The 72,089-nt window shown below is 37.5% G+C and overlaps 2 protein-coding genes across 4 annotated transcripts in view; both read right to left on the bottom strand.

Moving 5' to 3' along the window:
* Positions 1–36,126, bottom strand: part of si:dkey-191m6.4 (rho GTPase-activating protein 22) — a 69,489-nt gene extending 33,363 nt beyond the window's left edge. Inside the window, exons 1-3 of the mRNA XM_062056125.1 lie at positions 35,913–36,126; positions 18,917–19,116; positions 7,556–7,643 (exon numbers count right to left, since the gene is read on the bottom strand). Of these exons, the coding sequence (XP_061912109.1) occupies positions 7,556–7,643; positions 18,917–19,116; positions 35,913–35,955 (331 nt within the window). The 5' untranslated portion in view covers positions 35,956–36,126. The remainder of the gene's footprint in view (positions 1–7,555; positions 7,644–18,916; positions 19,117–35,912) is intronic.
* A 23,583-nt stretch (positions 36,127–59,709) lies between these two features.
* LOC133655041 (leucine-rich repeat-containing protein 18-like) lies at positions 59,710–70,857 on the bottom strand. 3 transcript variants are annotated; one of them, XM_062054944.1, is made up of 5 exons: positions 70,605–70,857; positions 70,364–70,447; positions 64,810–64,872; positions 64,401–64,677; positions 59,710–60,637 (listed from the first exon to the last, which is right to left on the bottom strand). In XM_062054944.1, the coding sequence occupies exons 4-5, from the start codon at positions 64,656–64,658 to the stop codon at positions 60,176–60,178; spliced, it is 720 nt and encodes a 239-aa protein (XP_061910928.1). In that variant the 5' UTR covers positions 64,659–64,677; positions 64,810–64,872; positions 70,364–70,447; positions 70,605–70,857; the 3' UTR covers positions 59,710–60,175. The 3 variants fall into 3 exon arrangements, with proteins under 3 accessions (XP_061910928.1, XP_061910926.1, XP_061910929.1); XM_062054942.1 differs by lacking the exon at positions 70,364–70,447 and adding an exon at positions 65,156–65,249; XM_062054945.1 differs by lacking the exon at positions 70,364–70,447.
* Between the last annotated feature and the right edge of the window lie 1,232 nt (positions 70,858–72,089).

Raw genomic sequence — 72,089 nt, 5'->3', positions numbered from 1 at the left:
AACAATTGTCATGAAGAGTAGACTGTTTATTTGCTTCACAGATGAAAAGAACAGAACATTTTAAAGTGCATCGATGGTTTGATTGATTGGTTGTTTTTTATTCATTTGAACATATATACAGTTTGGTCGAAAAAAAGAAACTGGAATTTATTAAGGGAGGTAGCTAAGGAAATTGAGAATGCTGTCTTAATTCGGACTCCCGAACATAATACGAATGAGATGGAAGATAATGAAGCAGGTATATACTGTATATTACAAGGCAAATAAAAAAAGCGTACACAAACCTCTTCACGCAGTCTTATGGATGGGGATGATACTCGAAACCGGTTTTCCTGGTTGTTCGATAAGAAAAGAACCAAGTCCTCGGACTCGAATCCCTTTTTGAGAACCAGTACCCGTTATCGAGACCACTATAGTAAAGACAAAGAGTTGGTTCTTTATTCGAATCCCTGGGAACGAATCCCGTCCCGACCAGAAATGCTCCGTGTGACATCGGACCGGAAAAAGCGCTCCAAGGTGTAATAAAGTTCAAAACAAAAGGTATAATCCAATGAATAACTTTACTGAGAGATTTGAGCAGGGTACAAACACATGACGAACACTTTTACCACCAACCGGAAACATAGCAACCAGGCAAGCAACGCACCTCCTTTACGGCAGCTGTCGCAACATTCTTAAGGCAACCGCAGCACATACATATATATACAACATATATATATATGTATGACATGATCTCCCTTTTTTAACTTTTGTTTTTCTTTCCTTGTAAACAAAACAAAATCACACTGTATATCTGTTGTCTGTCTAATTATAAATAATGCAGACGAAGCGTGTTGGCTGAGTTCTTGACGTTTACTTTCACAGCGTGCTCATAACCTCATTCTTAGCTGCCGGGTGGTGACATGCAACAACACTTTTCGGGGCTACCGCCCATGCTCGTCACTCCCGTTGCATGCTGGGTAGTGTAGTTGTTATATTCCCTAGCTCACAACATCACATCTTTTCCCCTATAAAGACATAATGTTAACTCAATAAAGTGTATTTCTTTTTTTAGCTTTAACTTTTAATTTTTTAGCATTGTAACCACATTTGCAAACAACTTTTCTCTTCATAGAATTTTCTTTCAATAAAGAAATAAAGTGCAAAAATGTCAAAGCATCATAACAAACAGTTATGTCAAATAGCAGCAGAAGTGCACTTTTTGGAGAGCTGTATTATTTTCAGTTTTGTGCCCAAGGGACTGATTTTATTCAACACTATATTATTATTTATACACCTATAGTGATCACAGAGACAGGTTGTTTTTGTGTTACTGTATATATTTGTTTTTCTGAAAAATCCCACTTCAAATACTTTGGGTAACAACAGTCAATATTTATTTATTTTATTTTATTTTTTTAGGGGGGTAACAGTCAATATTTATTTATTTTATTTTATTTTTTTAGGGGGGTAACAGTCAATATTTATTTATTTATCAGATTAAATTTTTTTCTTATATAATAAAAGTGAGCTTTTGTTAAACCAAATATTGTGTGTTTTTCCATACACAACAACCTATCTGGACTCTATAAGAAAATCGGTTCGATAAGAGGATTCGATAATAGGCTCGAACTCGATAATTTCTTATCAAACATCATCCCTACTTATGAATGAACTCCGAGATATTCAAAAGTTGTGTTTACATGATTATCCGTCCGTAAATGTATTCGAAAAAACTCTCTTTGCTTCGGAGCTGCATCTGCTCAGATATATTCTTGGTAGTAGCGTCATGTTTGTAGCACAATATAAGCTGTCTGCTATTTAACATCAGCATAGCCATTAAGTTAAAGTTAAAAAACCAATGATTGTCACACACACATACACACACTAGGTGTGGCGAAATTATTCTGTGCATTTGACCCATCACCCTTGATCACCCCCTGGAAGGTTAGAGGAGCAGTGAGCAGCAGTGGTGCCGCGCCCGGGAATCATTTTTGGTGATTTAACCCCCAATTCCAACCCTTGATGCTGAGTGCCAAGCAGGGAGGTAATGGGTCCCATTTTTATAGTGTTTGGTATGACTCGGCCGGGGTTAGAGACGTAATATTTGTAATATGTAGCAACATACCACTGAGCTCCTAGACTGGTAACTTGTAAGGAACCACAGAGGCTAGCGTGATGTCATAGGTCAACCTAAAAGCAATACATTTATCTACACTAAAAGGACATAAGCGCCCCCCTGTGTACCACATGTCACATTACAGAGAGTGCATGGACACTTGAACTTCACATGTAGGGGTGAAAAGACAAAAAAACTTACTATTTGAAAATCAGACTAATTTAGTAAATGGAAACATAGTGAGTGTGAACAGTGCAATTCCGAATAGGCCTGGGCCGATAACAAATGTTGCTCTATGATATATTGACCTACAAATTATTGCAGATAAACGATATTGTTGCCATTATTTATTTTTTTGAGACCTTTTTTTGAGACCATATTAACCACTGATGTAATGACATAATAATGGTAAATAATAATGGTTTGAAAGTATACACTTTCAAATGCATTTCACTTGTATCCATCCATCCATCCATTTTCTACCGCTTGTCCCTTTTGGGGTCACGGGGGCTGCTGGAGCCTATCTCAGCTGCATTCGGGCGGAAGTCGGGGTACACCCTGGACAAGTCGCCACCTCATCACAGGGCCAACACAGATAGACAGACAACATTCACACTCACATTCACACACTAGGGCCAATGTTAGTGTTGCCAATCAACCTATGCCCAGGTGCATGTTTTTGGCGGTGGGAGGAAGCCGGAGTACCCGGAAGGAACCTACGCAGTCACGGGGAGAACACACTTGTATTTCTCGTATATTTTAACATTGTAACTTAAATGTAGACTTTTAAATACCAAGTTAAATAAAACAATGTAAATAAAATACACGGTCTGTAAGCAAAATGTTGCACTTGAATAAATCACAACCAAAATCAATAAAATAGGTTCTGTCCCTGCTAAGGGGGAGGTGGGGTACCCTTAAATATACACAACCAAAACAATAAATAATTACATTTTACTTATTTCACTTTTTTATGTTTTGAAACACCATTATTGTCTACTTTGTGTGATTTTGTTCTGTTTTTTCCGTTGAATCAGCTTGGCTATATTGTTTTTCACGCCATTACCTCAATATATTTCAGAGTTTAAAATAAATAAATATTATGTTCCTAATGCTATGAGATACGGTATTATTTGAGAAACACAACTTTTTACATTTTAGCAGATACATAAGTGAAGTGAATTATATTTATATGGCACTTTTCTCTAGTGACTCAAAGAGCTTTACATAGTGAAACCCATTATCTAAGTTACATTTAAACCAGTGTGGGTGGCACTGGGAGCAGGTGGGTGAAGTGTCTTGCCCAACGGCAAGACGGGTAACTAAAAAATGACCAAAAAGTCATGTAAGACAATGACTCACCCACTTGTAGAACTTGCCAAAAGAACGTTGCGGCTAAAGGGTCTAATTCGTCTAATATGGTGCAACATATGCAGGATCACCACCAAGCTTTACACACCAAAGTAAAGGTAGAACATAACTGAGTTCAATTATGTAAATGGTAAGTTACTTCGTGAAGTATTGAGTTGGTAGGGAGTTAAATATAAATGTGTCACAATCAGTAAATTACCGTTGTATCAGTTCAGTGTAAACTGTCAAGGGCTTCATTCACTGACCCTTTAACGTCACATTGCTTCTTTCTGTCTGTGTTCAATAAACTATTACAAGTTAATATAGCAAGTGTAAAACACTAACATAACATCAGGAACTTGTAGAATAACAGCACAATGCCATTGGATTTAATTGTACGCATTTCTGGTACTAACACGGCATAAAATATATTCTAAAAAATGAATAACACGTGACTTTATACTTACATGATTAACAATTTCTCTTGGGGATTAACAAAATCAATCTTAGTCTCACATTAATATTTTATTTATTATTAATAATTTTTTTTTTTTACACGTATTAGTTTGTGCTGGTATTGTAATGTTATTTGATTGCTATTATTTCCAACAATAATAAACAACATCAACATCTGGAATGTGATTTTATAATTTGTTTGTTATTAAATTAATAAATGCATAATAATTGTGATAAATCGTGAAACCGTGATTATTACCCAGACTATAATCGTACAGTCAAAATCTGTAACCGTTACATCCCTAATTGTCAGTGCTTATAAAGTTACAGTGGCAAAAAATATTAAATATGTTTGTTAAGTAAAACCTCTGCCTTGTTTTTAATGAATACTTAGGGCTACTACGTTACTGTATTTTAATTTTGCTCATTTTTCTGAGGTGGTACTTGGAGAAAAAAGTTTGAGAACCCCTGGTCCAGGATAACCCAAACATATACTAATAATTAGGTCATCATTGTGGGTCAGTAAAGGCTGTGGTATCTTTGCTTCGGGTTCACAAGACTATTTTACATGAATACCAATTGTGAGGTGTTGAAAAATTACACCTAGTGTTTCACCACCACATACCCACTGTATTAATGATGCATGTACAAACAAACACACAACTGCAACACACGCATTAGCACACACACTTGTGAGTCATTACTCATTCATATCGTTGTCAAATCGCAAATCAAAGACCGGTATATCTGATGTTTTGCCATCATTCCAGTTGATGTGCAGTATTTGGTATATGATTTGCAACTTAAAATGATGTAATATCTAAACCTTGACAAAGTTACATCTGTTTTAAATGAGGCCGTTAAAAGTTATTTCATTGTCCAAAGCTTGAAATATGGAAACTATGATCCTGACATAACATTTTTGGAAACATTTTAAATTGGTCACAGCTGGCGGTGTGGTACTGAAACAAACTCTATTTTATAACTTTTGTCACAAATGACTTATTAATCCAAACACTTTAGGCTCAATGCGTTGTCTTAAACTGACTGCCATACAACACCAAATCTTTAACAGAGGTATCTCAGCTAATTGTTATGCTTTAAGTTGCAAGCAAAAATTTGAGTTACAAGGATTCCCACCATTAGTTGACGTAGAAAATGTCACAGTGAACCCCGTAAGACGCGCCTAAACATATGATCTCACTTTGCATTAGCTTATAGCTAGAGATGGGCATACCTTAGTTTTTGAAAGAGAGTGTGCAGAACAGTGCTGAGAAGTAGTTAGTGATTTTTGTTGAATTAAAGAATGAAATCATCAAAAACATGACTAAGTATGATTGAGTGTATCACTGCTAGTCTGCACCATACTGAAGCAGAACGAGTCTAACACCAGCCAAAAATGTTAAAATAAGATCCAAACGGCTGACATTTATCGACAAAAACATGGAAATGCTGCTGATAGTGTGTTTGACGACGAAGCAGCTGGAAGGAGGTTCTGAAGAAGTCCACTCTCCAAGTTAAAGGCCTACTGAAATGAATTTTTTTTAGTTAAACTGGGATATCAGATCCATTCTATGTGTCATACTTGATCATTTCGCGATATTGCCATATTTTTGCTGAAAGGATTTAGTATAGAACATCGACGATAAAGTTGTGGTCGCTGATAAAAAAAGCCTTGCCTGTACCGGAAGTAGCGTGACGTCGCAGGTTGAAGGGCTCCTCACATTTCCCCATTGTTTACACCAGCAGCGAGAGCGATTCGGACCGAGAAAGCGACGATTACCCCATTAATTTGAGCCAGGATGAAAGATTTGTGGATGAGGAACGTGAGAGTGACGGACTAGAGTGCAGTGCAGGACGTATCTTTTTTCGCTCTGACCGTAACTTAGGTAAAAGGGCTCATTGGATTCCACACTTTCTCCTTTTTCTATTGTGGATCACGGATTGGTATTTTAAACCACCTCGGATACTATATCTTCTTGAAAATGAGAGTCGAGAACGCGAAATGGACATTCACAGTGACTTTTATCTCCACGACAATACATCGGTGAAGCACTTTAGCTACGGAGCTAACAAGATAGCACCGTGCTTAAATGCAGATAGAAACAAAAGAAATAAGCCCCTGACTGGAAGGATAGACAGAAGATCAACAATACTACTATCAGGAGACACCGAACCAAACACTGGACCTGTAACTACACGGTTAATGCTGTGCTGCCTGTCGAAGCCTAGCAACGCTGTTGCTGACGACGCCATTGAAGCTAACAGCTACGGGACCTCGTCAGAGCTATGATAAAAACATTAGCGTTCCACCTACGCCAGCCCTCATCTGCTCATCAACACCCGTGCTCACCTGCGTTCCAGCGATCGACGGCGCGACGAAGGACTTCACCCGATCATCGATGCAGTCGGCGGCTAGCGTCGGATAGCGCGTCTGCTATCCAACTCAAAGTCCTCCTGGTTGTGTTGCTGCAGCCAGCCGCTAATACACCGATCCCACCTACAGCTTTCTTCTTTGCTGTCTCCATTGTTCATTAAACAAATTGCAAAAGATTCACCAACACAGATGTCCAGAATACTGTGGAATTTTTCGATGAAAACAGAGCTGTTTGTATTGTGATACAATGTGTCCGAATACTTCCGTTTCAACCATTGACGTCACGCGCAAACGTCATCATACATAGACGTTTTCAACCGGAAGTTCCCCGGGGAATGTAAAATTGGCATGTGTTGCAATGTTAAGATTTCATCATTGATATATAAAGTATAAGACTGCGTGGTCGGTAGTAGTGGGTTTCAGTAGGCCTTTAAATGCTGTACATTATTATTACAATACTTCATAGAACCACCGTAGTTGTTTGTACTATATTATATTGTACTGTTTTTATACACTATTTCTTATCTCAAGGTTAGTTTTTCTTTTTTTAAAAGGCATGTTGCATGTTAAAATTGTACTGTTGTACAAGCACTGATTTAATTTTGCTTCAGTGGGAGATATTGATTTAAGATACAAGGGTTTTGAGTCAAGAGCTCCATCACAGAACTAATTAAGCTCGTATGTTGAGGTACTAGTGTAATTAGTTTTGAAAATAATTTAGATTTAGAACTCTATAATTTAATAAAATAGTGGGCTTATTTGACTGCCAAATTCAATGTGTCATGGTTGTCTGGGGCAACTGTTCTTGGATCAACAGGACAATATAACAAAGTTATATTCTGGATTTGTGCACTTGCATCATTCCTTTCCTGCTCACCCTTCTACGCTGGTAGAGAGAGGATCATTGGAGTTCGCAGCCTTTTGCAATGTTGACGAGCCATAAACAAAACCCACAGACCAACACAAGTTGGTTGGCCTCTCTAAACACAACAAACGAGCAAACACTCCCAGGACGACAGGGTGGCACAGTGAGCTGGAAGAAGTTACATGGTTTGACTCCTCACACACTGATTCACAATAATGCACTGATCTGGAGTCAAAATGCAATTGCTGAATCAAACAAGAAGTTTTAAAATCATTTGTGTTGCATGGTGGATGCATGGGTAGAATGTGTTGCCGCTGGTGGAGATCACCATGACACACTACCTGAACTCTGGGAAACAATGCCCTCTGCTGTTTCACATCCAGAAAAGCAGAAGCGCAGGTCAACTTACCTGGAACAATCTCAAAAAGGTGTCTTCCTGGTTCATCTGGGTTTGCCGTAAGTTCATTCACCTGGCATCCCTGCAGTGGTATACAGCCCTGAAAAACAGACGGAGCCCACTTCAACAAAATCAACTTGTGATCTGTTTTTCTTCACTTATAGGAGAAGTGTTTTGATCTTACTATATGTTATATTGCTTGTAGTTTGTGCACATCAAGAACCCACACACATTATTAAAAAACATTATCCACTGACAAAGCTTAATCTATTGTTACTATAACAATCTACAAGGTTAATATAGTTGGCTTCTCTTTCTTCCCCTCCATTTATCCGCTTTCTTTTGTATTTCATGTTATCATTACATATATGTATTGTTGCATTTGAACAGTTGTATTGTTGATAATAGAGGTAATTACTGTTATTATTAGAGATGTCTGATAATGGCCTTTTTGCCGATATCCGATATTCCGATATTGTCCAACTCTTGATTACCGATTCCGATATCAACCGATACCGATATATACAGTCGTGGAATGAACACATTATTATGCAGAATTTTGTTGTGATGCCCTGCTGGATGCATTAAACAATGTAACAAGGTTTTCCAAAATAAATCAACTCAAGTTATGGAAAAAAATGGCAACATGGCACTGACATATTTATTATTGAAGTCACAAAGTGCATTATTTTTTTTAACATGCCTCAAAACAGCAGCTTGGAATTTGGGACATGCTCTCCCTGAGACAGCATGAGGTTGAGGTGGGCGGGGTTTTGTGTATATTAGCGTCCCGGAAGAGTTAGTGCTGCAAGGGGTTCTGGGTATTTGTTCTGTTGTGTTTATGTTGTGTTACGGTGCGGATGTTCTCCCGAAATGTGTTTGTCAATCTTGTTTGGTGTGGGTTCACAGTGTGGCGCATATTTGTAACAGTGTTAAAGTTGTTTATACGGCCACCCTCAGTGTGACCGGTATGGCTGTTGACCAAGTATGCCTTGCATTCACTTGTGTGTCTGAAAAGCCGTAGATATTATGTGATTTGGCCGGCAAGCAAAGGCAGTGCCTTTAAGGTTTATTGGCACTCTGTACTTCTCCTTACATCCGTGTACCACTCCATACAGAGGCGTTTTAAAAAGTCATACATTTTACTTTTTGAAACCGATACCGATAATTTCCGATATTACATTTTAAAGCATTTATCGGCCGATAACATCGGCAGTCCGATATTATCGGACATCTCTAGTTATTATTCATTATCAATAGTGCTATTTCTATTGGTATTTGTATTGCTCCATTTGTTGTGTAATACTGCTCATTGTCATTTCTGTATTATTTATTTCACTATCTGCTTCTTTGCTATCACTTTTACTATCATATTTGGACATATCCTATTTGCTGATGTTGTTCTGTTGTGGTTGTTGTTGTTATTGTTATTGTTGTGTTTGCTGTTGTTGTTTTCTCTGTCTTATCCCCCTCTTGTCCCCACAATTTGCCCCTCTGTCTTCCTTTTTTTCTCTTTCTATCCCCTCCTGCTCCGGCCCGGCTGCATCAAATAATAATATAAATCCATTTAATAAAGTCAAATACAAATAAGGCAACAAGAGAAGTATCCCACACTTCACTTTTGTAAAGTACATTTGTACAGCCGATATGGGCATCTACATCATCTATATGATTTGCCTGAGTAGCTGGACAGGATGAAAAAATAAATAAATAAAGAAAACATTATCCAGATCAATACCCATTTAGCTCCAAAAACTAAGACCAAGTGAGCTGTGAAAAGATGCCAGCGCCTGTAGGTCGGCCATGTTAATCTGCTGACTGGCATCCTCCATCAAACAGGCACCCGAGTCTGCCAAATCGCCTCAGCCTGTGGGCCGGGCCGCCAACAACATTAGTAGCCGTGGCAACAAATGGAAGAGGCGGGAGCTGGAGCACAGGGAATCAGGGGATCGGAGGGCGGGGGGGGGGCTCCCGAGGGTGCCATGTGCTCAGAGCAACACAGGCAGCGGGGGATGAATGATTAACAAAGGGCAACATGTAATCTGAGGACACAAATCATGCAGTCAGATGGTTATTGGTTAATGTATCAAAAGTATAATGTAATGAAAGTATTGTATTTGGTAACTTACTCGCCAATTACTTTTACATGTGTTCAGATTTGCCTGAAATCTGCCTTGGCTGCAGTTTTATATAGGCTTACTTAAAACATGGCTTGTCTAATAAACCCCCATACAGAGTTCAGTTGCCATGACACCAGATGCACTTGCCATAAACTGATGTCGACTCACCCATCTTAATCAGGTTTTCCCCATAAATGTCCATCATCATCTTTCGTGAAAACCAATCGGGGGGGCCCAAGACGAATTCCCACTTTTTTCTGCACTGCAAAAACTGAAATCTAAGTAAGATTAAATATGTCAAATAAGGGTGATATTTGCTTACTTTCTGTCTGATAAGATAATTCTTCTCACTAAGCAGATTTTATGTTATAGAGTGTTTTATTGTTTTAAGGGTTTTGATTCTAAATTATCTTAGTAAGACATTTATGACCTATATTGAGTAAAACATGCTTGAAACTACAATATCAACTGTTGCAAAGCTGTGTCATTAACACTCACAAGTATAAAACTACTTTTTTAAAGTAATAATTTCTTACTTCAAGCATGAAAAAAAAAATCATGATGCCGAGCGCATATCATTATGTCAAGATAAGGGTACTAGCATTTACTTAATTTAAGAATATTTTTCAACATATTGAGCAAAAAGGTCTGTTTTTTTTTCTACCAAGAAAAGTGCACTTGTTATTAGTGAGAATATACTTATTCTAAGGTATTTTTTGGGTTCATTGAGGTTAGCTAATTTTACTTGTTTTGGAAAGTCTTGACAGGCCGAATGTTCTTGTTCTATTGGCAGATAATTTTGCTTAGTTCAAATAAAATACCCTTAATTTTTGTAAAAAAAATTCTTGTTTTTGAACACTGACTTTTTGCAGTGTGTCACCAGCATCATTTTTACAGTGTGCTAAAGTAAACAGCCTATTGCTACACACAGACATTACACTAGGGCTGCACAATGAATCCACATCCAATCGACATCGAAGTTTTAATGACTGAAAAAAGAAAAATCTCTCCTGCATCTTTAAATTGAATTAGAATTGTCAAGCCTTATATTATATTATACATACATGACTTTGTGAACTCATCAATTATTCTTCACAAAGTAATTTTTGCTGATGACAAACATGTATTCATGTCACACAAAAATCCTGAAAGCCTTCAAGCTATTGTCAATAGTGAATTAGTTAAAGTAGATAATTGGTTCAAATGTAATAAATTATCCTTAAATATACAGTAAATAAAACAAACTTTATTATATTTGGTTCAAAAAGAAGCCGTAAAAACTTCAATAGGATACTGATTAAAATAAGTGGTAAAGCATTAGAGAGAGTTGAGAGCACTAAATTCCTTGGTGTATATATATGGTAGAACAAGGGTCACCAAACTTTTTGAAACCAAGAGCTACTTCTTGGGTACTGATTAATGCGAAGGGCTACCAGTTTGATACACACTTAAATAAATTGCCAGAAATAGCCAATTTGCTCAATTTACCTTTAACTCTATGTTATTATTAATAATTAATGATATTTACACTTAATTGAACAGTTTAAAAGAGTAGAAAACACGAAAAAAATGACAATTAAATTTTGAAACATAGTTTATCTTCAATTTCGACTCTTTAAAATTCAAAATTCAACTGAAAAAACTAGCTAATTCGAATCTTTTTGAAAAAATTAAAAAAATAATTTATGGAACATTAGTAATTTTTACTGATTAAGATTCATTTTAGAATTTTGATGACATGTTTTAAATAGGTTAAAATCCAATCTACACTTTGTTAGAATATATAACAAATTGGACCAAGCTATATTTCTAACAAAGACAAAACATTATTTCTTCTAGATTTTCCAGAACAAAATTTTTAAAATAAATTCAAAAGACTTTGAAATACGATTTAAATTTGATTCTACAGATTTTCCAGAATAATTTTTAAAAATTTTAATCATAATAAGTTTGAAGAAATATTTCACAAATATTCTTCGTCGAAAAAACAGAAGCTAAAATGAAGAATTAAATTAAAATGTATTTATTATTCTTTACAATAAAAAAAATAAATTTACTTGAACATTGATTTAAATTGTCAGGAAAGAAGAGGAAGGAATTTAAAAGGTAAAAAGGTATATGTGTTTAAAAATCCTAAAATCATTTTTAAGGTTGTATTTTTTTCTCTAAAATTGTCTTTCTGAAAGTTATAAGAAGCAAAGTTTAAAAAATTAATGAATTTATTTAAACAAGTGAAGACCGAGGCTTTAAAATATTTTCTTGGATTTTCAAATTCTATTTGAGTTTTGTCTCTCTTAGAATTAAAAATGTCGGGCGAAGCGAGACCAGCTTGCTAGTAAATAAATACAATTTAAAAAATAGAGGCAGCTCACTGGTAAGTGCTGCTATTTCAGCTATTTTTAGAACAGGCCAGCGGGCTACTCATCTGGTCCTTACGGGCTACCTGGTGCCCGCGGGCACTGCGTTGGTTGGTGACCCCTGCGGTAGAAGGATTTATACATTTCAAAAGCCATATTGAATATTTTATGAATAAATTATCTAAATATGTCGGTCAACTCTCAAAATTGAGGCACTTTCTTCTCCTAATTCTGTATCGGACTCTACTTGAAGCACATATAAACTATTGCAATGTTGTATAGTGTAACACATATCCCAGTTATCTTAAAAAACTGAGGATTCTTCAGAAGAAAGTCATATGTGTTAATGGTACAATCTTCTGAAGCTTACAGTGTGCAACAGATTCCACAGTGCTTGTATTATGTATAACGTAGTATATGGATTTAATTCTAGACTCTGCCAGCTCATTCCAGTGACCACTACTTCTCATAGATATACTACTAGAAGTAAACCTTTATTAAGAGGGAGAAATCGTCATCTAAAATGTACAAGCTTTAGTATAGCCTGTAGAGGCCCGGTGATCTGGAATTAGATTGATAGCTCTATAAAATAATCACATTCTTTAAACATTTTTAAAAAGCGTTTTAAGCTAAATTTATTGCGACGTTATGCTTAGTACATTCAGCACACCCCTTATGGTTGAGGAATTCACATTAGTCGCATATTTCTGGTTTTGACCTCTGTATGTATAATGAGATTATCGCAGATCTTCAAGATGCAACCTTTTAATCAAATTTGAAAAATAGGATGTTGAGACTGATTTGGTGGATTTAAAGAGTCCTTTTTTTATTTATAAATTAAATTGTAAATGGGTATTAGGTGGGTAGATTTTGAAATTTATTGTACTGTATTTTGTATATTACATGATGATGTATATTTTAACTGTGGGTCCCTGTCCATAAGCTGTGTGCTTCTAGGGATAAACTTTTTGCAGAACGGACTCTGATATTAACAAAAGAAACAATAATGTAATACAAAATGATGTCTGTTTTTAAATAAATAAATAAAATAAGAGATAGGCTCTTCTCTAGTGACTCAAAGTGCTTTACATAGTGAAACCCAATATCTAATAACATTTAAACCAGTGTGGGTGGCACTGGGAGCAGGCGGGTAAAGTGTCTTGCCCAAGGACACAATGGTAGTGACGAGGATGGTGGAAGAGGGGATTGAACCTGGAACTCTCAAGTTGCTGGCACGGCCGCTCTACCAACTTGGCTATGCTGCCCCAAATGTAGTTATAGGAAACAGTGCAGCCGATGCAGTCAGTGTGCTAATAACAAACACCACTTGAGTTGTATTACTGTACAGTATCTGAAAAAGGTTTTAATGGTGACAGTGTAAAATGGCTGAAGGACCTCCAGTACAACACGAGTGGACTACGATGAGGCTACGACTAGCGGCTAGGGAGGGTGTAAGCAAACATGGCTGTTACATATTTAAACCCACATATTCTTGATGTTATATCATTGCATATTGTTCTAGTGTGTGGCAACTTGAGACAAGAATATGTTGATGAACAGTCTAAAAGTAACATGACTTCCTTCACTCATCATTCTAGCAGTTTTCTGCGTCAAAATCAATGAATTTAGCGTGCTAGCACGCTAACATTATGGTGCTAACTTTTTTACTATCGTTACGTTTTTTTCCTCTAATTACACAGCTATACACCTTACAGTCAGATCATTTGATATGTGACACATGCTAACGTTAGCGTGTTTATGTTTGCATGCTAGCATACTAGCATTAAAGTGCTAGCTTTTTGAGCTAATTTTGCAACCGTTTACCTTAGAGTCATATAACTTGGTATGTGACAGCTGTTAACTGTTAGTGTGCTAACGTTAGCGTGTTCACACGCTAACTATTAAGTGCTAACTTTCCCCCCCCAAACTTTACACTTTTTTCTCTAATCCCGCAGCTTTACAGTCATATACCGTAGTATTTGAAACATGCTAACTGTATGCTTGTTTACGTTAGCATGCTAACATTAAAGTACTAGCTTTTTGAGCTAATTTTGCAACCGTCTACCTTACAGTCATATGACTTGGTATGTGACACTTGTTAACTGCTAGCATGCTTGTGTTAGCATGCTAACCTTAAAATACTGACTTTTTTTTAGCTATTTGTACTCTTTTTTTTTTTTTTCCTGTAATTCTCCAGCCCTACACTTTAGAGTCATATAACTTGGTATTTGACACAAGCTAACTATTATTATGGCCACGTTAGCTTGCTAGCATGCTAACATTAGCGTGCTAACATTTTGAGCTAGTTTTGCTACCGTTTACCCCAATGTCATATTACTTGGTATGTGACACTTGTTAACTTTTAGCAAATGATACCATACTAACTATCTTACCTAAACATGCCAACTTTTTCATCTACTTTTACACTTTTTTCTCTATTTCCAAAGCCATAGACCTTCTGGCCGTATTAATTGACATGTGAGACATGCTATCTGTTAGAATGCCATCGTTAGCACATTTGCTAAGTGTTAGCATTTTAATGTCTGCATGCTAACATTTTAGGCTAGCACTGTAACTCATTTTGTACAGTTACACCTAAAACTCACGGATTCAGACACTCAGCACCATCTAATAAGTATGACGGCTTCCGGCGACCCCCGGCCAGAGGTCCAGAGCCCAGATAGCAGGCCCATCAAAATTTATGCGGGAATTTTTTAGTTGCATATTGTTCTGGTTAGTGTGTGGCAGCTTTCGACAAGAATATGTTGATTGTAGAGATGTCCGATATTATCGGCCGATGCTTTAAAATGTAATATCGGAAATTATTGTTATCGTTTTTTTTATTATCTATCGTTTTTTTTGGGTTTTTTAATTTTTTTATTAAATCAACATAAAAAACACAAGATACACTTACAATTAGTGCACCAACCCAAAAAACCTCCCGCCCCCATTTACACTCATTCACACAAAAGGGTTGTTTCTTTCTGTTATTAATATTCTGGTTCCTACATTATATATCAATATATATCAATACAGTCTGCAAGGGATACAGTCCGTAAGCACACATGATTGTGCGTGCTGCTGGTCCACTAATAGTACTAACCTTTAACAGTTAATTTTACTCATTTTCATTAATTACTAGTTTCTATGTAACTGTTTTTATATTGTTTTACTTTCTTTTTTATTCAAGAAAATGTTTTTTATTTATTTATCTTATTTTATTAATTTAAAAAAAAAAAAAGGACCTTATCTTCACCATACCCGGTTGTTCAAATTAGGCCTAATAGTGTGTTAATTCCACGACTGTATATATCGATATCGGTTGATATCGGTAATTAAGAGTTGGACAATATCGAAATATCAAAGATCATACAAATAATGAGACAAGTTTAAGGTGTAATACATTGAGTTTGGGAAAAAAATTTACATAAACCACAGTAGTGAATAATCATTTAAGTCTCCATTTTCTCAGTTTATAAAAGTAGTCTTTAATGTCATTGCCAAGTGGACTTATCTGTTGCTGCAATAAGCCGCCGCCTCCTCCCCCAAGCACCACTCCCAGTTTCAAATATCGCATCGATTAGAAGATGAGAGAGAAAATTGAACGTCAGGATGACACTTTCTCGCACATCCTGTCACAAGAGGGGGAGGTTGTGCGTATACGTGTAAGTGTTCATTTCCCTGAGTATATGTGCATATGCCCATTTAGTCGCGTGTGCCTGTGTGTGTGTGCGTAAGACCTGAATGCATCAGAGGTTGCAAATCAATACAGCTCGGGTGAGTATTGGCAAGCTTTGATTAAAGGCAGTCTGTCCACGTCTCAGTAATCTCAGTCCCTGCAGAATAGGGACTGCAAAGTGTGGAAGACGTCATTTCATGCGGATGTGTGTGTGTGTGTGAAAAGACAGTGATGTCAGATGGTCTACATTAAATGAAAAGCAGTCATCCAGAATGAGACTGAAATCAATAAAAGTGTCAAGATTTCAGGCAGGAAGGCTCAGTGAAGATTATTGTGTTTAAAATGGCGTGTGTGCGTGTGCTTGATGAAGATGCTCCAGCTGTCTTTTTTGTTGGATTACATCATCCCCTCTTGTTAGAGCAATGTAAGCCTATTCAGCTAATCTGCCATGCCTTCTAATATGACCAAGGGTCAGGCCAGTGGCACACCCACTCCATTACTTCTGAGTGGTTATTAAAGACGTTAAAAATGAGTCATCGCACCGACACAAAAGATGTCACGAAAAATGAAGGAAACAGAATCAGGTATTTTCCCTGCAAATATTTAAAGGTGGATGTACTAATGGAGCAATTTGCTGTTGGCACTAAAGAGTTTGATGAGCCATAATTTACTACGCAGTAACCCATATTACGGCGGTCATTTCAATTTTATCACTTATGACAATCACAAAAGAAAAATCTAACAAAAAAAATACACAAAGAAAATTGTAGATCGATCTAAATACAGGAAGAGTGTAACAATTAACCGATATCCATCCATCCATCCATCCATTTTCTACCGCTTATATATCGATTTATATTCTTTAGATTTAACTACATCAATCTGTGCTCGGCAAGTTTGCTTTCCAGAAATTAGGTATCAATCCAACATTGTTTTTTAAGGGAATCAATCGATTTTATCGATAACAAAAAAAGGAAAAGGTTGGATTCATGAATGGCAGACTTTGTATGAAGTTTAACACTTTTAATGATAAGGATGTTGAACGTTATTCAAGTCATCGCCATCAGTCAAAACGGGCCAAGCTGCGTCCGCAGACATATACTCTAAGTCGCGCCCACTCTAAGTTGTACTCACAAGGGTGACGACGACGGAAGTGAACCCTGTTTTAAAGACATGGCCTCAGTGATGGTGACAACATGAAAGTGGACACCTGATTTGTGCCTTGAGCCAAGATGGCTAATGCAACACACCATTGGTTATTATTTCGGTTGTTGAATGTATTGCTTTTTCAGCTGATTATATACAACCCTAATCCTACCTAAAACCCTATCCGTAACTTATTTTCAGCAGTATTAATTTATTTATGATTTCCATGTTAGTTATTGTCTCTCCAGCTTCACTTCCGTTTAAGACATGCCTTACGTCCATTACAGTCACACCTGTGGCAAGTCTTTAAGTGCAGTCTGCAAAACAAGAATGTCGGGTAGCTACGGTGGCTGAGAAAGGTCATAACAAATGCAAATACGACAAGGCAATAACATAAATTACAACACAGCAATTTGCAGCCACAGCACGATTGCAAAAGCCGCAACAAATACAAACGTCACAACAAAATAATATCAAACCGCAATACAGCTTTTAGCCACAAAGGATACAAAGGACACAACAGAAGTGACAGCAGCCGAGGCAGAACGAACAAATGCCAAAAAAGTCGAACAGCAACAAGTTTGACAGGTGAGCGATCAGTCATGCGGCATCCATTTGGTTAGCCCAGGGGTCGGCAACGTGCGGCTTTCGAGAAACAAATGGCTCTTTAGCGCCGCCCTAGTGGCTCTCTGGAGCTTAATAAAAAATGTATGAAAATGGAAAACGATGAGGAAAAAATATTATATTTTTTAATATGGTTTCTGTAGGAGGACAAACATAACACAAACCTTCCTAATTGTTAGAAATCCCACTGCCCACATTAAACATGCTTCACTAATGAGAGTATTTGGCACATGTTATTTTGTCCTGATTTCGGAAGTCCTTGAACGCACCGTAGTTTGTTTACATGTACAACTTTCCTTAATGCTGCCACAGAAAGACGTGTTTTATGGCACTCTTTCTTTGTCTCTATTTGTCCATCAAATGTTTTATGCTGTGCGTGAATCCACAAAGGTGAGCTTTGTTGATGTTATTGACTTGTGTGGAGTGATAATCAGGCATATTTGGTCACTGCATGACTGCAAGCTAATCAATGCTAACATGATATTTATGCTAGCTGTATGTACATATTACATCATTATGCTTCGTATTTTAGGTATATTTGAGCTGATTTAATTTGTAGTTTCCGTTTCCTTCAACTTAAACACACACATCTTTACCTTTGGCCATTTTAAGCCACTCATTTCCAGGAGTTATCACACCCTCTGAGAAGCCTCTGTTTTACTAATGTTTTCCAATGTTGTAAAATGTGTAGAATAAATATTACATTTCAACATTTCTGTCAACGAAGATTTGCATCAGCCTGCGACACATAGCCATTTTGATAATAGTCTAATATAGCTAATACAGACACTTACGTCATGTGTTGCCTTCATTATAACACTTATATAAAGCTTTAAATTTTTTGCGGCTCCAGACAGATTTTTTATTTTGTATTTTTGGTCCAATATGGCTCTTTCAACATTTTGGGTTGCGGACCCCTGGCTTAGCCTGAAGCAGACGAGTGAAGTTATTGGTGTTTGAAAGAATCTATTGCTATTTGACAGACCATTTTAAAGTTTTATGGTAATAAAAAATAGGAAAGAGTGCATCCCTTGACAGCTTAATACGGAACGCGTACTTTTGCTTTGAAATACGGGACGATTCCGTTTTATCAAGGGACGATTAGCAACCCTACACCCACTTACACTTTAGTCAGAGGTTGCCAACTATTTATGAGTGGACTTTCTCCAATAATCTGGATTTTTTGCTGGGTAAAAAAAGAAACACAATCATTTATAATACGGGGAAAAAATGAAAGTATAGGCACTCGAGAAACGGCAAGACGATCTTTAGAGCGTGAGGCATTCCCTGCGTGAGTGCGAGGAAATATCCCTCCGCCGTTTATTGATTTAAACTACTGTATATGTGTATATAATTGGTCTTAAATTTTATCCCATATCATTTTATCCAACATTTTTTTTCTATTAAAAAAAAAAGAGTAACAACTTGATTTGTATTATTATTTTACCTGTGGTTTGGTTTCCTCCTCATCTTTGTAGAAAAATAGTTGATCTGCCCGCAGCACGAACCACCTCAGCTGCCAGTTCTTCATGATGCTGCGCTGCTTCTTCAGCCAGCCAGCCTTCAGCGCCCCCTCCTGGAGGCTGGGCGAAGCCGGCTGGCAGGAGCCCCGTGTCACCTCGCCCATCACCATGCTTTTGGACCTGGCTGCACACACACACACACACACACACACACACACACACACACACACACACACACACACACACACACACACACACACACACACACACACTTGTATTCTCAATTTATGTGCAAACAGACCAATCCATCATAGAGTTGCCTAAAATTATTAGGCTACAGGGGCTGTTTAATTATCAGTCTTGGACACATGCCATGTTTTTTTCCTCCTTTCATTTTTTCACTCTGTAGTGTTATCTTTCATTGTGTATGCTGCCCTTCACTTGTGAACACACAACCTTTTGCCCCAGGCTGCAACACCTCAAGATGAGATACAGAGGCAGCAGGCACAAATAAGATAATATAGAGACAGTGATGGGGAGCAACACAAACACACACACACACACACACTCACACACACACACACACACACAATCTTGTATTTGTTACCTTCTTGAGACCTCAGAAAAATGCCTAACTCTTTAGACCAGCCTTTCTAGATATAAAGATGTGTATTTACAACATTAATAATATATACTTACTATGCAAATATAAAAAAGATTGTTGTGAAAATTTGAGTTGGAATTTCACAAGAAACAAGGTCACAATTTCACAAGAAAAACTTCGAATTTTGGCGGTAATGTAATAAAAGTCATAATTTTACTAAACGCAAGTCCAAAGTTTACACGAAAAAAATGAACATTTGTGCAACATTATGATAAAATTTGCAATTTTACTCAATAACAGTTGCAATTTTACTAGAAAAGTTTTCAATTTTGACAATTTTATTAAAAGAGTCATAATTTTACTCGACAAAAGTCACAATTTTATGAGAAAACGTAAACATTTTGGCAATATTATAATAATAATCTGAATTTTACATGGTAAAATTATGACAAAAGTCATAATTTTACTCAAAAAAATTTCGCTATTTTACAAGAACAAGAACAAAATTGGCAATATTGTGATACAAGTGTGAATTTTATATGACAAATGTCACCATTTCGCATTAAAAAGTAATAATTTTACATAAAGTAATAATTTTACTAGAAAATATTGCAATATTTCAGAAACAGAAAGAATATGAGAAATTTGTGATTTAGGGCTATATAAATAAACTTTGATTGATTGATTGAAATTGTTCCCAATTTTATGAGAAAAAAGTTGACACATTGTGAGAAGAAAACTGCTTTTAGTTAATTTATTTGAATTTGAATTTTTTTGTTTGTAATTGGTTTTTAATCTTCAATATTTACTTCAAGTTATTACAGTATGTCTCTATATACATTTTTAAAAATTTTTTTTAAATAATTTTGGCCATAGGGGGTGTATTTCAATTTCTTACACACACTTGTTATTTCATATGTTGACCAGAGGGGGAGCACTTTTAAAACCGACACACAGTCAATTTGAAAAATCCTTCCATTTTGGGACCACCCTCATTTTGATAGATTTCACATTCACAATAGAGACATTCTCTATTAGATGCAATGGTTTTCCATATTGGGACCATGATTTATGTCCTAACTTGTTCACCTGTCCTCATATGGAAGGTACTTTTCCTTGTTGGTGTCTCAAAAAGGGTAGAAATGCAACAACACAAACACAAACACACACACACCTAGCCTGAGGGAGTGAACCCCCACCCCACCCCTTCACCTGCCTTCCATTTGAAGGTCCTTGGGAGAGACTTATTGTGTTGCCACAAGCCAGTGGGATGGTAGAGGTTTGGGGTGGAGATAATAAGACCACATGGGACTGAACGGTCCTGGACAAATGTGTGAAACCTGAGCTCAGTCAAAGGCGGTTTCAAAGCAAAAGGGAGTGACAGTTGCACAGCCATGTCGCAATGTGACACCAGGTTTGTCCCTATTGAGATAACACATTGGTTAAAAGCCTTTTTTAATGGGATGTTTACTTGATTCACAAAGGCAGACATAGGTTTCAATGAACTGTGCCAGCAGCCTGGACTATATGGATGTATTTACACAATGTGCAAACAAGGCTATGCAATTTAATAATCATGAATGATTTACATGAACCCACTACAATGAAACCCTCCGTGCTGGTGAATACACACATACACACACTTAGATATGGTAAATATTTGTTTTCCCCCCCTAGCTAACTTATGTATATTGGATTCATTTTTACGGAGCCCCAAGGGACATGGAGGGAAAAAAACGTTTTGCGAGATTTCGCAAAAGGTTTTTTTCCTATGTCAGTGAACCGGTAGTAAAACAGACACAGCGATGGTGAACCGGAAGTGAAACAGACAACACGATGGAGGAGCCTACCTATCACCCGTGGGAGAAGTTTATTGATTTCTATTTTAGTATTGGCCTAACATATAAAGACGTCAAATCATATTATGGCCCCACAACAGAGCACAGATGATGAGTAGGCTCCCGCTCCTCCATCGCTGTGTCTGTTTTACTTCCGGTTCACTGACATAGGAAAAAAACCTTTTGCGAGATCTCGCAAAACATCTATGTTAAGTTAAAAAGTTAAAGTACCAATGAATGTCACACACACTAGGTGTGGCAAAATTATTCACTGCATTTGACCCATCACCCTTGATCACCTCCTGGGAGGTGAGGGGAGCAGTGGTGGCCACGCCCGGGAATCATTTTTGGTGATTTAACCCCCAATTCCAACACTTGATGCTGAGTGCCCAGCAGGGAGGTAATGGGTCCCATTTTTATAGTCTTTGGTATGACTCGGCCGGGGTTTGAACTCACAACCTACCGATCTCAGGGTGGACACTCGGACCACTAGATGTTCCTTTAGGGGCGCTGTACATTTTTATCGTCAAGGTTGATAAATAAATATACCAGCCTGTTGCTTCTCAGAGGTCGGCTGAGTGATAGATCACTGTATTTTACCATCTTTTTTCCACAGTATATAATATTAGAATCAAATGTACTGCAACATATAAAATAATGATACCCTTATATTTTACATAAATTAATTGTTTTCACAGTAAAGTACTTTAATCATAGTCTCCTGTAATATCACTACAAATTACTGTATTTTTAATGCCATAAGGCGCACCGGATATTAAGGCACACTGTTGATGAACGGGTCTATTCGGGTTTATTTTCATATACAAGGCACATTAAAAGTCATATGATGATTGTTTTTTAAATCTACATTTAAAACACTTCCTTGTGGTCTACATCAGTGGTCCCTTATCGGTCCGTGGATCAATTGGTACAGGGCCGCACAAGAAATAAAAAAATAAATACATTTTTTTTAAATTTTTTATTAAATCAACATAAAAAACACAAGATACACTTACATTAGTGCACCAACCCAAAAAACCTCCCTCCCCCATTTACACTCATTCGCACAAAAGGGTTGTTTCTTTCTGTTATTAATATTTCTGGTTCTTACATTATATATCAATACAGATCAATACAGTCTGCAGGGATACAGTCTGTAAGCATGCGTGATTGTTTTTTTTATGACATTTTATAGTCCAAAAAATACGGTACTGTAAATTCAAAGGATTTGTCTTTTAAGGGGTTTTGTATACTACGTTGCACACTGTTGCACACAGTATGCGGAGGTAAACTGTTAAAATAAAGCGTAATTAACAATAATAGTACAATTTTGAAATTACAGCAAATAGTAACTTTGTTGTAATTAACTGTAATATCACAGCTCTGCAGTTACAGTAAATTGCTGTAATGATAATTTGCAGTAAAAATGTTACTGGGAAAGTAATTTGCTGTGAATTTACAATGACATTTTTTACGGTGTAGCTATACAGCTAATAAAGCTCTCAACACACAGCATTACCTGTAAATCTAACATGAGAAAATGCAAGAGCTTTATCATAAAAATGTTCTTTCAGAGAGCTGCTCATCTCTTTGATCCCGAATGACAAATTATGAAATAAGCTTTATACAGTAGTGGCTTTGCAGCACAGATACTTGAGTACAGTCAGTGTACAGTGTATGTACAGCACATACAGAATGTCAGTCTGTAGAATGTACCAGCAATGCTTGGAATGGTCTTCTTATAGTTGGGCTATTCAACATTAAAGATTAAAGTACCAATGATTGTCACACATGGACATACAGTATGATCACCTTATGAATTTGTCTGTGAATGGAGACATTCAAATGCAATTATCTGTCTCTCTTCTGTGTTGATCTTCACATTTCTCACATATGGTAATCGTACTCAGCTGCTACGCCATGTTTACTGTGGCTGCTGCTGACCATGATGTGCCTTATTATGCCACTTGTTTACATTCACAGCACTCTATAGAGTTGCACTAAGCCAATATTGATTGATGCTCTGAATTATTTAGTATTTATAATGACAAAACATTCTTGAACCTTTAGCGTTTCATAATAGAGCATAAAAAAACCTGTTTACAACCTGCTAAATACATAGATTATTAGAGCCCTCTTGATATAAAATAACACCCTTTACACTCATTTTACCCAAAAGGGTAAACATAATAGGTCAACAAAATAAGACTGTACAGTAATAGAGACACACATTTCTTAAACACAACCACAAACCTGTGAAAATATTGCAACTTGTTTGATGTTGATGATCTGTTGTGCTATACAGTACAGTACCTTAGATTTATTTTAAGTTAATGTGGTCATTTGTATGCTTGAAAATGCATTATTTAAGCCAAAAAATTTAAAATGTGTTTTATTAGGCGTGTATTTGACTAATTACAAAAAGCAGTTAAGCGCAAAACCGTGCAACAACGAAGACTAGCTGCACAGAAAGGAATATGAAACGTGCAACTCTAGTCAATGAGCCAAATAGTAAACAGGAAAAAAAAACTCTGCTCTGTATTAAATATAAACAACACATTAGAAAGAAGTTGTGAGCCATCAGTCAATTTGAATACGTTAAATCATTCATCTGACTTGAAGTGGACTGGTTATGCTTCTAGTGCACGGCCATGATAAACGACTAGGAATGCCACAGAAGCAGTTTTATTAGAATGTTCTCTCAGTATACCACTGACTGGCTGACTGAGGAGTTGTGGGTAATCTTTGGCTATAACTGCCCACATGTTGATTTAGGTGGCCTGTAATGAACACAATAGGCAAATCATTCAACCAATGACCTTTTTCTATGGCAAACTATTTTCTATTAGATATTTCTCAAATGTACAGGGACGGCGTGGCACGGTTGGGAGAGTGGCCGTGCCAGCAACCTGAGGGTTCCTGGTTCAATCCCCACCTTCTACCAACCTCGTCACGTCCGTTGTGTCCTTGAGCAAGACACTTCACCCTTGCTTCTGATGGGTCGTGGTTAGGGCCTTGCATGGCAGCTCCCGCCATCAGTGTGTGAATGTGTGTGTGAATGGGTGAATGTGGAAATAGTGTCAAAGCACTTTGAGTACCTTGAAAGTAGAAAAGTGCTATACAAGTATAACCCATTTACCATTTACCTCCTCTATAATTCTGTTCATACTTAAGGTTTGCTTTTCCGAAAGCCATTACTGATTCTTGTGTCAAAATCAATTGCTATGTTTGTCTCTTCAACACATTTAAATGTCTGTAATATATTAATAGATTTAACTCCGGTTCCACTGTCAAAATTCACATTATTGCTATTTCTGCCTCCCAACATAAATTTTTCCTTTGACACGCTCTAGTTCTTCTCTCCATGTGGTGCTGTTTCTGACAAAATTACAAATTATTACTGACGGAAGTGCACACTTTTATACTGATGACACACACACACCATAATTGACACATTTGGCATTAAAACTGTCGCTATTTCTTTTGCTATAAGTTGTTCGTACATATTGTGTTCCTTTACCATAATGCAATTCCACATTTATGCTGCTCTAAGCATAGAAGGGCTGCTGATGTCGAATTAGATCAACATTTATCCCGTCTGTCATGATGTTAATAGGCTTTGAGACCAAAATCCACACCTCATTAAAAGACAAACTAGAGGTTGCCATGTGGGTGGTCATGTGTATAGATAGCTCCGAGGGTGTCATACAACCATTGGAATATAATAAATGGATGTAGCGCAACGGTGTAATAAAAGATTGAAGAGATCACTCTGGAAAGTTAGCAATAATTCTGCAGTCACACACATTTAATTAAAAAATATAATCAAATATGCATCTCATTTAATATTATATAATCACATGCATTGTAAAATAGGACTTTAAGCATAAAGGGACATATTTAACTGCAGTCCATTTGTTTACCTGAAAGCCGTTTAAATTGGTAACATCATGCCTCTTGAATTAAGATGTTTTTTTTTTGCTTTTGCCTATTAAGACAAGCTTTCCAGGCGTCCTCGCCTTTCCAGCATTCACATAAAAGCGTTACACTGTTTAACACGTCAGCTGTGTGTGAGTGGAACACACGCTGGCCTGTGATTCACACTTGAGTCACTGATTTTTGGAATAAAATTTGAACATTGTGCTGAGGGTGATTCAGACCTTCCTTTGGCTTAAATAGAGCTTCACTGTGGTCACCAGTCCATTTATCATCTGTTAAAAAGACATTTACATGCTTTATGCATATAATCATTACAATGTGCAGGATCAGAGAGCATGATTATGCTTCATTAGTTTGTCCTGAATGATATTTTACAAGCTGTTATGCTCTGTTGCGGCATTGTTGACCCCAGGTTGCAGAGACAGGATATGGCCTGCAGGTATTATGATAGTTTGTTAAACAAAACTATAACTAGTGCAGCTAGGGAGTGCACAGAAAACAAACACTGCTGAGTAGCATAGCCACAAAACAAAGAAGCAAAGCAGACTTGGAAGCAGGACAGGTCTGGAATATAAAGCATCCTGATTGGCAACCAGGAACAGGTGTGTCCTGATTGCCAATCAAGAACAGGTGAGGAAGCCGGCGCACAGACTGGAGAAACGTGGATAATAGACGAAGAAAAGAAAATAGAAACTAAAATAAAAACGCTGGACAGGAAATAAAACAAAACACATGAACATAAAAAAACAGACCAAACCTGTAATGACTTCAAAAATGTACTTATACTGAGATAATTGTTAGACTCCAAACTGTACCTTTTCCAAAGTATGCTCCCAAACTATGAAAGTCAAGTCAGGTTCTCTTCATTTACAGTGCCAATTCACAACAAAAGTTAACTCAATGCTACACGAATGACGCAGGTTTAGAACGATGTGCCGCATGCATTAAACAAAACCCACTCAACCAGACATGAACTAGCACCTTAGTGTTAAAGGTAAGGAAACACTCCCCCCCCTGCCCCCCTAGGATACAACCTTGAACAGGACAGAGACACCATGTGAAGCAGCAGTCTTTAAGTGTCAAGGGGACAAAAACCCTTAAAGGGTACCATCACTGTGTTTGAAAGAGTCAATGGTGTACTGCATGCACACTGAGGATTTCATACATATGGTAGTTTCACATGGTGTCATCAGCAATCTAAAACAATCTAATTGAATGGATAGACCCATAACGGATGTAAGAGAAATGCTCTACATTCAGTTTCCAAGCCGAGGCTGAAATATGCTCTCACGTCACGTAGTCTGCGTCCCCTCTGATAGCGCCTTGATTCGTTTATAGCTAAAGAATTGCACATTTCTTCCAAAACACCATGGGTGTTGTAGGAGAGAACAATGTCGACCGCAACAACCAGGTTGTTGTTTGTACCGGAACTAATAATTTAGAAACGTCAATTTACTTTTTTAATGCAGAAAAATACGTTTTTGAAGGAAAATTGTGCAACCCTTGAATAAGTCGCTGCAAACGACGGGACAATTTGAAACACTATTTGGCCAATCGGGACGTGGTATACTAGAAAGCTATGTAATTGTAAATAAACACAACTGTTAAAGGACTGTTTTTTGTGTATGTGCAAAAGTTTAGTGCAAATCAAGCATCATTGCAAACAATGACACAACAAGCTGCAAAACGACACACTTATTAATTACTTTCAGAGTGCAACGCGATAGCAGAATAGGCCACAGAATTTACTCTTACATTTTGCCTCTCTTAAAACGAGTAGACCATTACAAATCTGGAATGTTGAGGTCTTTGTAAGGGGGTAAACTCACAAATTTATCAAAACCAATTATGTCCCCCACAGTAAGCTCCAGGTAATCAGGTTCCTAGAAATAGGCAAAATATTCCCTCCATGTAGTCCATGTTCCTTTGATACAACCCTGGACTAAATCCTGGAATTACCAGTCTTAGGGGGATGTTCATTCAGTTGTTTAATTTTGTACAAAAAAAGCAAATAACAGAAAGATATACTACTAATTTCAAAAGGCAACTTTCTGGCTTTAAGAAAAATGAAATCAAGAATGTAAATTTTGGTAGTCAGTCGAGTTTAAATTGTGGAATCCACTCTATTCTGAGGATAAATAATATGGAATCATTCGATTCTGAGTATTAATTATGCAATTCTGAAAAACAAACAAACAAAAAAAAACACCACTCATACTCTGGCTTTTATAACAGCTTGCAGTTTCTATAAGACAGCTGTCTCCCCAGAGCCATCGCTAGACATGCAGCCCCATATTATCAACGACTGTGGAAATGTGCATGTTTTCTTCAGGCAGTCGTTTTCATAAATCTCATTGGAACAGCACCAAATAAAAGTTCCAGCATCATCACCTTGCCCAATGCAGATTTGCAATTCATCACAAAATATGACTTTAATCCAGTCATCCATAGTCCATGATTGCTTTTCCTTAGCCCATAGGAACCTTGTTTTTTTATGATTAGCTGTTAATTACAGCTTTTGTTTAGCTTTTTTGCATTTGAACACAATTTCCTTGTTTCTTACAGTTCAGTCACAAACGGTGACCCCAGTTTCCGCCCATTTGTTCTTCATTTGTTTTGCTGTGCATTTTCTGTTAAGAAGGCAGTAAGTTTTCTGTCTTGACACTTGAATATGTTCCTTGGTTTACCAGTATGCTTGTCTTTTCCAACCTTCCCATGTTGTTTGTACTTGGTCCAGATTATAAACACAGCTGAATGTGAACTATTAACATATTTTGCAACATTGCGTTATGATTTACCTTCTTGAAGACGTTGCATAATCCTATGAGGGGCCGTTAGGGACATTATTCAGAATTACCTCTTACATACACTACTGAAATGCTCTCACATAAACAACTGAAATCTTTTTCTTTTATACACACTACTGAAACACTCTTATAAACACTACTGAAATGCTCTTACATATACTACTGAAACACTCTTATAAACACTACTGAAACACTCTTATAAACACTACTGAAATGCTCTTACATACACTACTGAAATGCTCTTATAAACACTACTGAAACGCTCTTATAAACACTACTGAAATGCTCTTATAAACACTACTGAAATACTCTTATAAACACTACTGAAATACTCTTACATACACTACTGAAACACTCTTATAAACACTACTGAAACACTCTTATAAACACTACTGAAACACTCTTATAAACACTACTGAAACACTCTTATAAACACTACTGAAACATTCTTACATACACTACTGAAACACTCGTATAACCACTACTAAAATGTTTTTGTCTCACGCACACACACACACACCTGGAATTATTTTTCACTAGTATGTATAAATGGATTTCACCCGTGTGTGGGTGTGCTTTTTACACGTGTGTGTGAGGGACAACAATTTCAGTAGTATGTGTGCAAAGATTTCAGTTATGTGTATGAGCGCATCTTACCATTGTGTATACGAGCATTTTACCACTATGTGTAAGAGCATCTTACTAGTGTGTGTGAGCGATGTTGCATTCCGGTTCCGGTATAATCCCTGCCCCTTTTCAGACAAGTTTATTTTTATTTTTTTTAAAGCCAAGTTGTGGACAAAATGTCTGCCGACAAGTAGCTTAACCGAGGCGGGAGCTCCACTTCATAATTTGAGGGCTTCAGCGGAGAATATAAGAACACTTTCAATGCAACAAGGGTCGGGCTGCTGCCATGGGTCTCCCCCGCAGGACGCAGCACCTGAGCGGCCACACAGCGGTGCCTTTCTCCTCCGACAGCCAAGCAGCCTGGAGCACTCGTTCCATTGCGAGGTTGCACCGCACACATGCAACGTTTCAGTTCATGGACATCGGGGCAAAAGGAGGAAAAGGTAATTAGATATTATTTATTTCTAAATGATTGTTGAATCACACGAAATGTAAGACAACATGGCATTGTAGTGAGCTACAATGGTAACATGTCAAAATGTGAGTCACGTCGTGTTACGTCAGTAGCTAATCATATACTAATGATAATGGATTGCATTTATTTAGCACTTTGCTAGAGACTAGATAAGGGGTCCCAAACTACGGCCCGCCAAAGTCCAACATCCGGCCCGCTGGGAAAAAAAAGTTTTTGTATTATTATTTTCAATCTGTCTTTTGTTAATTAATTTTTTGGTGTCCCCTAGCCGCTCAGGCAAATCATATTGTCTACAAATGCATTTCCCTGTATGACTTATATTGTCTTAACTGTTTTCATGTGATCTGATTGTTACATTCTTTTTTCAGAGTCACCACACAGCTGCATGACCATTTCAACAAAGACGGAATAAACAACCTCTGGATTCATGGAACTTCTCTGCACACAAATATATTAATTGGAATATTCAATAAATTTCACATAAACATATTAAATATCCTTTTTTTTTGTTGCTCAAAAAAGGTTCCCTATGCCTTATTATTTATATACTTTTCAATGCTTCTTGCACACAAATATGTTAATTGGAATATTCAATACATTTCACATAGAAACATTGTGAATATTATTTTCAACAGTGTGTTGAAAACAACCTTTTTTGGCTCAGAATGGTTCCTTATGTCTCATTATTCATATCCTTTCAATACTTGTCGGTGTGTAATTCCAGACATAGATGTAAACATTAATGAGACAACAATGAACATTTTTCAACAAGTGAACCCACTTGAAAATGATGGCAACTATAGAATAGACATTTTCCCTTCAATTCTGCACTTTATTCAGTGGACAACATGGGAATTATAAGGTTTGTTAAAATGTTTTCTTCACTTGTGCAGTGTATTCTGCAAATTAACATTTTGTTTAAACATTTTGTAAAAAATAAATAAATAAGGAACCTGTTATACAGACCTGTATGAAGTTGCCCACTTTATTATTGCAAATATCAAAATAACACTGCAATACGTTTGTGCTGTGAACATTTATGTTTCTACGGTTGAGGTTTTTAGGTTATTTTATGTTCTGACTAGTAATGTTATCCAGCCCCCACCACCATACACACTTTGTCAAAATCTCCCCAAACTTGTCCCAAACGTTTGTGATACACAATTTTTTGTCTTATGATTATTGTATTTAGGTTAGGGGCTAGGTGTAAATATTAACACATTAACTTAAACTATAATTTTAGACAAACAATATCTATTGTCTGACTACAAGAAGCATTGAAAAGTATATAAATAATAAGGCATAGGGAAACTTTTTTGAGCAAAAAAAAAAAAAGGATATTTAATATGTTTATGTGAAATTTATTGAATATTCCAATTAATATATTTGTGTGCAGAGAAGTTCCATGAATCCAGAGGTTGTTTATTCCGTCTTTGTTGAAATGGTCATGCAGCTGTGTGGTGACTCTGAAATAAGAATGTAACAATCAGATCACATGAAAACAGTTAAGACAATATAAGTCATACAGGGAAATGCATTTGTAGACAATATGATTTGCCTGAGCGGCTAGGGGACACCAAACATTGAATTAAAAAAGACAGATTGAAAATAATAATACAAAAACATTTTTTTTTCCAGCGGGCCGGATGTTGGACTTTGGCGGGCCGTAGTTTGGGGACCCCTTATCTAGTCTCTAGCAAAGTGCTAAATAAATGCAATCCATTATCATTAGTATATGATTAGCTACTGACGTAACACGACGTGACTCACATTTTGACATGTTACCATTGTAGCTCACTACAATGCCATGTTGTCTTACATTTCGTGTGATTCAACAATCATTTAGAAATAAATGTCTAATTACCTTTTCCTCCTTTTGCCCCGATGTCCATGAACTGAAACGTTGCATGTGTGCGGTGCAACCTCGCAATGGAACGAGTGCTCCAGGCTGCTTGGCTGTCGGGAGGAGAAAGGCACCGCTGTGTGGCCGCTCAGGTGCTGCGTCCTGCGGGGGAGACCCATGGCGGCAGCCCGACCCTTGTTGCATTGAAAGTGTTCTTATATTCTCCGCTGAAGCCCTCAAATTATGAAGTGGAGCTCCCGCCTCGTTTAAGCTACTTTTGGCAGACATTTTGTCCACAACTTGGCTTTAAAAAAAATTAAAATAAACTTGTCTGAAAAGGGGCGGGGATTATACCGGAACCGGAATGCAACATCGCTCACACACACTAGTAAGATGCTCGTATACACAATGGTAAGATGCGCTCATACACATAACTGAAATCTTTGCACACATACTACTGAAATTGTTGTCCCTCACACACACGTGTAAAAAGCACACACACACACGGGTGAAATCCGTTTATACATACTAGTGAAAAATAATTCCAGGTGTGTGTGTGTGTGTGCGTGAGACAAAAACATTTTAGTAGTGGTTATACGAGTGTTTCAGTAGTGTATGTAAGAATGTTTCAGTAGTGTTTATAAGTGTTTCAGTAGTGTTTATAAGAGTGTTTCAGTAGTGTTTATAAGAGTGTTTCAGTAGTGTTTATAAGAGTGTTTCAGTAGTGTTTATAAGAGCGCTTCAGTAGTGTTTATAAGAGTGTTTCAGTAGTGTATGTAAGAGTGTTTCAGTAGTGTTTATAAGAGTGTTTCAGTAGTGTTTATAAGCGTTTCAGTAGTGTTTATAAAAGTGTTTCAGTAGTGTTTATAAGAGTGTTTCAGTAGCGTATGTAAGAGCATTTCAGTAGTGTTTATAAGAGTGTTTCAGTAGTGTGTATAAAAGAAAAAAGATTTTAGTTGTTTATATGAGAGCATTTCAGTAGTGTATGTAAGAGCATTTCAGTAGTGTTTATAAGAGTGTTTCAGTAGTGTGTATAAAAGAAAAAGATTTCAGTTGTTTATGTGAGAGCATTTCAGTAGTGTATGTAAGAGGTAATTCTGAATAATGTCCCTAATGGCCCCTCATATAATCCTCTCCTTTTCTTCAAATGACATCTCTCCGGTTGGAGCCATGATTCATGTCAATCTACCTGGTGCAACAGCTTTCCGAGGTGTAAACACTGCTTTCTTAACTGCAACTAATGAGCAGATTCATTATGATGCAGGCGTTACCTAATGAAATGAACATTTACAGGGTGATTCCATATTGATTTCCACATAATTGAGTGATTCCGCATTTTTCTTTACTTTACTTGTTCTAAAAATGAAACTTACTAACTCCCACAATTTATATTGTTGGTTTCTTTTAGTGTTTATTAAAGCCAGAATGTTGACATTTGAAATGACTCTAGTTTTGTGTTATGTCTGTTATCTGCTTTTTTTTCTCCAAAATTAAACAACTGAATGAACATCCTCGAAGTCTGGTGATTCCATAAAAATTGCCAGTGGTTGTAACCACTCATGAATGTCGTTTGGAGCAGTATACTGTATTTACTAAGTCTGACAAGTAACATCAAGATATACAGTACATGCACTTCAATTCTCTCACTCACTCTCTCTCTCTCTCTCTCTCTCTCTCTCTCTCTCTCATACACACACACACATGCACAGACATGCTGGAATAATTTAATTCCATTAATCTAGTCGTTGGGCAATGATTTATGTTGGACCGAGTTACAGGTGCATCAGCGCCGAACGTGCGGTTAGCCTATCACTGTTGATAAACGACTTAACCAGTGTGTGTGTATGAGTGTGTTTCAAGCTACACACTGACAAGAAGCGGGGGTGTGGCTAATTACATAGAGCCTATATGTGGAAGCAGCAGCAGAGTGGAACGGATGCAGCAGTGTGTGCATTTCTGGGCATGTTATCTCCACATTGGAGTGTGATATACTGTAGGTTGGTGCTAGTCTGCGCATGTGTTATTTATGCAGAATGTCAGGGAATTTGCCACGTCGCTTGACTTTGATCGTAAAACCATGGTAACGCGCATCAAAAAGATGCTGCAGGAGAGGGAAGCAGCTGATATGCAGGCAATTAAAGCACAGACGGTATTGCTGATGCCAACAGAAAAAACAATATATAGACAGAACGTATTTGCATTTTTTCCAGGCAGAAATTTGCTCTATACAGCTAGAAACATTTTGTAAGATGCCATTGATTATTTGGGAGTATTGATAACACATTCAGAAACATGGTGAATCCTGGTTCAACTAAAGCGTGAAATAATAATTTGCAGTATACTCAGTATATAACGTGAATAATATTCTGTGTAATATAAATATACCTATATAGCAAGGCATTCAATCAAGCAAGGCTGATCAATTGTAGTTATAAATGAGTACCACATTTCCCTAATCAGTGTGTGCAGCCTCTACATGACATAATTTGTAATTATGATTTATTATTCACAAAGAAATTATGATAACAAGAGTCTGTTGATTAATAAGGGTATTCAAGAAAAATAATAGTTAATTCCTTTGTGACTCTGGTCCACAAAATTTAGTGGGAATTGCTTATAGTCGTAGTCAAATCTACATAGACTATGCTCCCTTACTGTGTTTCCTGTACATTTTATTTTCTGACAAATCCACCAGTTGAGCTCCAAGGTTTGACAACATAAGTTTTACTGACTTGAAATTTCTCACACGGCTCAATGCACTCAACAAAACACCCCAGTGGTTTGCCCAAATTGCCGTAAGATTTGCAACGTACCTTCAGGGTAAGGACAAGCCCGTGTCTATACGATTTGAGACAGACTGGTTTAGGAACATGGCAGCCATCAAACAAGATGTCTTTTTAATAATTTGATGGATACATTTTCCTTGTTTGGATGTTTTTGGCTGACATGCCGTGGTCGCTGGCTGCAGCTTCTTGTAAAGCGGACTGACGCTGTGGCAAAGCTGATGTTTTAAGGGTTTGTTACTTAATTTCCTCAGTTCTGGGGGTTGGAGGGCAGGATTGTATCGATCTTTGGGCGGCGCTCAAACGCGCATGTCAACTGTCTGGTTAAAACGTATGTTTATTTCTTTTGTAAACAAAGCAGGAAGAGCAAAATGTAACAATATATTAACTCTTCATTGCTCAAACACACAACCATGTGAGAAATATTACTTCAACCAATGGCGGGTTGGGCTCGTAACTGAAATTATGCTGCACAAAAGCCGAGAGCCAGCTCATATCTCAAAGTACTCGTAAGTTGAGGTACCACATATATAACAATATATTATGGATGATCTAAAGGAATCATTAGATTTATTTTTTGTGACTCTGCTAACACTACCACACAAAATCCCTGGAGCCTGCAGTGCCTCAGACTGGAAGTCTCTGCAGAGAGTGGTGAGGACGGCGGAAAAGACCATCAGGACTCCTCTTCCTCCTATCCGGGAGATCACAAAAAGCTGCTGCCTGACCAGGGCTCAGAAAATCTGTAGAGACTCCTCCCACCCCCACCAAGGACTGTTTTCACTGCTGGACTCTGGAAAGAGGAACCTCCAGGTTCTGTAACAGCTTCTTCCCTCAGGCCATAAGACTCTTGAACGCATCATAATAATCCCCTCAATTCCCCCCAAAAACGGATTTACTCGCTGGACTTTAAACACAATATAACATACATCCGTAAACGTGGATGCATATGCAAAAGTGCAATATATTTATCTGTACAGTAATCTATCTATTTATATCTGCACCTTATTGCTTTTTTATCCTGCACTACCATGAGCTAATGCAACAAAATTCCGTTCTTATCTTTACTGTAAAGTTCAAATTTGAATGACAATAAAAAAAAAGTCTAAAAACAAAAATGGTGCTGTTCTGATACAACTGCTCCTAGCCATTTAATATCTTTGAGTTTCACTTTCACTTCACATCCAAACCACGCCCAAACAATGATTGGTCTACAAACACAAATGTATCAGCTTATCAGTATTCCTGTAGCACATGTCAACCGTTGTATGTCCCTTTCATGACCTGCATGCAACTCTTGAGAATGTCCATCTGTCCCGCACTCATTTATTCACAGGCTTCACGCAACAAATGTGACGGCGTCTGTGCACGGGTCTCCGGATTTTACAGAGATGAAGACGTCACGGCTCGGCCAGTCACTTCTTTTCAATTCCACAGCATTTTGGCAAACAACGCTTGCTATTTCAACCTGAAAAATGTCGCAGTTGCATACAGATTTGGATGTTGAATGCAAATATTAAATATACGATACGCAGGACAACTTAATGTGAGCCTGATGTGACCGGTTGAGTAGTGAATTCACAAAGCACACTTGACCAATGCCTATTGTCTGATAATATATGCAAATACACATTAAATCTTCCTCAGGACCAATTTTATGCTGCTCCAGGAGAGGATTTCCGCATTGCACTCCCATTCTCGGGAGCTATTCATTACATCTTAATCGCATCCAGATGAATAATTGGCAGTAAAGAAGGAACAACATAAGCACACTTGGGCATATTAACGCATCCATTTACTAGTGCACACACGCTACCGGCTATATACACACGCACACACACACACACACACACACACACACTCACACAACAGCTGACGGGAGGCTGATAGCAAAAATGAAACTAGAGATGGTATTGGTTAAAGCGGAATTCCCAGTGGCAGCAAACACTGCATAGTAATAGTGAATGCCAATGTGTGAAAGTCACATAATAGCGGCTGTCAATGGTGTCGGTAGATGAGGCAATAATGCAAGTGAACGCAAGACAAAAAAAAGTATGGTCCTACCTCTTCTGGCCTGTCTGATCTTGGGACTCAGCATGGTTGTCATGGCTTGTCAGCTGGCTCTCCTCTCGGCATGTTCGTGTACATCCAAGCCACTCCCGCCCCTGCCCGTCTCTGCCTCAGCCTCCTCTTCCTCTCCTCTTCTCCTCTCTCTGACCTTCTGCAGTGCGGCCGTCAGCTAGGGGGTTGGGAGCACATGGGGAGGGGGAGTGGAACGAGAACGGGTGGAGGAGGAGGAACTACCTCTGTGTGGGTTTTTTTTCTTTTCTTTTTTTAATCTTTCCATGCACACGCCCAGTGGCCTCCACACCTCCCTACTGCATTATTCATAGTGCTGCATCCGCCTGCATGGATGGAGCCTTTTTTGGGGGGCAGGTTACCCACTGGAACAACATGAAGCTGACCATATTTAACATGCAAGATTGTTTTCGCTATCATTGTAATACTGAAATGTTTTATAATTGGACTAAAAACGGTGAGGGGGGATGGGTAATTTGGTAAAAGCCTAATTAAGCTGTATAAGTCTCTGCCTCCCTTCCTCTTAATCACTACCCCCTCCTTATTCTTCCTGTCTCTCTCTCCTATAAGAATCCAATCCGGTCTACAGTAGCTTTACTGTAAATCCTCCACACCATTTTAACCACTTTTCTGTAAGGAATGACGTTGCCAAAGTCAAATGTGGGCAATTCCCAGATGCCACGGAATAGGTTGGTAATTACTCGCTGCAGGGCGTTCCAGTGGCACAACTGCGGAGAACCCGTGTAGAAAAACACGACTTCGAAGGGGAACAACAACATCCTGTCCCCTGGAGCGGCTTGCGGCTGCCTATTTTTGACACCACAAGCCTCAAGTGTTACGAAATAGACGGAAAACAAAGTTGAACATAAAGAAATATGTTTTAAAATACGTTTTTGCATTGTTGAATCTTTTGACTAAATTGAAGTCGGAACACAAGATTGCTGCCGTTTTGTCCAGCATGTGCCTCACTGCAGCATTAAGGTATGTACGGTAGCTGAATGTACAGTATATACAGTTCAGCAACTATTCTATAACTTTTCAAGAGACCATACTATGCAAATTAAATGTGAATTTGATTTGAGAGTAGTCAGTGTACAGCTTGTATAGCAGTATAAACATTTTTCATTGAGGGCCACATCGCAGTTATGGCTGCCTTCAGAGGGCCATACAATATATATGAATATTATTGTATAATCGCCTCATGATATTAACTGCCTGTGCATTTGGTGACATTTTTTTTAAATGTACAAATCCATGGATGACTTCAATCCAATCCTCTTTATTTATATAGTACATTTTTTAAAAACAATATAAGTTTCACAAAGTGCTGCACATAAGTTAAGACATATATACTAGAAGAGTCAGTAATATAAAACATTGAACTATAAAAAGAATAAATACATAAAATACATCAGAAAAAAATAAAATAGACTAAAATCACACAACTCTCATGCTGGTTTAAAAGCCAAAGATTAAAAATGTGTTTTAAGACGTGATTTAAAAGTCATTAAAGAGGGAGATTGTTCCAAAGTTTTGAAACCACAGCAGAAAATGCATGATCACCTCTGGATTTTAAACGGGTTTTTGGGACGACAAGAAGAAACTGATCAGATGACCTCAGAGACCTTGTAGGGATGTACATGTTTAAAAGGTCTGACATATATTGTGGCGCTAATCAATTAAGAGATTTAAAAACAAACAACTATGTATTAAAATGAATTCTAAAATGAACTGGGAGCCAGTGAAGGGATGCTAAAATGGGGGTAATGTGTTCATGTTTTTTAGTGCCAGTTAGAAGGCGAGCAGCAGCATTTTGGACTAACTGCAACCTAGCGATTGAGGCCTACTTCATTCCAACCTAGAGGGAGTTGCAGTAGTCCAAACGTGATGAAATAAAAGCATTTATTACCCGCTCAAAGTCATTAAAAGATAAAAATGATTTAATTTTTGCTAAAAGTCTTAAATGATAAAAACTAGATCTTACAACGGAGTTAACCTGCTCCTCCAATTTAAAATCATTGTCAAACTTAAAACCAAGATTTGTGACTGTTGGTTTTAAATAAGGCATCAGGGGGTCCAGGTCACTGGGTGGAGCTTTCTGTTTGACTTTGGAGTCAAATAAAATGATTTCCGTCTTGTTCTCATTTTATGTTTAGAAAGTTTACCGGCAACCATGCTTTTATGTCCTCAAGACAATTTAATAGTGATTTTAAACTTGTGTCACTCTTCTTTTTTTTAAAGGGACATAGATTTGCGTATCATCCGCATAAAGAGGATATGATATATTATATATTTTTTAAATGTGTTGAATGGGCAGACGGACTTGCTTGGAAATCATAAGTCATAGTAACAAGCAGATATTTAAAGTATTGCTTTGTATTTAACAGACATATTTTTGGAATATAAATTAATATAGTTGCATGATCAGATGATATTTAAGTTAAAAGACATGCATTTAATCTGTCAAAAACTAAGGAACAAAAACATTTAGGAAGAAATGTGCTTTATTAACTCACTTTTCCCAGTCTTTTGCGGGCCACATAAAACAATGTGGCGGGCCAGATGTGGCGCCTGGACGTTGAGTTTGTCACAATTGGTCTGAGACGTACAGTCGTCATACAGTACAAGCTAAATGTATTGCGTTGTTATGCTTAGTACATTCAGCACATCCCTTATGGTTGAGGAATTCACATTAGTTGCATAATTTTAGTCTTGACCTCTGTATGTATGATGAGATTATCGCAGATCTTCAAGATGCAACCTTTTAATCAAATTTGAATAATAGGATATTGAGACTGATTTGGTGGATTTAAAGATTCCTTTTTATTTATGAATGAAATTGTAAATGTGCATTTTGTGGGTAGATTTTGAAATGAATTGTATTTTGTATATTATATGATGATGTATATTTTAATTGTGGGTCCCTGTCCATAAGCTGTGTGCTTCTAGGGATAACCTTTTTGCAGAACGGACTCTGATATTAACAAAAGAAACAATGATGTAATACAAAATTATGTCTGTCTGTAAATAAATAAATAAATAAATAAATAAAATAAATAAATAAATGATTTGCTTATTTAGAAATTGCACTTTTGAGATTTTGTAGGTTTAAACTGTCCAAAGTTCTTTTTATGAGGAAGATAAAAAGTACATCTGTATATCAGATTTGAGACATTTTCAATATTTACCTGTAGATTGAACCGAATCGCGATTAATTGATTTAGAATCTTATGAATCAAATTCGAATGGATTTGGGAAATTGGCCTTGATACCAAGCCCTACAGTAAAACACACTAAACTATTACCGTATTTTCCGGACTATAACCCGCTACTTTTTTTTCCCAAGCTTTGAACCCTGCCGCTTATACAAAGATGTGGCTAATCTATAGATTTTTCCTCATTAACGGCTAATTTATGGAATGGACTGAGCAAAAATATCAAACAATGTACCGGGAATGTACGGTATACCGGTACAGTAAGAAAGTACAGTGGTACTAATGAATTAAAAACTGTACTAAACTGCCTCTGAAAAATAACGGTACTTATTTTTTTATTTTTTTTACATAGATGACGGCACGTCATCGTCAGGTCGTGACATTGCTGTTTTTACGAGCAGAGGCTCATGTTAGGCAACGCACCAATATTACAATATGTTAATGCATACTACAACAGCCAAATTACAAATCTTTGTAACTTGCTTACTTACTACTAAAAGAGAACTTGTTCACTGTTATTTAATAACAAAATTGTTATTTGATGTCAGTAAGAAACTGTTTAATGTATCATACATTTTTATGTTAAAATAAAGCCAATAATGACATTTGTTTGGTGTTCCCTTTATTTTGAAAAGTATAGAAAAGTATCGAAATACATTTTGGTACGAATACTGGTGCCAAATATTGATATCGGGACAACCCTACAGTGTACTAAAATGATCCACAACTGTTCAAACTCAAAGTGTTTACAAAGTACAAAGAAAAAGAATCCTGATAAACATATTGAAACTTATTTAAAAAGGAGAAAATGTTATTCATCTCATAAAGGATGAATAAAGACATAAATGATTTTTCTGTTTTGTTTGATCAGCTGTTTTACTGCCACGTTACAGGCACCTTTTGGAAACAGTTCAGGTATGTAAGTAAGCATTAACAAAATCTTTCCATGTAAATATTCATTTCACATCGTACCGGTATATATCTGCGGCTTACAGTCCGGTGCGGATAGTAAATGAAAAATATATTTTTCTTCTAAAATTTATATGCCAGTTCGACTTTTAGCCGACAAAATACGGTAGGTGAAACAAGTCTACCGGCAAATATAAGTGGATCAATTCATGTTTAAAGGGCTCTAATTATGTTTAAAAAACGTATTTAAAGGGTCGTAATGCTCTAACTATGAAAATATTAAACGTGTTAACCAGTGGTGGGCCGTCAGGGCCAGGAAGGTCTTCTCTACTGGCCTAACATAACCAGAAATCATGATCATAATTAAAGACAAAATTATTTTTTAATTTACTTTCCCTAAATATCTAAAAGTATTCACATTCTCTTCATGTCATGCTCCTTCCAGCGCTGTTGTTTTTAGGTTAGAGTTTTTATCCAATCAGAATTCAGCTAGCTTATGTTGCCATGCTTTACCAAATCTGCCAGAGGCCTTCAGAATCAAAAATGCAGGCGTCTGTGAACTGTAACTGAACGGATACAAACATTTGACAGACAGTTGCGATAGCCAATCAGATCACGAGTTCTTGTCAGTAAGGCCTTCTAGCTGGCCTAAGGCAGATAAGTTCTTGTCAGTAAGGCCTTCTAGCTGGCCTAAGGCAGATATATATAGTAATGTTATGAGCAAGATAACATAAGAACTCCATTACCCAGCATGCCACAGTAGTGAAGAGCATGCGCGATAGCCCCGTTTAGGTAGTTAAATGTAGACATGCCGGCAGCTGGATGTTTTTGATGAGCACGCTGTGGAGTAAACTTTAAATACTCAGCCAACACGCCTCGTCTGCATCTTTTATGATTAGACAAGACAACACATATATTTGCAAGGCCATTTTCAAGAAGGATATTTAAAGAGAAACTACATCTTTGAGGCAATGTCGGCCATCGAATTGGTTCTTCAAATTGTGAGTTCAGATATTTTATTTCTTAATTTTTTCACGTTTAATATGTTTTTTTGCAATTTTAATTTTGACAGTAACACATAAGATATATTTTAATTGCTGATGCGGGTTTGTTCATTTTTAAATGCGCCAAAATATAACCTATTTTGTATACTGTTGAGGTGGTTCAATGCACAGTAGTGCATAATAGTGTTTCTGTATAGTATTTCTCCAGCAATGGTCATGTGGTGACATAAATGATGGTATTTTGAGTGGTAATCATTGAAGTCGGACATCACTGAAGGCCTAGGTGGGAAATGCACGGCCCGCCACTGGTAATAATAATCCTACTTTGCGTAGATGTATTTACCACAGTCAGGCCTGGAACCAATCGGCTACCATAAACGAGGGACGACTCCATAACCTTCCCCAGCAATTCATAATTAATGCGTCCCTTTACGAACCACAGCTCCCCAGTTTTGCCAACACTCATGCAGCCCAAGACCATGACACCCCCACCACCATGCTTGACTGTACACACTTGCTTCACAGACATCTATTCAGGGACCATACGGCCAAATTGGTGCCTTTTGCATTATAATAAAATACACGATGAAAATTAGGGATAATGGCTTTTTGCAGATATCTGATATTCCGATATTGTCCAACTCTTTAATTACAGATACCGATATCAACCGATACCGATATCAACCGATATACGCAGTCGTGGAATTAACACATTATTATGCCTAATTTGGACAACCATGTATGGTGAAGATAAGGTACTTTAAAAAAAAATAATAATAATAAGATAACTAAATTAAAAACATTTTCTTGAATAAAAAAGAAAGTAAAACAATATAAAAACAGTTACATAGAAACTAGTAATTAATGAAAATGAGTAAAATTAACTGTTAAAGGTTAGTACTATTAGTGGACCTGCAGCACGCACAATCATGTGTGCTTACAGACTGTATCCCTTGCAGACTGTATTGATATATATTGATATATAATGTAGGAACCAGAATATTGATAACAGAAAGAAATGGGGGCAGTGAGGTTTTTTGGGTTGGTGCACTAATTGTAAGTGTATCTTGTGTTTTTTATGTTGATTTAATAAAAAAAACAAACCGATACAGATAATAAAAAAACCGATACCGATAATTTCCGATATTACATTTTAACGCATTTATCGGCCGATAATATCGGCAGGCCGATATTATCGGACATCCCTAATCAAAATATATTTTTATTAAATGGAAGCTCATTGATCTCATTGCAGGAAATGAGCCAATACAGTACACATTTGGAGTAGTTCAATACTATGGGATAACTGCACGGTTGCTGGAATGCGAAGGGTGTACTTATTTTTGTGACTACTACTGTGAGTGTTACTGTTTACATAGTACATGGAAAAACCCATTTCCTCAGTATTTGAATATAACGTATATTTAAAACATTTTTTGTGCCTACATTTATGACTTGGTTGAGTTCTTGCAGGAGCAGCTGTGCCACAGCAGCCAGTCCCCCTCCTGCTTCGGTCAAAGCGGGATAATAGCCGTAAGTCCTACACGGCAATTGAATCAGAGCGACCACAGCTGCTCTTATTACAGAGCGAAGAGGCAAGGAGACATGGAGAGAGTGAAGGGTTGTGTGTGTGTATGTGGGCCCTCTTTTGACATGACATGCACTTACTCAAGCCAACAAGCATCTGAAATGAAGCAGCACGTGCAAAGACACACACATTGATTACACTGAAATGAGCCAACAGCGAACAAGATAGAGGTCACATGACCTGAAAGAATGAAGCGTAGGAGCACACCAATGAGTAATCAATGAAAAAAAAACCCACAAAGGAGAACGTGCCAATTTTAAAATGGGATTTTAAAAGCTAAATCATGTTATCTTGTATGAAAGAGGACCACACAAAAACCTGGTAATAGTCCATCCATCCATAACATTTTCTACCACGTGTTCCTAGTATAGAGTGTAAAAGTGACTGCCGACAGAGATCAAGGTGATCCTGAGCAACAGCTGTCCTGCATGCTTGGTCCGCGTTGCAACAAAGAACCCTGCCTATTATCTGTTCACCACTGTGGTCGAATAACATCACTGAATTGGAGAGAACCTTCTAAAATATTGAAACACTGTTAGATAAAAAATTGATGTTGGTAGGGAGGGGCGGTGTGAAAACAGGACATCTGGGGTGAGGGGGGTCTGGGCTGTTGAAGGTGTGACTGTTGACTTAGTATTATTTATTGATCGGGTGCAGGCCGGCTGGCTGGGATGGACCTTTTCCAGCTTTTGCTTTTTCCTCTTGTTATTTTCAGACAAGCTTTTGCTCAACGTTATTTTCCATAAAATGATAGTATCGGGTGGCTGTTTGAACGGTTGGACAACATACAGTCCACCACGTCAAAATAGTTTGTCATATTTCCTGGATCTCGAGATTTATTCGTAAATAAATGATAAATGATAAATGGGTTATACTTGTATAGCACTTTTCTACGTTCAAGGTACTCAAAGCGCTTTGACAGTATTTCCACATTCACCCATTCACACACACATTCACACACTGATGGAGGGAGCTGCCATGCAAGGCGCTACCAGCAGCCATCAGGAGCAAGGGTGAAGTGTCTTGCCCAAGGACACAACGGACGTGACTAGGATGGTAGAAGGTGGGGATTGAACCCCAGTAACCAGCAACCCTCCGATTTCTGGCACGGCCACTCTACCAACTTCGCCACGCCGTTTGGTAAAAACCAAAAAGTGTAGTGGCCCAGCATCTCTCTCCCCTCGGTGTCAGACAGAGTGCTACGCAGCGCAATGGCACTATTTAAAAGGCATATTTTAGAAGCTTTTTGTGAAATCTGTGTCAGTAGGTACAGTTGCGATCAAAAGTTGACATACACTTGTAAAGAACGTAATGTCATGGCTGTCTTGCGTTTCCAATCATTTCTACAACTCTTATTTTTTTGTGATAGAGTGATTGGAGCACATACCTGTTGGTCACAAACAACCTTCAAGAAGTTTGGTTCTTTTCTGAATTTATTATGGGTCTACTGAAAATGGGACCAAATCTGCTGGGTCAAAAGTATACATACAGCAATGTTAATATTTGGTTACATGTCCTGTGGCAGGTTTCACTGCAATAAGGCGCTTTTGGTAGCCATCCACAAGCTTCTGGCAAGCTTCTGGTTGATTTTTTGACCACTCCTCTTGACAAAATTGGTGCAGTTCAGCTAAATTTGTTGGTTTTCTGACATGGACTTGTTTCTTCAGCATTGTCCACATGTTTAAGTCATGACTTTGGGAAGGCCATTCTAAAACCTTAATTCTAGCCTGATTTAGCCATTCCTTTACCACTTTTGACATGTGTTTGAGGTCATTGTCCTGTTGGAACACCCAACTGCGCCCCAGACCCAACCTCCAGGCTGATGATTTTAGGTTGTCCTGAAGAATTTGGAGGTAATCCTATTTCATTGTCTATTTACTCTCTGTAAAGCACCAGTTCTATTGGCAGCAACACAGGCCCAGAGCATAATACAACCACCACCATGCTTGACGGTAGGCATGGTGCTCCTGGGATTAAAGGCCTCACCTTTACTCCTCCAAACATATTGCTGAGTATTGTAGACAAACAGCACATTTTTTGTTTTATCTGATATCACATGGACGCCAAACAGCAAAATTTTTGTTTCGTTTGACATGGACAAAGATAAGACCTTCTGGAGGAAAGTTCTGTGGTCGCCTTATTGCAGTGAAACTTGCCAAGGGACATCTAACCAAATATTAACATTGCTGTATGTATACTTTTGACCCAGCAGATTTGGTCACATTTTCAGTAGACCCATAATAAATTCATAAAAGAACCAAACTTCATGAATGTTTTTTGTGACCAACTAGTATGTGCTCCACTCTATCACGAAAAAATAAGAGTTGTAGAAATTATTGGAAACTCAAGACAGCCATGACTTTATGTTCTTTACAAGTGTATGTAAACTTTTGATCGCGACTGTATATATAGGTTTATATAAAAAAACAGAACCCAGCAGAAGGTTTTTTGGTGTGTAATATTTAATAAGAAAAGCTGCCCACATGTCCTTAATATGTGTTATGCGGTGGCAAACCAGCATCCAAATTCCGGCCCGCGGGAAGTCCCAAGTTTAAAAAAAAAAAAAAAAAGTGTATTTTAAAAAATTTTTTTTTAAATCCATCCATCCATCCATCTTCTTCCGCTTATCCGAGGTCGGGTCGCGGGGGCAGCAGCCTAAGCAGGGAAGCCCAGACTTCCCTCTCCCCAGCCACTTCGTCCAGCTCTTCTTCTATTTTTAAATTTGTCGTTTCAAATCCATTTTCTACCGCTTGTTACTCTCTGTGAATTTTGGAAACCCCTGCCTTAAGACATTCACAGATACTGAAAACTTAAAACTATGTACAACTTAAGAGTGCCCCATGATCTTAGGACTGTTTAGAGATAAGAGCTGTCTCTCTGCTAATTGTTATGCTTTAAAGGCCTACTGAAATTTTTTTTTTTTATTTAAACGGGGATAGCAGATCCATTCTATGTGTCATACTTGATCATTTTGCGATATTGCCATATTTTTGCTGAAAGGATTTAGTAGAGAACATCGACGATACAGTTCGCAATTTTTGGTCGCTGATAAAAAAGCCTTGCCTGTATCGGAAGTAGCGTGATGTCGCAGGTTGAAAGGCTCCTCACATTTCCCCATTGTTTACACCAGCAGCGAGAGCGATTCGGACAGAGAAAGCGACGATTACTCCATTAATTTGAGCGAGGATGAAAGATTCGTGGATGAAAAACGTGAGAGTGAAGGATTAGAGTGCAGTGCAGGACGTATCTTTTTTCGCTCTGACCGTAACTTAGGTACAAGGGCTCATTGGATTGCACACTTTCTCCTTTTTCTATTGTGGATCACGGATTTGTAATTTAAACCACCTCGGATACTATATCCTCTTGAAAATGAGAGTCGAGAACGCGAAATGGACATTCACAGTGACTTTTATCTCCACGACAATACATCGGCGAAGCACTTTAGCTACGGAGCGTGATAGCATTGGGCTTAACTGCAGTAAAACAAAAGAAATAAACCCCTGACTGGAAGGATAGACAGAAAATCAACAATACTATTAAACCATGGACCTGTAACTACACGGTTAATGCTTTTCAGCCTGGCGAAGCTTAACAATGCTGTTGCTAACAACGCCATTGAAGCTAACTTAGCTAGGGGACCTCACAGAGCTATGCTAAAAACATTAGCTATCCACCTACGCCAGCCAGCCCTCATCTGCTCATCAACACCCGTGCTCACCTGTGTTCCAGCGATCGACAGAGCGGCGAAAGACTTCATCCGATCATCGATGCGGTCGGCGGCTAGCGTCGGATAGCGCGTCTGCTATCCAAGTCAAAGTCCTCCTGGTTGTGTTGCTACAGCCAGCCGCTAATATACCGATCCCACCTACAACTTTCTTCTTTGCAGTCTTCATTGTTCATTAAACAAATTGCAAAAGATTCACCAACACAGATGTCCAGAATACTGTGGAATTTTGAGATGAAAACAGAGCTTTTTGTATTGGATACAATGGTGTCCGAATACTTCCGTTTCAACCGTTGACGTCACGCGCATAAGTCATCATACATAGACGTTTTCAACCGGAAGTTTTGCGGGAAATTTAAAATTGCACTTTAAGTTAACCCGGCCGTATTGGGATGTTGCAATGTTAAGATTTCATCATTGATAAATAAACTATCAGACTGCATGGTCGGTAGTAGTGGGTTTCAGTAGGCCTTTAAGTAGCAAGCAAAAATTTAAGTTACAAGTAGGAATGTTTATCGTCAATACGATATCCTTGTCGGTATCGTTATATATCAGTACTCTTATTGGTACTATTGTAATTGGTGTAAAAAAACATGTCAAAAATGCATTTTTATTACAATTTTTATTGGCACAAGGTTTACATCTTGTAACATCTCACAGCAGTGAAGTCTTCTATCAACACCTGATTTTTAAGTCTTAAACAAGTCAAATAAGTTTGCAGTGCAGGATGCAATGCAGTTATGTCATCATCTTGTAAAGACCACACAGATCCATCACTGTGTTTCTATTCATTACAATTACACTCAAATGGAAATAATATCTATGTAGGCAGAGCACAGACCTTTTACATGGTACTGTATATCATAATTTATATAACATCAAATGTATAATAAAAAAATCAATACAATCAATTAACATATTAGGTGGGTGCATAGTTAAGCAAAGAGACCTGTCAGTGGATGCTATCTTTCTTCTGAGCAACTTTATGGATTATCATATCACTTAAATGTTCACTTTTTTGAGTGGATCAATCCGTTAATTACTGGATCACTGGACAGTGAAAAGATTCAACAGCTGCCATTACTGCCGGAAAATTGCCGCTGCTAAAATGTTGCTTTGTGTGAGCGTGCTCTTGCTAACGTCACAGGTCACTACTGTATTAATATTCATTATATTTTACAAGCAAATGTCACATTTATACACCCATTTTTAAACAAAACCTGTAAAATGAAATATGTTAATTCTAACAGTCTAGTCACCATCTTACTCTCATATTGCAATTAAGACAAGGAAAAGTCGACTGATGGATTATTAAGCGAGTGCTTTGACGGACTGAGTGGCCACAAACGAGACAGGTGTTGCTCCCGCTCACCCCTTTTACACCCCCATTTGTCCCTCCCCCCCCGACTGCTCTTTCACTGACAATTAGCACATGGCCATGACTTCATCCACTAATGGCGATGAAGAGAGCTGAGAGGTTGAGCAGGCTGTGACACAACGTGGATGGCAACTCCTGGAATGACTGACTTGTTCTTTCTGTCTCTAATTTTCGATGGGCCTACTCAAGCAACACTGCTGCTGTGCAGATGTCTTATTGCAAATGAATGCAGCACATCTTATCATTATTAGCTACAGTTAGGGCTGGGTGATATATCGATATACTCGATATATCGCGGGTTTGTCTCTGTGCGATATAGAAAATGACTACATCGTGATATTCGAGTATACGTTCTCACGCAGTTGCTTTTAGCTGCGGGGCATTAAACTGCATGTGTTTCTCACTCTTTCCTGTCTCTCCTTCTCACAGAGACATAAAACAAGCGCACCTTCTTACATACGTCACATACTGTCACGTGTGCAACGTCAGACGCTCCCGCGGAGCAGACAGGTAGCGACATGGTAATGTTAGCTGTGATGCTGACAGCTAACGGTGTGGTTTGAGTGGTAATACGAGAGAAAGAAGGTGCAAATCTGGTAACAAATGGAGGAATAATTAATTCCCAAAATAAACAGCACAGGGTCCATCGTCTGACTGTGGTTTGGCTTCAAGCGGGAATGTCTTTACATGTCAACATCTCCGTTCGGTGCCACACCAACTAAATGCCGAAGCAACTATTTCCACATCAACACCGTAGGACATATACTATTTGATATGCAGCTCATTTTTATGTGACACTTATTGAAATATCTTGTGTGTCATCATGCACAAAAGTGCGCTTTATTTGTTTAAAACTATTGTAGTGGCGTTCTGTACAAAAAGTGCACTTTAATTTAGTGTTGTTTTGAAATGTCATCTTAGTGACATCATGCACAAAAGTGCACTTATAGCTTGTTTTAAAATATCTCTGACAATCTTGCACTTTCTGTTTTGGAAATTAAATGAATGTTTGTGCCACTGCTTAATAACTGTTTAATAAATACAGTTTGCTAAATTGACTTAGTTGTGATTTTCCTCTCTGCATGAAAGTTTAAAATGAGCATATATTAATGCAGTATGAACAAGAATGTTTTAATGTAGACACATAGAATCATCTTACTGTTGTGATTATATGTATCAAGTGTTCATTCAAGGCTAAGGCAAAATATCGAGATATATATCGTGTATCGCAATATGGCCTAAAAACATTGAGATATTAAAAAAAGGCCATATCGCCCAGCCCTAGCTCAGGACAGATTTTTTTCTCCTAACACCGATTTTTATGAATCTTAGCTGTAATTGGAATGAGGACGATTGAGGTTGAAGTCCCACCTATAGATAATGTTCTAACGTGTGCCCCCCCTCCGACTGTTGAGATGACCCCCAAATTGGAGTCATTGGCACAGTGCATTGACAACAAAGTCTGTAACTCTCTCTGATGTGTCTGTTAAATTTCAGGCTTGACTGTATATATATATATATATATATATGTATGTATATATGTAAATATACAGTACAGGTCAAAAGTTTGGACACACCTTCTCATTTCAATGTGTTTTCTTTACATGACTATTTACAGTGTAGATCAGGCCTGGGCAATTATTTTGACTCGGGGGCCAAATTTAGAGAAAAAAATGTGTCTGTGGGCCGGTATATCTATTTTTAGGAACACTAATACAAAACCTCACAATAATGTCTGATTGATTGCTAAAAACGTTATGACAGACCGCCTTAAAAAACTGAATAAAATTTAAAACATTTTTTACTGAATGAGACACCCACAATGTACATGAAAATAAAGAATGCAGGATTTACAATATTAACTATGAACGATAAAACACTGAATATTGACAACGTATGAACGTCACACCCCCTCTCGATCGACATATTTTACAATCAGGTGAAGCCCAACAAAAATGCAACAAACACAGCGGAATATGAATGCCAAGGGTAAAAAAAAACCCACCTACAATCTGATACATCTGATATATCACTAAGGTTTAGAACTTTTTGTAAAAATCTCCTTTTGCGTCTGTCCCTGACATCCGCATTTTCAGGCTCGCTCTGGAAACACTCTGTGGAAACACTCTGTGGAAACACTCCCCACCCACACTGCTTGGTGCCTCGTCTGAGCTGCTGTGACGTAGATTACCATATTAACTAGTATATCATGCAAAAGCGCAGATTTCAACCATTTAAATACTTTGTATAGTTCAAGACTTAGGGTCATTTGAAAACATTACTGCACATCATAATGGCAGCTACAGTTTCCATCTTAAAGATCTAAAAAAAATATTTGGGAATGTCCGGCGGGCCACATTGAAAAACTTAACGGGCCGCATGCGGCCCCCGGGCCTTAATTTGCCCAGGTCTGGTGTAGATTGTCACTGAAGGCTCTTGAAGCTCATTGAGAGAATGCCAAGATTGTGCAAAGCAGTAATCAGAGCAAATGGTGGCTATTTTGAAGAAACTAGAAGTTCAAACTAGTTCAAACTACAAGTGTTCAAAAAGTACACAGAACAAGAATTATGATCTTGAACCCTTTTTTTATTTTTTTTTATTGAGACAAAGATTATTTATGTATTGAATATTTGTATGCTTACTATGGTATATTATTTATTTGTTCACTGTTCTGTTACAGAGAACAAGGAAATTGGATACAATTGCCATGGTATGAAAAGGGGTAGGATTAAATAAGCTCTGCTTATTCCTACTCCTTTTCGGACGTGCTGTAATGAAACAACTGGAATTGTGTGATGCATTACATTGTATCGTATGCATGTTCCAAATAAACTGAAACTGAACTGAACTGAATAGGTTATGGTAGTTTTGTATTCAAATGTGGTTTAAAAGTAATTTATTTTTATTGATCTAGACCAGGGGTAGGGAACCTATAGCTCTAGAGCCAGATGTGGCTCTTTTGATGACTGCATCTGGCTCTCAGATATATCTTACCTGACATTGCTTAACACGATAAGTAATGAATAATTCCGCTGATAATCACTGTGTTACAAATAACCACATATCAACCAGACTACAAAGCCATCAGCAAAACCATGCAGCACCAGAAGTCGCATTAATGGTAAGAAGTATTTTATTTATTATTGGTTAGCTTCAGAATAACAATGTTATTAAAAAGAATAAGAAACTTATTATACTCTAAAAATGTTGGTCTAACTTAAGAATGCACGGATTTGTGTTGTATTCAGTGTTAAAAATTTTTTATACGGCTCTCATGGAAATGCGTTTTAAAATATTTGGCTATCATGGCTCTCTCAGCCAAAAAGGTTCCCGACCCCTGATCTAGATGGTCAAAAGGTTGGATGATTTCCACAGCGGTCGTTAAATAAAATGGTACATCATCTCAAATTGTGCAACCTCCAACTCCTACCACTGTTGCATGTTTTCTTCACGTGTAATACAATAGTTTAGCGTTAGTCCTTTTAGCTCCCATTTGCACAGTCAACAAATTTCAGATTAACCTTTAAGATGGTGCTGCATTATTTGAGTTTAGTCTCCAGTTAACAGTTTAGGTGTGCTCTCAGCCGATAAGCAACTAAAGCTACATAATTAAAATGAATTACATTCTATTTGTGGCCACATGGCTTGGCTGCTGCAGCAGTCTCAGTCATTCTTCCTGCCTGTTTGTATTTGGGTGATCGACTTACAGCGCGAGACAGTCAACTTAGCTATAATAGAATAGCTGAGTGGGGGAGAAAAAACAAGCATATGGTACATCTACTTGTGTGCGCATATAGCTGTGAATTGATTTTCAATTTTACTGGCTGTGCACACGTGCATGGGAGCATTGTGCAAAGAACTTTAGATGGTAACAGGCCCCCGGCAGGCTGCAGGGCCAATCGAGTGCTTGTCTTTATCAGTGTGTGCAATATTCAAGTTCAATGCTTTGATAAATGTAAGTACAATAATATAAAGTCAAATTCTTATTACCATTTGTAGGCTTCGTTTTTCCCAACAAAGGTCACACCCATTTAGTCAATATCAGGCTGTTTGAATCCTAATGAGTGTATTTGATGAGATCGTATTTGTCCACTCAGCACGCCATAGATTAAGTGATGTGGAGAAAACAAAAGCAGGTCGGTGGGTTGTAGGGTTATTTGCACTTTTCAAAGCCTATTGACTGCCTTGGTTGACATAGTGAGGGGCAAGACATTGACATGAGCCAGATAATTGATCCCAATGTGGAAATAAGAATCTGGTGTTTTATCTAGCTAAAAGCAAAACGATCGAAATCCAATCTTGTGCTATTTGCATATATCCAAGAACGCCGACTTAAGTCTAGCAATATCATCCAATTTCAACAATAGTGACTCCTGTGGTATTAATAGGATGCATTGAACTAACCATTCTTACCAAGTGTTAAGGATGTTTCATGCTGCCAATTCCAATACTGATCATCCATGAGTGAGATCGACTGATACCAATAACAGTCACATGTAATAACTGTACATTGTTCTATTTTTTATGGTGAGTGCCATTGACAGTTCAACAATATCAACACAATATTTTAACAAGTTATTATTTTTTATTACATACAATTGTCTGAGCAAAACAAATTAAATAGTAAACTATAACTAAACAAAAGCAGAAACTACTATCTGCTACTCTTTTAAAGGGGCCCTATTATGCAAAAGCAACTTTTTTACCCATTGTTATTTGCTGTTGTGTATTTGGGATCTGCATAAGTCCTGAAAATTTAGAAATCAAACCGTGGAGGCAATGCGAGGATATTTATAAAATAATCTTGCGTCCTCCCTACTTCTGCCAAACATGCATATTGGAATTTGCACAACATATGACGTCACCGGTCGGGAGAATGTCAGCAGATTATCTATACATGGTGTACAGTAAATGTACCCAGAGTGCCTTGCAGTGGTCTGCGCTGTACTAATTTAACTTATATTTTGCTATCCTCTTGGGGAAGACTGTTTTGTACATGCACATGCATCCTTTGTTGTTGCCATGTCTAATACAATTTAGCGTATACCGTATTTTTCCGGAGTTGCATCGGGGTATAAGTCGCACCGGCCGAAAATGCATAATAAAGAAGGAAAAAAACATATATAAGTCGCACGGAGTATAAGTCGCATTTTTTGGGGAAATTGATTTGATAAAACCCAACACCAAGGATAGACATTTGAAAGGCAATTTAAAATAAATAGAAAATAGTGAACAACAGGCTGAATAAGTGTATGTTATATGACGCATAAATAACCAACTGAGAACGTGCCTGGTATGTTAACGTAACATATTATGGTAAGAGTCATTCAAATAACTATAACATATAGAACATGCTATACCTTTACCAAACAATCCGTCACTTCTAGTCGCTAAATCCCATGAAATCTTATACGTCTAGTCTCGTACGTGAATGAGCTAAATAATATTATTTGATATTTTACTGTAATGTTTTAATAATTTCACACATAAGTCGCTCCTGAGTATAAGTCGCACCCCCACTATGAAAAAAACTGCGACTTATAGTCTGAAAAATAAGGTAGTTCAAACTTATATCTGTCAGTAGACTCGCTATAGAAGGGCTAAAAACTACAACAAAGATGGCGTGAAGAAGATGATGGCAAGATGGCGGCGCATAGGAATGCAGCGGCTATACTAACGCTCTTGGGAGTGTAGAGCGATTTGGCAAAAAACACCCGTCATTTCTGTCAATTTCATGGCTGGCTCAAAGCGTGAACACTCTGTGATCACATACGACCGACAGACAATTCTGGATGTGGATGGATCGGGTCGTTATAGACTGAAAGATGCATGTACGGTGGACCTCCTCGCTAGCATGGGAATACTTCGTGGGCTACATCGAGCGGCCTTTGTAGCAGCGGAGTCAAGTGCTAGCGGTGACCGCCAATGGAGACGACATAAGCGGTGCGAGCGGAAGCAGAAGCGGGGATGCCGAGCTGGGCTAACAACAAAGAGAAAAGCTAACCAAAGAAGCGTGGAGTCTCCGGGTAAGAAGCCATTTAAACTAGAACTAGCCGGCGTCAGGCTGGATAATCCCTGCACACATAGCAATTCTCTTAGAATAAAACACAACTCACATAATGTTTTTTCTTTTGTGACCGTGTCAGAGGCAGACATACATTGTACTGAGGTAGCTAACTATGATGCGTTCAGTTTATCGCAACATCAAGCAAACAATCTGAATATCCCCGTCGTATCAATTCCTAGATATGGTCGAAACTATTTAAAGTGCAATACGCATAATAAACGCAACATTATTAATATTGCTACTTCGGATAATTTCAACAAACAATCCTCAAAACAGCCCACTACCTATAATATGGGCTTTTTAAACAAGATCATTATCTTCCAAAACGTTATTAGTTAATGAAGTCATTAGAGACAACAAACTTGACGTCGTTGGTCTCGCCGAGACCTGGCTCAAACCAGACGATTTTTTTGCGCTAAATGAGGCATCTCCTCCTAACTATACCAATACACATGTTGCCCGACCTCTTAAAAGGGGAGGGGGTGTCGCACTAATATACAATGAAAACTATAATCTTACACCTAACCTAAATAATAAATATAACTCGTTTGAGGTGCTCACTTTGAGGTTTGTCACACCGCTGCCTCTCCACCTGGCTGTTATCTACCGCCCCCCTGGGCCCTATTCGGACTTCATCAGTGAATTCTCAGAGTTTGTTGCTGATCTAGTGACGCACGCGGACAATATAATCATAATGGGGGACTTTAATATCCATATGAATACCCCATCGGACCCTCCATGCGTGGCGCTCCAGACTATAATTGATAGCTATGGTCTTACACAAATAATAAATGAACGCACGCATCGCAACGGTAATACGATAGATCTAGTGCTTGTCAGGGGTGTCACCACCTCTAAAGTTACGATACTCCCGTACACTAAAGTAATGTCCGATCATTACCTTATAAAATTCGAAGTTCTGACTCATTGTCAACAAACTAATAATAATAATAATAACTACTATAGCAGCCGCAACATTAATGCTGCCACAACGACGACTCTTACTGACCTACTGCCTTCGGTAATGGCACCATTCCCAAATTATGTGGGCTCTATTGATAACCTCACTAACAACTTTAATGACGCCCTGCGCGACACCATTGATATTGTAGCACCGCTAAAGCTAAAAAGGGCCCCTAAAAGGCGTACCCCATGGTTTACAGAAGAAACTAAAGCCCAGAAATGATCATGTAGAAAGCTGGAACGCAAATGGCATGCGACTAAACTTGAGGTTTTCCATCAAGCATGGTGTGATAGTTTAATAACTTATAAACGCATGCTTACCTCAGCTAAAGCTAAATATTACTCAAATCTCATCCACCTCAACAAAAATGATCCTAAATTTCTGTTTAGTACAGTAGCATCGCTAACCCAACAAGGGACTTCTCCCAGTAGCTCCACCCACTCAGCAGATGACTTTATGAATTTCTTTAATAAGAAAATCGAAGTCATTAGAAAAGAGATTAAAGACAATGCATCTCAGCTACAACTGGGTTCTATTAACACAGATACGACTGTATATACGACGGATACCGCCCTCCAAAATAGTTTCTCTCTCTTTGATGAAATAACATTGGAGGAATTGTCAAAATGTGTAAATGGGACAAAACAAACAACATGTTTACTTGACCCAATTCCTGGGAAACTTATCAAGGAGCTTTTTGTATTACTAGGTCCATCAGTGTTAAATATTATAAACTTATCACTTTCCTCTGGCACTGTTCCCCTAGCATTCAAAAAAGCGGTTATTCATCCTCTACTCAAAAGACCTAACCTCGATCCTGATCTCCTGGTAAACTACCGGCCGGTGTCCCACCTTCCGTTTATCTCGAAAATCCTCGAAAAAATTGTAGCACAGCAGCTAAATGAACACTTAGCGTCTAACAATCTCTGTGAACCTTTTCAGTCCGGTTTCAGGGCAAATCACTCTACGGAGACAGCCCTCGCAAAAATGACTAATGATCTATTGCTAACGATGGATTCTGCTGCTTCATCTATGTTGCTGCTTCTTGATCTTAGCGCCGCTTTCGATACTGTTGATCATAATATTTTATTAGAGCGTATCAAAACGCGTATTGGGATGACAGACTTAGCCTTGTCTTGGTTTAACTCTTATCTTACTGACAGGATGCAGTGTGTCTCCCATAACAATGTGACCTCGGACTATGTTAAGGTAACGTGCGGAGTTCCCCAGGGTTCGGTTCTTGGCCCTGCACTCTTTAGTATTTACATGCTGCCGCTGGGTGACATCATACGCAAATACGGTGTTAGCTTTCACTGTTATGCTGATGACACCCAACTCTACATGCCCCTAAAGCTGACCAACACGCCGGATTGTAGTCAGCTGGAGGCGTGTCTTAATGAAATTAAACAATGGATGTCCGCTAACTTTTTGCAACTCAACGCTAAGAAAACGGAAATGCTGATTATCGGTCGTGCTCAACACCGACATCTATTTAATAATACCACCTTAACATTTGACAACCAAACAATTAAACAAGGTGACTCTGTAAAGAATCTGGTTATTATCTTCGACCCAACTCTCTCGTTTGAGTTGCACATTAAGAGTGTTACTAAAACGGCCTTCTTTCATCTCCGTAATATCGCTAAAATTCGTCCCATTTTGTCCACAAGCGATGCTGAGATCATTATCCATGCGTTCGTTACATCTCGCCTCGATTACTGTAACGTTTTATTTTCGGGCCTCCCTATGTCTAGCATTAAAAGATTACAGATGGTACAAAATGCGGCTGCTAGACTTTTGACAAAAAAAAGAAAGTTTGATCATATTACGCCTATACTGGCTCACTTGCACTGGCTTCCTGTGCACCTAAGATGCGACTTTAAGGTTTTACTACTTACGTATAAAATACTACACGGTCAAGCTCCTGCCTATCTTGCCGATTGTATTGTACCATATGTCCCGGCAAGAAATCTGCGTTCAAAGAACTCCGGCTTATTAGTGATTCCCAGAGCCCAAAAAAAGTCTGCGGGCTATAGAGCGTTTTCTATTCGGGCTCCAATACTATGGAATGCCCTCCCGGTAAAAGTTAGAGATGCTACCTCAGTAGAAGCATTTAAGTCTCATCTTAAAACTCATTTGTATACTCTAGCCTTTAAATAGACTCCCTTTTTAGACCAGTTGATCTGCCGTTTCTTTTCTTTTCTACTCTGCTCCAAACCCGGGGTGGACCGCTAGCCTGTCCATCAGATGGGGACATCTCTACGCTGCTGACCCGTCTCCACTCGGGATGGTTCCTGCTGGCCCCACTATGGACTGGACTTTCGCTGATGTGTTGGACTTTCACAATATTATGTCAGACCCACTCGACATCGGTGGGGTTACCCACATATGCGGTCCTCTCCAAGGTTTCTCATAGTCATTCACATTGACGTCCCACTGGGTTGAGTTTTCCTTGCCCGTATGTGGGCTCTGTACCGAGGATGTCGTTGTGGCTTGTACAGCCCTTTGAGACACTTGTGATTTAGGGCTATATAAATAAACATTGATTGATTGATTGATTGAAGAAGATGTGGTCCAAGTCGAGGCACGTAAATAGGACCTGCCCACAAAACGCCGCATCCTGAAGAGACGGTCAGAAAGCAGCCTAAAATGGTCTGAAAACATAATCTATGCAAAATGTTGACCAAGGAACCACCTTTACATGTTATGTAGACCACAAGAAAGCTTTTTAAATGTAGAAAAAAAATATCATAATATGAAATCATTTGGTGTTTGCCGTCAAAGTCCTCCTGTGTATTGGGATTAGTCCCCGGGTTGGTCAACATGAACTAAAAGAACAAAAAAAATATTTTCACAAAATAAAGATATTAATCTGATCACTCCAGAATCGATTATATACTGATAATATCCTTAGGATAAACACCACCAATTTATGGATCGATCCGCCCTCTTCACCTAATTCTTAATATTGTTTCGAGCTAGCTTAGTTTAGCCATTAGAATTGCTGCGCTTGGCTTGCTCTCTGTGTGTAACATGTTTAGCCTCGTCCTCCAGTAATATTACTTGATAATGATACTTAAAATATTAAGAAATGCAGTTTATTTGCTGTAATTCAGGTGATTAGTATTAGTTTAGGAGAGAGTGTCCACACTGTGTATGGAGACACATAATTAGCTGATAGCTGTTTGTCAGCTAAAGACAATTGGTGTTTGTAAACTGCATTAAAATACATTAATCAGCAATGGCCGATCACATACTTTTTCATGAAAATAAACCCTATCGGTACAAAACCACACATTAAAGATGCATGATAACCATGATGGGCAGTAACAAGCTGCATGTAGCGAAGCTACGTAGCTTAACTACATTTCTCAGTAGCTTGGCAGTAGCTTCACTACTTTCTGAACGAGAAGCGATTCCTGTAGCTTAAGTTATTTTTAGACCTATGTCGCGAGGTAGCTTACATCAAAGCTACAAGCAACAAAGAGACAAAATGAACTGCGAATCAAGGCCAAAAAAAAAATACTGAGAAAATACAATGACTTAGATAAATGAGAACATCCATACATAGGGAGAAAATCCATAATGGTTGGTTGGTGTTCCAATGATGAGTCACAATTGGTCAAGGTTATCTGATCCTTGTTTTCTACTTTGAGTTTGAGTTTATTTCGAACATGCAAGCATACAACACTTTGCTTTTATCATTATTTTTATTTGGTATAATTTATTATCCATTTTCTATACTTGTTTTTACCATGTTTTTACTTAATCATGTCTTTTACTGCTGTGAAGCACTTTGAGCTGCAATTCTTGTATGAAAGGTGCTATACAAATAAAGTTTATTATTATTATTAAGGTTAGGGCGAAACATTACGGACTGGCCAATCACAGGTAAGATAAGGTGCGTCATCAAAACTCGTAAGAAAAATCATAACAGTCACGCACTCATGTCACATGACGACGAGGGAGTCAGAGACAGAGGGACGTTTAAAGCTGACGACTCAAAAGAGAAACAAACTTGAAAATTGCAGAAAGATTCTCTCCTGCAGACTAGATTTTTTCTTTCGTGATGAAGACGACGTGCAGGAAACCCAAAATAATGCGTGTCCTTGGCCATATTTAGACAAATATATGCGTTTAGGAAAAACAATGCTCAAAACCTTAGTTTTTAGTTGTTCACTCTACAAACCAAAATCATAACTGCTCTCTTCATCTAAGATGTCCAACACATTTAGTGAGTTGAGTTCATTAAAAGTTTTACTGCACATAACCATTATCAACTGTTCCCAAACAACACACAAGTCATTGTGTTATTTTTGTCAAGATATAGATAGATGCTGTTTAGTTTTTGTTTTTTTAACCCTAGACAGACAAAAGGAATAACATTATAGGGTTGGGCCAAAAAAAAAGGCAAACTAAATAAATACATACAGGGGGTGCGGGGACCCCTAGAGGTAGTTGTAGGGTGTCCCCAGCTAAATGACACAAAGTTAACAGTAATTGACCCTTATTGGGTCCATTTTTACACTCTCAGTTATGTTAAATTATGCTAAAATGAGTATTATGCTGTTTGTGTGTGCATATAAAATACTGTAGCTTTTGCCCGGTGTTATAAGGAATGGTCAATCAACAATCACTTAATCTAAACAAGCAACCACAGCCATCTCTGCCAGCAAACAACACAGCTCTCTCCCATATGCATGTCAATTAATGAATGTTAGGCCCACTATCTAAAGTGTGCTTTGCGTTTTCTGCGATTGAGTTTGACAGCCCTGTATCTATAACCAACAGGCAAATGATCAAACACCAATTCAGCATTGACCACTTTGGCCATTCACTTACACATGGACATATTCATTTTGTTTATTTTAAAGTGAGTGTCTGTTGATTCAAATAAATATATATATATATTTTTTTAAAATTGTTTCCTGTTTTTATTAGAAAGTCATTGTGTTCACCAGCAGTCTTTGCAGCCCTCTAGTGGCGACGCATAGATTATAATTGAATTTATGCTCCCTGTGAGTGTCATAGAAAAGCATCATCATTGGTTAATGGTATGTATCACAGAGACCTACTTGCTGCATTATAGCTGTGAAGATTAGCTGGGAGTTTGCTCCATTATAAGCATTATAAGCAACAACATTGGAAGAAAAAGGGCAAATGTCTAATGTTCTGCACTTACTCAGGCAACGGTTAGAGCTCCTTGACAAGGAGCGGCACTGACCTGGACGTTGTGTTGGGGTGCGCAAACAGTTTTTCTCTTATGTTGCAGGCTGACGTCACAAGTTGACAACAGCTTTGGTAAGAGAGAATTGCAATCCAGCTGTGTCCAATCACAGCTACTTCTTTGAAGACACAGATTGCTCCTTTGGGGAACCCATTACCCCTCAGACGGATCTTTAGGTAACAATTTCCGGACGTGCCACATGTGCTGCAGAAGGCTGTTCCTTCATGTTCAGCGCCTCCGCTAGCTTCTTCCTCTCTGTCCGGCACTTCCTCCGACAGTCATCACATAGATCGCCTGCCTTGATTAAATGAAACATCTTTGGGATAGGGGTAGGCTTGATGACTTGCGGCGGAGGGATGGGGTTCCTGTCCAGGTTGGCTTTCTTCAGATTTTGGAGCTGCGCAAGGCACTTGGGGACTTTGGCGAATTTGTTGTCGGAGAGGCCGATGTAGGTGAGCTCCTTCAAGTCCCCGATGGTGGAGGGGAGCGTCTGAAGCCTGTTGAGACCCAGGTGGAGCGTGCGGAGATTCTGCAGCAGGCCGATCTCCTTGGGGACGTGCGTTAGACGGTTGTTGCAGCAATTTAAAGTGAGCAGGTTTTTCAGGAGGCCGATTGACGGAGGAAGCACCTCCAGCTGTTGTCAAAAAACAGGCAGTTATCACATACACTATTCAACATGACTAATACTGTGATTTATTTGAATGCCACTGGGATTGAGAGTGCGCCATACATATTTAGTGCTATTTAGGGATTAGCGATGTCTTAATATCTACACCGCGATAAATATTGTAACCTCCTCTTATTAAGTTAAAGTTAAAGTACCAATGATTTACCATGAATTGATTAACGTGGACCCCGACTTAAACAAGTTGAAAAACTTATTCGGGTGTTACCATTTAGTGGTCAATTATACGGAATATGTACTGTACTGTGCAATATACTAATACAAGTTTCAATCAATCAATCAATGTCACACACACACTAGGTGTGGGGAAATTGGTCTTCTGCATTTGACCCATCCCCTTGTTCACCCCCTGGGAGGTGAGGGGAGCGCAGTGAGTAGCACCGGTGGCCGCGTCCGGGAATCATTTTTGATGATTTAACCCCCAATTCCAACCCTCGATGCTGAGTGCCGAGCAGGGAGGTAATGGGTCCCATTTATATAGTCTTTGGAATGACTCGGCCGGGGATTGAACTCACGACCTAACGATATATATCACAATATATTACTTCGAATTTAAATGATGATAAAAACCATTTCCAAATAGGTTATAAAAGTTCCCTATTTGGCTTCTGACATATATTGAGACATATTGTGTATTTTCCGGTTATATTATTTTCTCAAAACCATTATTTATCTATTTGCTAATTTACTGCTGATATCTGGTTACTTTCTGTTGTAACATTGTTTTATCAATATTTCTGTTAAAATGTACTAAGCACTTATTATTACATTGTTTGGATACTTTACATTAGTTATGGGCGATGCTACACATTTGGGTATTAATTAGGGATGTAACGGTATTGCAGATACCGCGGTATTGCGGTTTCAAAATAGTCACAATAGTGGCATGACGTGTGACGGTATCAAATGAAAACTTGGCGAGTGTTATGAGTTTTTACCGATAAACCGAGAAGTGGCCGGTTTGGCAACGTCGGTTACAGCCCCCGCAATCAATAAGATTTAGCTGTGAATCCTTGGGTTAATTGATGATAGACAGAATAAATCGGTTATCACGCTGAACTAGAAATCAATTGGCGGGTTTTTGTCCTTAAAACCAGTGTTGTCCGTGAAAATAGCCACGCGTATGTTACGTTATTTACGTAGCTGGAGACGAGAATAGACGTTGATACATGGAATGGGTGTGGCGCGACACTAGCAATCATGTGAAATTTTATCTTTAAAACAAGTCGAGTCACATAAGTCAAGATACGTAACGTCAACACAGCGGACCGTCTCCGTGCTTTGTCGTCCATCAATATTGTAACATCCCAAGGACTGGAAGCTCAGACATATTCCCACTTTGTCTTTCCTTATTTTACAACATGCAATGTTCTCGTACAACGGGCTCAATCTCCGTGTCCCGCTCTCCTTTCCGGCAAGATTCAAACGACATTTCACCTCCACAACACATGTCACACTTCCCATCCTTGTCCTGGAAGTCCCGCACCCCTGTCAAGCCATTGGCTCGAACCCGTAGACGTCTGTGACGACACTGACTTGACTCGTGGAAAATAAATATATTTGACATGCGTTTGTCTTTTTACTTCATAAAACATTTTTGGGGATACAGTATGTTGTTTTAAAAATTTTAAAATACTGGAAGCATGTCACATTTATAGAATGTCTTTTTTTATATTTGAAGAAGGATACGCCTTTAGGTGTTCTCATTCATCACGTTATTGTTATTCCCATGGAATTCAACTGATCAGTTGTCTTAGAGGACGTTTGGCTTCTCATCCGAGTAGTTTTCATCACGTCATGCTCATAGACTTACCTTGGATAGACCTAGGCTGAGTGCTTGGTGTCAAGGTCCTAACTATTTTCCTCTAACATGAAGAGTGTATGCACAAGAAGGAATAAGTTTCTTCTTTTGTGGTGCAAAAAAAGAATGTGTCCATCAACAAATGTTAACCATAAAATTTAATCGTTCATACACCGTATTGAATCTTATTGAATCGTTCATATACTAAATTTAATCACATCGGATCGCTGTTTTATAATGAAATATTTTTTTAATCTCATTGTAACCCTTGTATCGAGATGCGAATCGAATCGTCCATCACAAAGAGATTCGGCGGAAGAATAAAGCGAAAAATTAAATTTAAAAAAATAAATAAATAAAGCGCCACGTTCGACTCGAGCATTCCAGGCCAAAACAGACTCAGTCAAGGCGCACTGCGCCGAGGGAATATATATTTGAAGCCAGCAAGGCTAAACATTAATTTTAGAGGTATTTACATTATTAAAAGTTAAATTGTAAGCTAACTTTTCTGAGAAACAGCATTTTTCCAAACTGATACAAAAAAAAGTCTACTGCATTGGACACTCTTCTCAAAAAGTAAAAGTTGAAAGACACTAAAATGAACATTAGTGTTTTATACTGGATGTTTACATTTTTACTATAAAGACACTGAACTGTAAAAATGTTTTTATATTTGCTTGAAATATTGGATGTTTCTGCATGATTCGTTGCACTTACAAATACATGTTTGTAATAATAAATATGATGACATGATTATATGAGCATTATGTTTGTGTTCAATTACAGTAAGTGTGTTTATATTAAACATTCCTGCCACTTCATTATACTTTTGCATTTTTAAGTCTTTTTTATTATTTTTTTTTTTTACATATATCACAATAATATCGTACCGTGGCCTTAATACCGTGATAGTATCATTTTGATATTGTTATATTCCTAGTATTAATCCAATAACAAGGTGTTACAGGGGCAGTATTGATCTTACCAATGCTGACACTTTTACTTCAAATGTTTAGGATCATGGAAAGAGTAAATTTTTGATCAAAATTATAAATCAGACAAAAACACAGGATGTGTAATATTGAAATGATTTCCTTATCTACTTGTATTACATACAAGATTTTAAGCAAAATAAAGTTAATCGAGCTAAATAAGTAGACATAAGCAAACACTACAGTACTATAGGATCTGATTTAAATCCTTTGGTTTTTGCCCTTAAAGTCCTCCTACATCCAGAAACATATTTTCTAAGTTTGTTAACAATTACAAACACGAAAAAAAAAGATTTTGTGATAATAAGAAATACATGTATTTAATCACAATAATATTGATCATTAACTGATTCTATACTTCATATCGTTACTGTCGATATGTGTATCAATCCACCCACCCTTATTCACATTCAAGAGCTCTTGCTTAGTGGTTAGCTATGATTTTTTGTATCCTCCTATGACATGTAGTGTAGTATGTTTAGCTATTCCCCGTCTTCTCGTGATAATGATACCTTTAAGAAATGTATTTCACTTGTGATTTTGAAACTGCACTGTGGAGGGAAATTAGACGCTAGCGAGGATGCTACATTGGCGTTGAAGATACCATTATTCACTTGTAGATGCAAACCAAAGTCATAGTTGCATCAATACAGGCTGGAATAACTAGTATTCTCTGAATCGTTGAAATCGGCTTTGTTTGTTGTGTTCCACGTACGAGTAGAGGAACAGTCATTGTCACATAGCTTTTCAGGCTCAAATAACTTTTGTTTACACACACAGGCTTATTACTGACTTCCCTATCCCAGTCCTAATATAAGTTGTCAAGTCCCACATTGGCATGGATGAGTAATCTAATAAAATATAAAAATCATGTTGAATCCAATACGAATATGTCTTATAAAGCTCCCATCATACTCACATAGTTGCTGTGCAGGTCCAAATTGTGGACGTTGTTGAAAACGTCAAAAAAGTCAGGAAGCTTCTTGATCAGGTTCCGGCTCAGGAGGATTTCATCGATTCGGCAAAGCTTATCGATGCATTCGGGCACTATTGTGAATCCCTTGAAACTGAGATTGAGGCGCTGTTTGCCATCTGGTGTCAGCTCTATGCAATTCTGGGCCATTTGCAAGTCAAAAACCCTGGCTTTGGGTTTGCCGCCTTTCTTACTCTTGGGCATGCTTGTGCAATGTGATGTCCTGACAACATACCAGTAAAATACCAAAATAAAAATCGAATAACAAAATGTCAATGCAAATTAATGTTGTTTGTAATGTAAAAAACATATCTAATTTTAACAATCAAAAAACTGGATTAAAGTAATGTCTTACCTGCATTAAGAAATCAGCCTTAAAAGGTTCAGAGGATTGAGTGTCTTCAACTCATCTGCCAAACTGTGGATTACATAAAATGACACAGACACATAGTCAATAATGTCTTTTTATGTCTGTCTGTTGTAAGCTAAACTGTGGATTCACTGGAACAAACATAGCATTTGTGTTCTTGTGTTTCCAAGCAACTGCCTCAGTTGTTTCTCATTGTTAAACAGGACAGCTACATTTCACAATATTTTATAATTACTCTGGTCCATAGTTCAGCAACTGCTTAAAAAAATAGTGATCAATCAGCCCTAAAATCACATCCTAAAACAATTAATTGAAAATTAATTTTACACACCATAAATAAGCATGTGAAATCACATGTACAACTTGCTCTGCAGCTCAGGGGGGACATGACCAAACAATACTGATGTACTGCGGCATTTCTTCACCTGGAATTGAACAAAAGACATGGATTTCAACCAATACAACAGACTAAAACTCATTCTTGCTGATAGAAAGACAAGAACATTTTGTTTTGGTGTAATTGGGCTTCTTGACCACCAGATGGCGCCAAAACATGTACTAAAAAATGGATGGATGGCCAAGTTTGTAACACACAAAAAAATTTACTCGGTACTCTACACTATCAGAGCTTTGATAATCGTAAATAGGTTAAACTGCCGTTAAACTGATGAAATGCAGTACAAATGATCTTGTGCAGTTATATAATATGATATATATATTATATATACATATATATAATATAATATATATATTATATATATATATATCATATGATATATATATATATATATACAGTATATATATATACATATATATATATATATATATATATATATATATATATATATATACATATATATATGCATATATACAAGTATGCATATATACATATATAAATACATACATACATATATACATATATACTGTACATACACACATACATATACATACATACATAAATATATATATATATATATATATATATATATATATATATATATATATATATATATATATATATATATATATATATATATATATATATATATATATATATATATATATATATATAGTGGTTAGAGTGTCCGCCCTGAGATCGGTAGGTTGTGAGTTCAAACCCCGGCCGGGTCATACCAAAGACTATAAAAAATGGGACCCATTACCTCCCTGCTTGGCACTCAGCATCAAGGGTTGGAATTGGGGGTTAAATCACCAAAAATGATTCCCGGGCGCGGCTACGCTGCTGCCCACTGCTCCCCTCACCTCCCAGGGGGTGATCAAGGGGATGGGTCAAATGCAGAGGACAAATTTTACCACACCTATTGTGTGTGTGACAATCATTGGTACTTTAACTTTAATATATATATATATATATATATATATATATATATATATATATATATATATATATATATATATATATATATATATATATATATATATATATATATATATATATATATATATATATATACATACATACATATATATATATATATATATACATACATACATACATACATACATACATACATACATACATACATACATACATACATACATACATACATACATACATACATACATATATATATATATATATATATATATATATATATATATATATACAAGGGTTGTACGGTGTACCGGTATTAGTATAGTACCGCAATACTAATGAATAATTTTCGGTACTATACCGCCTCTGAAACATACCAGCCCCGCACCCCCCCGCGCCCGCATCGTGTCATTGCTGGTGTACGAACAGAGGAGCATGTTCGGCGGCACACAATCACGGAGTACTTACAAACAGACACAGTGTGTAGACAGAAAAGGGAGAACGGATGCATTTTGGCTTAAAAACTAACGATAAAGGTGAAGTTATAACACTGAAACGCCCTCAGGAAGAGGTGCTTTAAGACATGGCTGGCTAGCTAGCTAGCGGCTAATGTCTATCCGCCGTTGGCAGTGTTTTAGCGACTTCTAAATCACTAATCCTTGTCTCCATGGCGACAAATAAAGTACGTTTCTTACAACTCCCTGCAGGACAAGGAATAGCTAAACATGCTTCATTACACACCGTAGCTCACCGGCATAAAAATTTAAACAAACGCCATTGCTGGATCTACACCTAACATCCACTGTAATGATATCAAGTACAGGCACGTATCTAGTCGATACTACTATGATTACGTCGATATTTTTTGGCATCACATCTTCTTTCGTTTTTTTTAAATGTATATTATGTTTATAAACTCTGGAAATATGTCACTGGACACATGAGGACTTTGAATATGACCAATGTATGATCCTGTAAAGACTTGGTATCGGATTGACACCCAAATTTGTGGTATCATTCAAAACTAAAGTAAAGTATCAAACAACAGAAGAATAAATGATTATTACATTTTAACAGAAGTGTAGACAGAACATGTTAAAAGAGAAAGTAAGCAGATATTAACAGTAAATAAACAAGTACATTAATAATTAATTTTCTACGACTTGTCCTTAATAATGTTGACAAAATAGAATGATAAATGACACAATATGTTACTGCATACGTCAGCAGACTAATTGGGAGCCTTTGTTTGTTTACTTACTACTAAAAGACAAGTTGTCTAGTATGTTCACTATTTTATTTAAGGACTTAACTGCAATAAGAAACATGTTTAATGTACCCTAATATTTTTGGTTAAAATAAAGCCAATAATGCAATTTTTCTGTGGTCCTCTTTATTTAAAAAAGTACCGAAAAGTATCGAAATAATTACAGGAGGAAACATACTGCAACTACCATCGCACAGCAGGTCTCTCCACATGTTTTCACTAAGTGCAACAGGGACTGTCACTCAAGAATTGGCTTGTACAGCCATGCTGGGCGTTGTCAACAAACATGAATGTACCGTATCAACAAAACATCAAGGTAAGATGTGAAAATTATAATAAATTAAGTGTATTATATAATTACAACACTCATTATAACTGAAAATATATTACTAATAATTGAATAAAATAGGATGACAAAACTATTTAAATAAAAACAATAAACTATTAATAATAATTAAAGTACCATTATAAAAATTAAAAAATAAAATAAAAATTAAACATCAAATCGAAATAAGTGTCTGACCCAAGAGCATAAATTAGCATGGTCTTCCGTGACTAAGCTCCCAAAGAAGAATATATATATATATATATATATATATATATATATATATATATATATATATATATATATATATATATATATATATATATATATATATATATATATATATATATATATATATATATATATATATATATATATATATATATATAAAGATATATATATATGTGTGTGTATGTATGTATGTATGTGTACATATATCTTTAAATATTAAAGATAGGGCTGGGCGATATATCGAATATACTCGATATATTGTGGGTTTGTCTCTGCGATATAGAAAATGACTATTTTGTGAGTATTCGAGTATACGTTCTCACGCAGTTGCTTTTAGCTGCGGGAATTACACTACAGGCTTTTCTCACTCTTTCTTGTCTGTCCTTCTCACAGAGAGATAAAACAAGCGCACCTTGTTACAAACATCACATACTGTCGCACATGCAACGTCATACGCCCTCGCCGAGCAGAGAGGTAGCGGCATGGGTAAAGTTAGCTGTGGCAGGTAGTGCAAGCAGAGCAGTGCGAGTGGTAATACGAGAGAGAGAAGGTGCAAATCTGGTAACAAATGGAGCAGGAATTAATTCCCAAGAAAAACAGCACGGGATCCATCATCTGGCGGTGGTTTGGCTTCAAGTGGGAAGATGAACAGACAACCGTATATGTCAAGTATGCGGCAAAAGCGTTGCTACAAAAAGTAGCGGCACTACTAATTTGTACCATCATTTGAAAAGTCACCGGCTAGAGAATAAAGAATGCTTGAAACTCTGCATGTCAACATCTCCAGCCGGTGCCACACAAAACAAAATGTCTAAGCAACCCAACAGGTGTAAAAGAAAGTGCATCTCTATCCTCCTTCAAAACCGCACTAAAACAATACCTCCAGGCAACTTCAACTCTTGACTAACACCCTCCCCCCTCCACATCCCACCTCCCCGGATTGTAAATAACCAAATGTAAATAATCAAATGTATTTCTAATGTATATACTTGTTCTTATGCTATCTGAACTCACTATGCTCTCTGCTCGCTGTACATACCAAGTCAGACCTACACTGTTTCAATGTCCATTTCTCTGATGATGCAATTGTTGATGACTGAAGTGCTGATATTAACCAAACCCTCCTCATCCCACCCCCCGGATTGCAAATAATGTAAATAATTCAATGTATGTACTCTGATGATTAACTTGTGTGTGACTGTATTATGATGATAGTATATATTTGTACCATGAATTGATTTACGTGGACCCCGACTTAAACAAGTTGAAAAACTTATTCGGGTGTTACCATTTAGTGGTCAATTGTACGGAATATGTACTGAACTGTGCAATCTACTAATAAAAGTTTCAATCAATCAATCAAAAAACCAGCACTGACCCAATTGAGCCTGGCGTCTTCCATTTCCACATCAACACCGTATGAAAAAATAGTCAACAGAAGGAGATAGCATCTGCAGGAACCTACTACGTAGCGAAAGATATACACTATTTGATTTCCTATTATGCAGCTAATTTTTATTTTAGTTTTTGAAATATCTTGTGTGACATCATGCAAAAAAGTGCACTTTATTTGTTTTAAAATATTGTAGTGGCGTTCTGTGCAAAAAGTGCACTTTAATTTAGTGTTGTTTTGATATGTCATCTTAGTGACATCATGCACAAAAGTGCACTCACAGCTTGTTTTAAAATGTCTGTGATAATCTTTTTAAATAACAATCAATGTTTGTGCTACTGCTTAATAACTGTTTAATAAATACAATTTTGTTTAATTGACTTAGTTGTGATTTCCCTCTCTGCATGAAACTTTAAAATGAGCATATATTAATGCAGTATGAACAAGAATGTTTTAATGTAGACACGTAAAATCATCATACTGGTGTGATTATATGCATCAAGTGTTAATTCAAGGCTAAGGCAAAATATCGATATATATCGTGTATCGTGACATGGCCTAAAAATATCGAAATATTAATAAAAGGCCATATCGCCCAGCCCTAATTAGAGATATTGGAATGCCACTGCAATGTGGTGGCGACTTGTCCAGGGTGTACCCCGCCTTCCGCCCAAGTGCAGCTGGGATAGGCTCCAGCACCCCGCGACCCTGAGAGGGACAAGCGTTAAAAATGGATGGATGGATAGAATGCCAGTTTCCATTTTCTTTCTACTTTTCCAATGCACTAATTAGCTAACACATATAACATGCAACATAATGTACACGTACTTGTTCGCCTTGAATTAACCATCTCAGCTCCTAAACAAAATATGTGTATTGTACTGTGTTTGATTTCCCTAACATTATTTTCAATATTTTATTTTACAACTGTCTGAATCTGTATTTAGCAAAAAAAAAAAAAAAAGAAAAAACACAGGAAAAACTGACCTTCTTCCTCTGACTTCTGCTGAGCAAGGGAAATTTCCAGTCTGACCCATTTTCCATGCTTCAATAAGATACTGCTATATCACACTAACACACACATTTTAAATTGCACATAAGCTGCGTTCAAAATAACTAGGAAATTTTAAAGTCCAAACTGCTACCTATGCTATAGTCAATTCACAATTAGGTAAAATGTGCAGTAATGTTTACTTGTGACATTATAAATCATATAGTTGATACTCACAGACAGATGTATATCACCATAAACTGCTATCCCATAGAAGGATAGCATAGTGTGGCTATCGCTAACTAACTAGCCGCTATTACTGCCCGCTGTTCATCGCCTTTTTACGCTAATAAATCAATAAAAAATGTTTGACTGCACTACACGTAGCAAATGCTAGAAAACGTGTGCGCTACACATGACGTGAACGTAATTTCGTGGGCTAATCTTTCGTTTGTAGGTTTGTCTTCAGAGTGGTCACTATTCCGCATGGGTGACGTCACAGCGCAAGTGCTCTTGTCTAGCGAGATGTGTTGGTGACACTCGGCAAAAGTTGGGTATTATTTTACAACTGCTCATGTACGGGAACATTTAGGTGGAAATACCTTTAAACATATTTTCACAGTTTAATAAACTGTATTTCAACCACATGTCTTTTTTAAAGTGGACATCGTGTTTGTTTCGAATTTACAACGCAGGTGCGACGTCATTGACATCTGGAAAGTTGTAATTTCCGAGGTAAACTGAACGCAGGGAAATAATACAGTAAGAGACGCCAATTTACCACTAGATGGCACTGTTTTATGTTAAATTAGTTCAATACCTTTTTAAAAAGGAAATCTGCGTTATTGTGCAGTATTAAATTATGTATTATTACTGTTATACTTATTAGAATTTAATATAAAATGGAAATACTAATCTATTAAATTAGTTTTCATGATTAAGATTGATAGAGCATTGATACAGCATTTAGTTTACAAGGTTTGATAATACGAATGTGATAATATTTTAGATATATTTTTCAGAAGTTCTCATTATTTGCATTTTCACTTTTATTTTAATGCCAAGTTTGATGGGAACAATTTTGATTAAAGGGCTTAAGTAAATAACCTATAGGATCATTAGACTTAGACTTAGACAAACTTTATTGATCCACAAGGGAAATTGTACCACACAATAGCTCAGTTACAAAGGCGGGAAAGGGTAAGGTTGGAAAGGATAATGCAGGTATAAAGTAGACTAAAAATGTACCATAGTAGCAATATAAAATATAACATGTAATATTTACATATTATATATACATTGTATAATATATACTGATATATTATATTTGTATATAATATATACAATATATAACAAATCCCAACTACCATGTACAATATTACAGTATCATCAGGATCATAACTAAGTTAGTGAACTATTATTTATGCGTGTTGATTCCAAGCAGGACACTTAAATGGACCCAAGAGTCACAGCTTATTGGATAACGTTTGAGAAAGGAGTCACCATGCAGGCAAAGACGTTCATGTGTTTGTCAAATTTTAGAAATGGATGTGGCTTTGCTGTCCTCAAACGATATGCCTGGTATGTTGTTTTTGCTGCGAGACTCGTGGCGGTTTAGTAAGGCCATTCCTTTTGAGGAGGCTTGGTCATGCTCCAGTCGGAAAGGCTGACCATTGGCCGTAAGATATTTCTAAAGGGTTTGCGAGAGACAACTTTTTGCCT

Source organism: Entelurus aequoreus, linkage group LG08 (assembly GCF_033978785.1).
Source record: "Entelurus aequoreus isolate RoL-2023_Sb linkage group LG08, RoL_Eaeq_v1.1, whole genome shotgun sequence".
In the NCBI taxonomy this organism is placed as follows: Eukaryota; Metazoa; Chordata; class Actinopteri; order Syngnathiformes; family Syngnathidae; genus Entelurus; species Entelurus aequoreus.
This window is presented reverse-complemented; position numbering and strand designations above follow the sequence as displayed.

What these genes read in the sequence shown, in the direction of transcription:
- LOC133655041 (XM_062054944.1), bottom strand. Translation starts at nt 64,658, where the DNA reads ATGCCCAAGAGTAAGAAAGGCGGCAAACCCAAAGCCAGGGTTTTTGAC. An exon ending in TGGACCTGCACAGCAACTAT is followed by an intron (nt 60,638 to 64,400) that starts GTGAGTATGATG and finishes TTTTGACAACAG; the next exon opens with CTGGAGGTGCTTCCTCCGTC.